This window comes from Rana temporaria, chromosome 1 (genome assembly GCF_905171775.1).
Source record: "Rana temporaria chromosome 1, aRanTem1.1, whole genome shotgun sequence".
NCBI classification, from domain to species: domain Eukaryota; kingdom Metazoa; phylum Chordata; class Amphibia; order Anura; family Ranidae; genus Rana; species Rana temporaria.
The window spans coordinates 641,326,729-641,398,817 of record NC_053489.1 but is presented as its reverse complement, the minus strand read 5'-3'; the positions used below and the strand labels follow the sequence as shown (position 1 = coordinate 641,398,817).

The 72,089-nt window shown below is 45.4% G+C and overlaps 4 gene segments (V, D, J or C); all 4 read left to right on the top strand.

The window, feature by feature from the left end:
- The first annotated feature begins 16,859 nt into the window (after positions 1 to 16,859).
- LOC120924495 lies at positions 16,860 to 17,613 on the top strand. The segment is given in 2 exon segments: positions 16,860 to 17,039; positions 17,137 to 17,613. Coding segments are annotated over 2 exon segments (372 nt in total).
- Positions 17,614 to 28,032: 10,419 nt separating this feature from the next.
- On the top strand, positions 28,033 to 28,808 carry LOC120924484. The segment is given in 2 exon segments: positions 28,033 to 28,168; positions 28,274 to 28,808. Coding segments are annotated over 2 exon segments (453 nt in total).
- A 12,647-nt stretch (positions 28,809 to 41,455) lies between these two features.
- On the top strand, positions 41,456 to 42,037 carry LOC120924489. The segment is given in 2 exon segments: positions 41,456 to 41,567; positions 41,685 to 42,037. Coding segments are annotated over 2 exon segments (387 nt in total).
- An 8,672-nt stretch (positions 42,038 to 50,709) lies between these two features.
- LOC120924496 lies at positions 50,710 to 51,233 on the top strand. The segment is given in 2 exon segments: positions 50,710 to 50,796; positions 50,914 to 51,233. Coding segments are annotated over 2 exon segments (369 nt in total).
- The last annotated feature ends 20,856 nt before the right edge of the window (positions 51,234 to 72,089 follow it).

Genomic DNA, 72,089 nt, shown 5'->3' with positions numbered 1-72,089 from the left:
GATTAGCCAAAAAAAAAAATTGGGCTAGGTGGGTTTGGGCCTAGGAAAGCATGCTGGACAGGTTTATGGTGGGTAAGGACAAAATATCCAGGTAGGCCCAAAAAAAAAGTATGTAAATGTACAGGTTAACAACATGCATGGGGAGAAAAGGGAACATCCCACACACAGCAGATTACAATCTCATGGTTATTAGGGAAGAAAAAAATATTAGACTTTCGCACACATTTAAAAAAAAAACATTGTGATGTTAAAATTAGGGAACTTACCTTAATATACTCCTCCTGCAGAACATGTATGATGGCAGTACACGTCTCCGGTATGATGACCCCAAGCGCCTGGGGAGAGATGCCTGTCGAGAACTTGAGGTCCTGCAGGCTCCTCCCAGTCGCCAGGTACCGCAACGTGGCAATAAGCCTCTGCTCGGCCGTGATGGCTTGGTGCATCACAGTGTCCTGCCTCGTGATATAGGGGGACAGAAGTTCCAGCAGACGGTTGAATACGGGGTCCGTCATGCGGAGAAAATTCCTAAAATCATCAGGATTATTTTCCTGGAGTTCCCTAAGCAGAGGCATATGAGAAAAATGGTCACGCTGGCGCAACCAATTCTTGGTCCAGAAACGCCTCCTCCTCAAACCCATAAACACCACCAATTCGCGAGAATCGACGATGCTGCTCCATCATGGCTTCAAACCGGCCGGCTGGTCAGTCAAGAACACACTCCAACAGAAAGCACCCCCAAATCCAGCACAACCTGCTAAGCCCGCACGACACACAGATACGAGCGCACAGTACGCTGAAACGTGCTGAAAGCCTGTGCCCGAATGCCAACTGCGAACCCGCAAGCACACGCACTGAACCAAAGAATACCACCTGTCAAAACGCGGAGACTGAAAAGCACGATTCGGCTCTAACCAAACCTTCACTAGCACGCGGTAACACGGAACTAGAAAAGCGGAACAGAGGGCGGCGCCGTTGACTTTGGTCTTCCCCTTTATAGTGACGTCTTACGTGGTTTACGTTGCATACGTTCTGGTTCGCGGGGATTTTTATACGCTAGTGTGTACGTGCCAGCGGACCAACAGATAAATCCGCCGATCCGCTGAAACCGATCCGCGGATAAATTCAAGCGTATGGATTCTATCGTGTGTATGGGGCCTAAGAACTATGTTCTAAACCACAGCAGTGAACACTCAATTACCTCCACGTTTCACGGCAACGCAAGGACTTCACCACACCATCAGGTAAAAGCTGTTCCAGCCACTTCTTACATGCAAAACCACCCCAGTGCATCTCCCGACTGTCATGCTGATCCCGCATATGTCACAGAACGGCACACTAATCCGCAAGAAAGTCACCAACCTCCTGCTAACAGTACTGTTCCAGACCTTAACCCAACAATTCAGCTGAATGCCCTTGCTGCACCATATCTTCCCACGTCTCTTTACAACGATACCATAAACAATGCAATCCACAACAATCAACCAGCAACCTCCTATGTAAAGTCAGAGGCAACCGATACAACAGAGCTCGTAAAGTACTTACTTCGACGTGAGCTCACTAAGTCAGGCCTAGTAAACTTTGACGACCATCCTGAAAATTACAGAAGCTGGAAAGCCGCTTTCAAAACTACAATAGGCGGTATCGGTATTACTACCGATCGTGAGCTGGATCTGCTGATCGGGTGGCTTGGCCCACAGTCTACAGAAAGTGTCAAGAGCCTCAGGTCAGTCTACATCGACAATCCAACTGCAGGTCTCACCGAAGCATGGGAGCGTCTTGAACAGACTTACGGTAGTCCTGAAGCCATAGAGAATGCATTGCTCAAACGATTGGAAAATTTCCCAAGGATATCTGGTAAGGACAATAAAGAGTTCCAGAGACTCAGTGACCTTCTTCTCGAAGTCCAGCTTGCCAAAACCGACACTAAGCTACCTGGCCTCAGTTACCTGGACACTGCTCGAGGAGTTAACCCTATAATTTGCAAGCTTCCGCATGGCCTACAAGAAAAGTGGATCCAAGTTTGGTCATCATACAAACGGGAAAACAAGGTTTCCTTTCCCCCGTTCTCCTACTTCTGCAATTTCGTCAGGAACATTGCTGACACCAAGAACGATCCTAGTTTTGCATTCAGTGAGTTCAATACTCCCTCACCTAAAGGTGACAACCTACATACTAGCTACAGGAACCGCAGAGGTCCCGTGTCTGTTAGGAAGACAGACATTATTCCCACTCCCGCCTCAAACAAGAGCGGCAAGATCGAAAACCCAAACCGATTATGTCCCATCCACAAGAAGCCTCGTCCTCTCAAAAAATTTATCGGTTTCAGAAAGAAGCCCCTACAAGAACGAAAGGAACTCCTAAAGACTTTTGGGGTATGTTATAGATGCTGTGCTTCCACCGATCACTTTGGCAAGGAATGTAAAACTCCTATCAAGTGTATAGAGTGCGGTTCCGAGGACCACGTGCAAGCACTCCATCCCCTTGAGTCCAATCCTTCACAACCTGCAGACCTTCCTCCTGGGCAGAACCACAGCGGGAAGAGTACAGATCACGTACCTAATTCCACCATGGTATTTTCTTCGTGCACTGAAGTCTGTGGGGAAGACCACTGTGACAAGTCTTGCGCTAAAATATACCTAGTGAATATTCATCACAAGGATCAGCCAGAAAAGACTTTAAGGGTGTATGCTATCTTAGTTGATCAAAGCAATCAATCGCTTGCACGATCTAAACTGTTCGATCTATTTTGCACAAAAGGAGAGGTTCACCCTTACACCTTAGGCACTTGTAGTGGAACTACAGAGGTTTTTTGGAAGAAGGGCTCATGGATTTATTATGTCCTCCCTAGAAAATAACCTACAATTACCCTTACCTACACTTGTATAGTGTAACCAGATACCAGCCAACAAAGAAGAAATACCTACACCAGAAGTTGCCTTCTACCACCCTCATCTAAAGTCAATAGCAAGTGAAATCCCACCACTTGACAAAGATGCTAAAATCCTTCTTCTGCTGGGAAGAGATATTCTAAGGATCCACAAGGTACACAGGCAGGTCAGCGGACCACCAGAGGCCCCATTCGCCCAGTACCTGGACTTAGGCTGGGTCATGATAGGCAACGTCTGTATAGGCAAAATGAAAAGGCCTACTAACATTTCTTCATTCAAGACAAATGTATTGCCAAATGCTCGTAATACTCACTTTGAGCCATGCCCACATCACTACTGGGTAAAGGAGAAGGTAACTAGCTGCAAGTTGCAACATTGCAACACAAACCTTTCCCGCACCTACGATGACAGCTTTGGTTCTACAATTTTCAATGTAAGCAGTGAAGACGACAAGTTGGCTCCTTCGGCAGAAGACAAAGAATTCCTTAAAGTAATGGACAATGAGTTCTTTCAGGAAGATTCCAATAGCTGGGTAGCACCCCTACCCTTTCGCCTCCCGAGAGAGAAGCTACCGAACAATCTACATCAAGCAGTCAAAAGATTCTCCTCCTTAAAGCGTACCTTAAGCAGGAAGCCAGAGATGGAAAGACATTTTGTGGACTTCATACAGAATATCTTTGATATGGGTCATGCCGAACCCGCACCCCCATTGAAAGAAGGAGAAGAATGCTGGTACCTCCCTTCCTTCGGTGTGTATCACCCACGAAAGCCAGACCAAATCAGAGTTGTCTTTGACTCCAGTGCCCAACATGAAGGCTTCTCACTTAACAACATGCTCCTCACAGGGCCCAACTTGAACAACAGCCTCATTGGAGTCCTAATTCGCTTTTGTCAAGAACCTGTAGCGGTGATGGCCGACATTCAACAAATGTTCCACTGCTTCATCGTCAAGGAAGATAACAGGAATTACCTCAGGTTTCTATGGCACAAGGACAACGACATCAACAAAGAGGTAATTGATTACCGAATGAGGGTGCATGTCTTTGGGAACAGCCCTTCCCTAGCTGTAGCAATTTATGGACTAAAAAAGACAGCTCAGCTTGGAGAAGCTGAGTATGGATCCGATGCTCGTCAATTTGTTGAAAGGAACTTTTACGTAGACGACGGGCTCAAATCCTTTCCTACTGCTAAAGAAGCAATTGATCTTCTTACCAGAACAAAGGAGATGCTAGCTGTAGCAAACTTGAGACTTCACAAAATTATATCTAACAGCCAAGAGCTAATGAATGCATTTCACCCTGAGGACTATGCTGCCAGTGTGAAAGACCTTGACCTTGGGTCAGACACACCCCCTATGCAGAGAAGTCTAGGTCTGCTGTGGAACATCAAAGTAGACACATTCACCTTCCAGGTGTCAACCTGTGACAAACCCTTCACCAAGAGAGGAGTCTTGTCCGTAATGAACAGCATCTACGACCCACTGGGATTTATAGCCCCAGTCACCATCCAAGGTAAGATGTTATTAAGACAGCTTACTACTGATAACATAGATTGGGACACTCCGTTACCTATTGAGAAACAACAAAGATGGGAGAAATGGAGAGGTTCTCTGAAGACATTAGAACAGCTCCAAATATCCTCAATATCCCCTTTCACCATCTCAGGGATTCTCTGGGGAAATAAAATCTCAATTCCATCCCTAAATTCCCTTAACCAAATTGTAGCACATTCTTATCACTTATGGAAACTCCATAATGGAAAATATAACCTCGTTTCTAAATCCCCACCGTTTGCTACATTCATAGGAGACCCAAAATTCATACAAAACTCCACAATAGACCTTTCATGGTGGAAGACTAAAAACCTCACTACACTTAACAAATTTATTATAGGTACAAACTTCATCCCCTTCTCCACCCTGAAAGCTAAATATCAGATTCCGGATTCGGAATTCGATAATTTCATCCTGATCAAACAATTTTTCGAAACTCACTTCAAAACCACAAACACCCAATCCCCCTCTCATTTTGAAAAACTCTGTCGCGATTCCCCCAGGATGAAAGGTTTCATCTCAGAACTTTATTTCATCATGTCTAACAACACGGAGCCCAATAAATTATCATATATGCTAAAATGGGAACAAGACCTTAACTTTACGTACTCCCCAGTAAACTGGGACAACTGTATAACCAATCTACACAAATGTACCAGATCTATTGCAATCAAGGAAACAGCCCTAAAAGTGTTTATCAGATGGTATTATACCCCGACCAAACTCCACGCCATTTTTCCCTCAATCCCCCCCTCTTGCTTTAGAGGCTGCGATGTTTCGGGTTCTTTCCCCCACATTTTTTGGTCTTGCGATAAGGTCAAGAATGTTTGGTCACAGCTTGAAAGTTTTGCCTCTAAAATCTCAGACAAACCAATCACCCTCACTATACATAACTGTTTACTTTTCTCCCCCATCACGGACCTTTCCACATGCCATATGAGACTCATCCATACATTATGTGTAGCCATACACTGGCTGATTGCATCTCAATGGAAATCCCCAATAATACTCCTAAATCCACTGAAACACAGGATTAACGAGATAAATCTGATGGAAAAAATCTCCCATACGCTACAAAACACCATGCACATTTTCAACAATAAATGGTCCCCCTGGTCTGAATATTCACCTCTCTTTTTTAATACAAACTAATTTCTTTATTATACCACATTCCCTTTAACATGGCTTCCCTCAATATTCTTTCAAGATCCTCCATGGTTCTTTCCCATCTCTAAGTAAAGCCTGTTAACCCCAATTGCTTTGCTGTGTCATATTATATTTCTGTTTCTGATATGTACTTACCACATCTTTTATAATTATGCTGTATCTTTATATTTTTCCATCTATGTACCGCTCTCTATCTTTTGCAATAAAAGTTTGTAAACAAAAAAAAAAAGAACAGCTCCAAATTCCACGTTGCTATGCCCCAGTCTCCATCTCAGCCGCTGTCCAGAGGAAAATCCATATTTTCTCCGATGCATCAGTTGAAGCTATAGCTGCAGTGGCCTATTTGAAGACCTCGGGAGTTAATGGAGACATACACTGCAACTTTGTTCTAGGCAAGACAAAGCTAACACCAAAACCTGCACATACCATAACCAGACTTGAACTTTGTGCAGCTGTGCCTGCAGTGGAAATAGCTGTCATAAAGAGTAAAATGGACATTAAAATTGATTCCTTCACATTTTACACAGACAGCAAGATAGTGCTTGGTTACATTTACAACCAAACTAAACAATTTTACGTGTACGTAAGCAATAGAGTAGAACGTATCAGAAGGTTCTCCTTGCCAAAGCAATGGCATTATATTCCCACTGACCTTAATCCTGCCGATTGTGGGACAAGAGCTATATCTTAATCAGCTCTCCTCGACTGCTTGTGGCTGTCGCCTCCAAGATTTCTTTGTGAAAACTCCTACTCAATTTCCACGGACACTCAATTTCCATGGACACTATCCTGATGATGATAAAGAAATCAGGTCTATGTACACCACACTGCGTACCTCTGCAAGTTCAGAACAAAAACTAAAGTCGCATCGTTTTGAATGTTTTTCAACCTGGTCATCAGCTGTTAGGGCTGTTGCTTATTTGATATACATTGCCCATTGTTTTAAAAGGAGCTCAACTTCAGAATGTCATGGCTGGCATATCTGTACCAACCTCCCTACTGCAACGGAAATTGAGCGTGCGGAAAGGGTTATCATTCGCTGTGTACAACAAGAAGTGTACATGGAAGAGTTGCACAGATTCAAAGGTGGAATACCTCTATCAAAGGGTAGTTCACTATTTAATCTGAACCCTGTAGTCGATGACAATCAGTTGCTATGAGTTGGAGGTCGAATAGAGAAATCTGACCTGTGCAGCAAGGAACAAAACCCCGTCATCATACCAGGTCAGCACCACATTGCCACTCTTCTAATCCGGCACCATCACGAACTAATACAACACCAAGGCCGACAATTTACAGAAGGCACTATCAGGTCAGCTGGCTTGTGGATTGTTGGAATGAAGAGATGTGTTTCTTCCCTGCTTTTTAAATGTGTCAAGTGTCGCAAGTTAAGAGGTAGACACCAACTACAACAAATGGCAAGCCTGCCATTTGATCGCCTAAGTACAGAACCACCCTTCACCTATGTTGGAGTTGATGTATTTGGTCTGTGGACTGTGGTAACTCGTAGGACTCGCGGTGGAGCAGCCAATAGCAAAAGGTGGGCTGTGTTGTTTACCTGTCTCAGCATACGAGCTGTACATATCGAGGTGATCGAGTCGATGGATTCGTCTTGTTTCATCAACGCTTTACGAAGATTCTTCTCCATCCGAGGACCTGTCAAGCAGCTAAGATCTGACTGTGGTACCAACTTCGTTGGAGCCTGTAAAGAACTTCAACTAGACAATTTCTTAGCAAACAATGGATGTACTTGGCTGTTTAATTCACCACATTCTTCGCATATGGGAGGATCCTGGGAGCGAATGATTGGAATTCTCGATTCCATGTTGCAGGACCACAAGTCTTCACTATTGACTCATGAGACTTTGAGTACCTTTCTCTCAGAAGTATCCGCCATCATTAATGAAAGGCCTCTAGTACCAGTATCTTCCGATCCTGATGCTCCAATGATCCTTACCCCAGCAACACTCCTTACTCAGAAGGTTGGAACTACTGTGATATCTTCTGCCGAGATTGACCCGAAGGATATCTATAGGCGTCAATGGAAACGGGTGCAACACCTAGCCAATGTGTTTTGGCACCGCTGGAGAATAGAGTACTTGCATACCCTTCAAAGCCGTTCCAAATGGCAAACACCCAAGCCTTACCTCAAAGTAGGAGACCTTGTTCTTCTGAAAGATAGAGAAGTCTGTCGCAATGAGTGGCCTATGGGTCTTGTAACAAGCGTAATGCCCAGCGATGACGGAAAGGTTCGAAAGGTTGAGATTAAGATAACTAAAGGAGGTTCTGCTCGGACTTTCTCACGACCAATCACGGAATTGGTGCTTCTTCTCCCAAGTGAGTGACTTAGGCAGGAGTACCGGCTATACCTGCTATGGCGGGGAGAATATCACTATCACTATTGACTGTGCTGCTGTTGAAGTCCCACGATTATAAGCGATAGACTACAGGACTCAAGCCATCTGTTTTTTGGACGTCATGTTTCGTTGTTCATTTACTGCATACCTTCTTGTGTTTGCGGGTATCTCGTATCTATGGTTTATACACCAGTTTTACCTTTAACGTTTCTTCCCCTACAGGTTCAAGTTGGACTTCTTGACATCGGGACTTATCTTTATATATGTAATAGACTTTGAAATCTAAAGATTTCAGGTGGGGAATGTCATGTTACATAATATTATTTTTTATTATGTACTGTCTCTTTAATGTCTATCTAGTTTGTCTCTTGTGGTATTCCGTAGTTACCATGCTGCTCAGTTTCTCCTCCCCCTCTTTTCTGTATCAGTCATTTTAATGCTGTAATTCATGTGACCTGTGTGTATCTTCTATACCTGCATGGAACTTGCATTCTACGGATCATATGACGAATAAACATCGCCAGATCTTCTCTCATGTGAGTTGTGACTGAGTAAGCTATCTGAAAGGTGATTTGGTATGAACAATCTCTTCAGAGCATTTAGGAACCATGTGCTACTGAAAAACCACATTCATAGCCTTTGCAGCCGATTCAGAATAACTAGTACTCCAATGTTTTTCTTCTCCCTCCCTCAATTTTTCCCAATCACTTAGCTAATGAGACCCCAAACCTGATGGAGAAAGGTGAGGGAGGGTCAAACAAGGATGATATGCAGGCAGCTGACATCCTCCTTATCAATTGATGATGTCATTGGTCATTAGGAGGTTGGCAGCTAGAAGGTTGTAATGGTAATATACAGTTAGTGGGCAGCACTTGGTTAAAACACAAACTGCATTTAGTGCATTTCTATGCTTTGCCACTGACAAAAAAGCAATACATTGATGTGAACAGTTAATTGATTATAATTGTATCTGGTTTTCATTGTGATCCTGCATTGTAGCAAACATACAACGCACTGCTGTGGACTGGCCCTACAACTAGCAGTTCATGATCTCAGTCCTCCGGGGTTGCAGATTTACTGCTGTGCTGAAAATACAGAGAAGAATATCTGAATCTCAGATTATACACACAGCTGAATGAGTGATCCGAGGAAGGGGTTAGTGTACTAAAGGAATAGAAGCTGTTTACCTAATAAACTGAATGTTAGTAAATACGATAACACTGTGGTCACTTTGAATACCCAAACCTGAGCACCAAAGAGAGGCGTTCAGTGCACAGCGCTCGACTCTCACCAATGCTTCTCTAAAGACAGTAAAAAAAAACAGGGGAAATTGATCAATGTATGTTCTTTGCTAGAAAAAAAAAAATCGGGATACAGGGCAAATACCAAAGAATAATGAGCGGGTAGCCCTGGAAAAACTCACACTATGGGGGACATTTACTAAAACTGGAGCACACAGAATCTGGAGCAGCTGTGCATGGGAGCAGGCCCGTCGGAACCCGACAGGCAAAGCAAGCTTTTGCCTGGGGCCCCCGAGCTGGCCAGGGGCCCCAGAAGGAAGGGCCCTTGCCACACCGCTGCGTCCTCCTGCAGTCCGGTCGGCCGTGTACCATAACCGCACGGTACAGGAGAATCAGGTTCCTGTTCCCGGCCGGACTGAGTGTTCACTTCCTTTCAGTCCGGCCCCGGGAACAGCAAACTGAATGTCCTGTACCGCGCGGTTATGGTACACGGCTGACCGGACTGCAGGAGGACGCAGCGATGCGGCAAGGGCCCTCCCTGCTGGGACCCCTGTGCGGACACATAAGCCGGCGTGTGCGTGTGAGGCGGAGTATAGAGGTAAGCCGCCAACCCAAACCCCCCCCCTCCCGCTTCTCAAGTTGAAATGTCACTTTTTTTTTTTTGCTTGGGGCCCCCAAATGTCTTTAAACGGCCCTGCATGGGAGCCAATCAGCTTCTAACGTTGGCTTGTTCAATTAAGCTTCAAAAATAAAACTTGGAATCTGATTGGTTTCTATGCAAAGCTGCACCAGATTGTGCACCTTCCAGTATTAGTAAATCTCCCCCTGATTGATTGATTTAATAAATTTATAATGAGCCAAATACTGACCCGTCAGGGCAGTGTCTAAGCACAGAAGACATAACTGTAAATGGATAAATCAAGTCAAGGAGGGAAAGAAATAGAAGGAAAAGAAAAAAGGAGAGCAAAAAAATAAAAAACAGATCACCAGGGAACAAAAGGGAGAACTTACATGACTCTGCCTGCTTTTCCTGAAAAAAACAAGTTTTTAGCCTTTTACAAAAGGACATAATAGAGGGGAGAGACCGAATGGAAACAGGGAGACTATTCCATAGAGCCGCTGCCCTCACAGAAAAGCGTCTGCCCCCAAAGGTAAGCAAACGGGCAGATGGGCAAGTGACAAGACCAGATGTTAGTGATCTAAGTGCTCGTGCAGGAGCATATCGCGTTATCAAGGAATTCAGATATTGCGGGCCCGTCCCATGATAAGCGCGATAGGCAAGACAAAGAGCCTTAAACTCAACGCGATATACCACAGTGAGCCAGTGCAGTGATCGCAGGGTAGGGGTAATATGCTCCCACCTATTTAGGCCGGAGATTAGTCTAGCGGCCTGGTTCTGGACGAGCTGGATTTTCCTCAGCCACTTTAGAGGCATACCCAAATACACAATGTTGTTAAAGTCAATTCGGGAGTTGACGAGAGATTGAACCAAGACATTCCAGTGGTACTGAGAAAACAGATTCTTGACCTTTCTCAGACACCTGATGTAATACAGTGCGTTTGCGGATACATTGATTGACTTGGGGTATCCAATTCAGATTACAGTCAAAGATTGTCCCCAGGACGCGGACTTGATTCACTGGAACAGGACACGGCCCAAGGCTCGTAGGCCATTTTCCCAGAAAGACAGCTGGATCAATACGTCCAGAGATGAGAATTTCTGTCTTTTTAGCATTTAGACTAAGGGAATTGTGATCCATCCACTGTTTGATGTCTAATAGACAGGAAGCAAGCTGCAGACCAGGAGCAGGGTTGGAAAGGCTGTTGACGACCAACTGGACATCGTCTGCATACAACCGATTAAACACTGCATGGGTGTCCAGCAGACTCGCGAGCGGCCGAAGATACACATTAAACAGCCATGGCGACAGGGCCGAGCCCTGAGGCACCCCACAACTCAGGGTGCTGATGGCAGATAGGAAAGGACCGGTTTTAACCTGAAAGGTCCTGTGGGTGAGAAAGTCTGAAAGCCAGTGTGAAGCAGAGCCGGTAATGTGAAACTCGTCCCGAAGCCTGGCAATCAACATAGCGTGGTCCACTGTGTCAAAGGCCGCGGAGAGGTCAAGGAGCACCAAGGCAGCCGCTCCCCCCGCCGCTCCCCCCCTAAAAGTGTTTTGCTGTCAGCAATGGAGGGGGGTATCCCCCTGTGTGAAGACAGAATTGGGGGGAGGGACAGACAGCGGCACTGCTCTGGTGTAGAATGTCAATGTCGCCTTCATTAAAACAATGTAAAAAGATCTTCTCACACAGGTACAGTAGATGCATCGAGAGCAATTAAGGGCAAAACTGTGCGCCGCTGTCAGTGCTCTGTCCCGAGCCACACAGGAGATCAGTCCATAACTTGGCATCTGGATCACTGAGAGTGTGCCGGCTCTTCCTCGGTGCTGAGCCACCACCTAATGTCCCAGTGCCGAAAAGTTCCACCACACCAATGACATCACCAGAGGATCCCGGTCACAACAGGATGCGCTTCAAGGAACTCTTCACCTTCTTCAGCTGCCTGTGTGGCTCGGGACAGAGCACTGACAGCGGCACACAGCTTTGCCCTTAATTGCTCCCGATACATCTACCTGTGTCAGAAGATCTTTTTACATTGTTTTAAAGCCATACATTGACATTCTACACCAGAGCAGTGCCGCTGTCGGTCCCTTCCCCCACTTTGAATACCCAATCTTATCCTAGCAAAAAGTGAATTTTCTCTTAGCTTAGTGAATAAGGTGGGGCCGTGCTGATTTCAATCATTCAATTATGTGTGCAGGATAAAATATCATTTATTTATTATGTATTTTCCTTGCACATGATTGGATATTCTTTGCAAAGTGAATTCTTACCTCATTTAATAAGGGATAATTCCTTTGCATAATGAACACAGTTTACTTCTTTAGTAAAGCAGAGTGGTTGTCTCTTTTTGCAACAATTATAAGCTAATTTAACCACTTAAGACCCGGACCATTATCCAGCCAAATGACCGGGCCACTTTTTGCAATTCGGCACTGCGTCGCTTTAACTGACAATTGCGCGGTCGTGCGACGTGGCTCCCAAACATAATTGACGTCCTTTTTTCCCACAAATAGAGCTTTCTTTTGGTGGTATTTGATCACCTCTGCGTTAAAAAAAATTTGCGCTATAAACAAAAATAGAGCGACAATTTTGAAAAAAAATAAATATATTTAACTTTTTGCTGTAATAAATATCCCCAAAAAAGATATAAAAAACTTTTTTTTCCCTCAGTTTAGCCCGATATGTATTCTTCTACATATTTTTGGTAAAAAAGAATCACAATAAGCATTTTTTTGATCGGTTTGTGAAAAAGTTATAGCGTCTACAAAATAGGGGATAGTTTTATGGCATTTTTATTAACAATTTCTTTTTTTTTTTTTACAATTTCTTTATTTTTCAAAATAAATTTTCCTCTTCATTTATACAAAACATGGGAAGTAGCAATCATCTTAACAAATATAAGTAATTAGATCCGGATACATTCCAAAGAATTTATCACAATACAATCTCTCTATACACTCCTCTCGAGAGAGGAAGAGAAGAAAGAAAGAAAAAGGAAAAGGAAACAAAACAAGAGGGAACCAAACAATCCTATTCCTACCATTGGGGTCTTCCCATCTTCCTTATTTATTTCCTATCCTCCCACTCACTGAATTATGGCTTGGACAGTTGATCCCCAAAATTAATCCATAAACAAAAAAAAAGGGGGGGAGGGCACTACAAGGGTCAGCATTTGTTAAAAAAAACAAAAACATTTTTTTTTTCATATTTCCTAATATTTGGGCATGGGGGGACGCTATCCCATGCCTTCCCTTCTATTATTTTATTATAACCCACTCCCAGTGCTCTCTCCCCCCATGGTACTTATGGTTCCCTCTCGTTCCTTATTAAAATATACGTTCACAAATTTCCCCACCCCACCCCCATCTAATTCATAAATAAATCAAAATAATAATAATAATAATAATAGAAAAAAAAAAAAAGGGGGGGGGAAAGGAATTGTATCTCTCTCTCTCTCCCCTCCCCACATACCCTACCCCTCCCCCGCCAGTCCTCCTCCATCCTCAGACTGAATCCAGTCATTCCATGGTGTCCAGATCTCCCTATAAACCTCTCCCTGTTTCTTACTTGCCAATATCAGATCCTCCATTCTATTTACTTCTTCCACCTTCCTAATCCACATAGTCAAAGTAGGGGGTTGTATTTGTTTCCATTTAAGCGGTATGCATGCTTTAGCAGCATTCAACAGGTGATACAGTAATGAGTTCCCTTTTATTCCCCAGGGAATGTCTGACAGATGCAGCAGGTAGAAAGCTGGGTCCTCTGGTATAGTCTTTTTGCTAAATTTTTGTGTAATCTTCCGGACCCCTGCCCAGAACCCCCTAATTTTAGAGCATGTCCAAAAAATATGCACCATCGTACCTTTTTCTGCCTTACATCTCCAGCATTCGTCTTTAATGTTTGGGTAGTATCTATGTAGCTTATCTGGAGTCCTGTACCATTGTGCCATTATTTTGTAGTTACATTCCTGCATTTTGGTACAGGTTGCTGTCTTAAATACAGCTTTTATCATTTTAATTTTTTGTTTTTCCTCAAAGATCCTACCCAGATCTGATTCCCATTTCTGGAAAAAAGGCAACTGGAAATTTCCTGATGGACTACTCAATAGTGCATACATTTTCGATATTGTATGTATACTTGGTTCTGCTTCCATACATTGTTTTTCAAATTGTGTCATTTCCCGATCCCGATACCATGGTATCACTTGGGAATTTAAAAAATGTGTTAATTGTGCTGCTTGCCAGAACTCCAGCTGGTAAGGTCCATTTTTATCCATTAAATTCTGTAGTGTTACCCAGTTGCCTTCATTTCTGAAATGGGAAATCTGGTATATCCCCTTCTCAATCAGTGCCGAAAAAGGTCCTTTCTGTATGCCAGGGACAAACTGCGGATTACCCAGTATAGGTGTAAGAGACAAATTATCCGTAGAGATTAATTGCCTCGAGAACAAATTATAACAAATCCTTAAAGTTGTGCCTATTGTTGGGTGTTTTTTGGTATTAGTTGCAACTACTTTATAGCACCATGAGGCTCTACTTAGTAATTCTTTACATTGTAATTGTTCTAGGTTTGGCCATATCTTTGTGTTCTTATGTCTACACCAATCAAGTACTTGACCTAGATGTACTGCCTGGTAATATTTATTAATATCTGGTACTGCTAAGCCTCCATATTGTCTTGGCAAGGATAGCAGCGACCTCCTTATCCTTGGTAACGTTCCTGCCCATATGAACTCTGTAAATACTGATTGTATGTTCTTAAAAAAAATTCTTGGTAGTGTTATTGGAATTGCCTGGAACAAATACAATATTTTAGGTAATATATTCATCTTAATTATATTGCTCCTTCCAAACCAGGAAAACATTCCTTTGTTCCATTTTCCCAATAATTCACATATTTTATTCAGTAAAGGTACAAAGTTCAATTCATACATTTCTTTTTTTTTTTTACTAGTAATGACGGCGATCAGCGATTTTTATTGTGACTGCGACATTATGGCGGACACTTTGGACACTTTTGGGACCATTGGCATTTTTACAGCGATCAGTGCTATAAAAATGCACTGATTTTACTGTGAAAATGACAGTGGCAGTGAAGGGGTTAACCACTAGATGGCACTGTAGGGGTTAAGTGTGCCCTAGTGAATGATTCCTACTGTAGGGGGGATGGGCTACACGTGACAAGACAGTGATCACCACTTCCGATTACAGGAAGCAGTGATCACTGTCATTGTCACTAGGCAGAGCGGGGAGGTGCTTGTTTACATCAGCATCTCCCCGTTCTTCCTTACCGTGAGATGATCGTGGCTATCCCCACTGCGACCCAGTCCGCAGAATCCGCAGTCAGGGTCATGGAGCTTGTGGCGCCGTGCGCGCGTGTCCACAATGCTGAGCTCTTAAAGGGGACGTATATATACGTCTTTCTGCCTGTCTGTGCCATGCTGCCGACGTACGTTGTTGTGCGCTGGTCGGCAAGCAGTTAAAGTGTAAATTCACCTTTTCAGAAAAATCTGTAAGGTGAACTTTCACAGGTAATAAAGGCAATTAAAAAAATAAAAAATGATTCAGACCCGGAGAATAGAATTACAGACATACAGTGGGCCAGATTCACGTAGATCTGCGGCGGCGTAACGTATCGCATTTACGTTATGCCACCGCAAGTTTTATGGGCAAGTGCTTGATTCACAAAGCACTTGCCTGTAAAGTTGCGGCGGCGTAGCGTAAATTCCCCGGCGCAAGCCCGCCTAATTCAAATGATCCGGGTAGGGGGCGTGGATCATTTAAATTAGGCACGTTCCCGCGCCGAACGTACTGCGCATGCGCCGTCCCTAAAATTTCCCGACGCGCATTGCGCTAAATGACGTCGCAAGGACGTCATTGGTTTTGACCTGAACGTAATTGACGTCCAGCCCTATTCACGGACGAGTTACGCAAACGACGTTAAATTTCAAAATTTCGACGCGGGAACGACGGCCATACTTAACATAGGATACGCCACCTAGGGGGCATGTTTATATTTACGCCGCGTATCTCTTACGGAAACGGCGTATCTTTACTGCGACGGGCAAGCGTACGTTCGTGAATCGGCGTAACTACTCATTAGCATATTATACGCCGACTTTAATGGACGCGCCACCTAGCGGCCAACGTAAATATTGCACCCTAAGATACGACGGCGCAGGCCGTCGTATCTTAGGCATGTTTAAAGCGGGAGTTCACCCATTTAAAAAAAAAAAAAAAATCTCCCCTTAGCTTCCTGCTCGTTCGGTCTAGGGGAATCGGCTATTTATATTAAAATAGGTGCAGTACTTACCCGTTTTCGAGCTGCATCTTCTTCCGTCGCTTCCGGGTATGGGTCTTCGGGAGCCGGCGTTCCTTCTTGAGTGACAGCCTTCCGAGAGGCTTCCGACGGTCGCATCCATCGCGTCACTCGTAGCCGAAAGAAGCCGAACGTCGGTGCGGCTCTATACTGCGCCTGCGCACCGACGTTCGGCTTCTTTCGGAAAATCGTGACGCGATGGATGCGACCGTCGGAAGCCTCTCGGAAACCTGTCAATCAAGAAGGACCGCCCATTCCCGAAGCCCATACCCGGAAGCGACGGAGAGGATGCGTCTCGTAAACGGGTAAGTACTGCACGTATTTTTAAATAAATTGCCGATTCCCCTAGTAATAACGAGCAGGAAGCGAAGGGGGAAAAGTGCCCTCTAAGGGTGAACCCCCGCTTTAAGTGTATCTTAGTTTGAGAATACATTTAGACATACGACGGGCTTAGATTCGGAGTTACGTCGGCGTATTTACTGATACGCCGGCGTAACTCTTTGTGAATCCGGCCCATACAGTATGTTTTATGTTTACATCGTATTGATTGGCAGCTCCAACCATATGTGGCTCAGGGGTTTTCGGTCTTTTCAATTTACAGAATAGTTATTGGAGCGATAAAACACATTTCCTGACCTTGTTCTATTGTACATTGGTGATCATCACTGTGGGCACATGAGGTGAAAGACATGAAATCTAGATGATTTGCATTGTATAATTTGCATGTTTCCTGTCCCCCATATGTGATGTCGGGGGGTTCCCCCCTAATGATTGCAGCTGTTATATAGGAGACATTGTACAGGTGACATCTCAGTAGTCTGTGTGTGTCAGTGCAGAGACATCAAGATGGCTTCTCAGGGGGTTCTGCTGCCTCTCATACTGCTTTATATTCAGGGTGAGACTTCAATAAAAATACAAATGATAGAAATGTGGATAAAATCTTATTATTTTGCTGTTTATACAGAAATTATTATTTTCCTTCCCATCCTCAGGATCCTGGGCAGATATTACACTGACACAGACTCCGAATGAGATCACTGCAACTCCAGGACAGACAGTCACTGTCTCATGTAAATGCAGTTCTAGTGTCCACACCAGCAACTTACACTGGTACCAGCAGAAATCAGGACAACGTCCAACACTGATTATCTATAGTACAAGCAATCTTCAGTCTGGAGTCCCAGCCAGGTTCAGTGGATCTCCATCTGGATTTGGATTTACAACAGATTTCACTCTTAAAATCAGCGACATAAAGGAGGAAGATATTGCAGTTTATTCCTGTCAGCAGAGTTGGGAGTCCCCTCTCACACAGTGATACAGAGCCGTACAAAAACCTCCTTCCTCTATTTCTTCTACTTACAATGAACAATGTATCTTGTATAGAAAAGGCTCCATAGTCTGTGTCTGTCACTCCAACAGACATCCAAATGGGTTTTCAGGTATTCTTCTGTTCTGTCATTTAGATTTATAATCTGGGTGAGAGAAATGATGCCCCATTGTTGGTGGATGGTGGCAGAATAGTGTCTTCTATCAGTGGGAGGAATAGTGCCCAAAGGGCCAGAAAAAGGCAAGCAGAGGGCCACATTCGGCCCTCGGGCTGCAGTTTGGAGACCACTGCTTTAGATAACAGTGTGAGGCCCCGTACACACGACAGAGAAACTCGACGTGCAAAGCACGTCGAGTTCCTCGTCGAGTTTTGGGATGAAGCCGCCGAGGAGCTCGGCGGGCCGCCTTCTCCCATAGAACAACGAGAAAATAGAGAACATGTTCTCTATTTTCTCGTCGAGCTCCTCGGCGGCTCCATCGAGCCAAAACTGTACAGACGACAGAGTTTCTCGGCAGAATCCGGGTTTTGACCGAGTTTCTCGGTGAATTCTGCCGAGAAACTCTGTCGTGTGTACGGGGCCTGAAACAATTATTGCAGCTGTTACAATAGAGGAGCTACTAGGTACATTACTCAAATTGGTCACTAGGTGGCAGCACAGTAGAGTCTATGAGAAACCCAATAGATATAGAATACAGAGAGGGATGACTAATACAAGAAACAAGGAGTACAGTACAAGTGGATACTTGCCGTTCCCTTTTGACACTGTCTCTATCACAGTGAGGCAGTTGGGGCCTGTCCTTAGGGGGAGCACGGACGCCCCATCCATGTGTTTGGCTCCCTGATCTACATGCAGGGCACCGGACGCATTGATTCCAATGGGGGATTTTTTTTTCTTGAAGCACGTGATTAGAGCCAGAGGCTCTAATAGGCTTCAAAAAAGGGTAGGCTTGGGGCGCATGTGTGAATATTGACTATTGTCACACTGATGCTGCCTCCCGGCCAATCAGGAAGTGGGTCCTAAGACCCGTTTCCCGATTGACCGAAAAGAGAAGCTACCCTATTGGTCAAGGGAGAAGAAGGGAGGAGACGCATGGCGAGGACACTGCTGTGATGCAGAGGAGGAGACGCAGGGGAAGTCGGCTGCCTGTTGCCCTGAGAGAAGCGCTGCACGGGAAAGTGTTGCGGATGACCGACCGAACGACCAACCTCCCTGGGGCGGGGGTGGGTTGTGCGGGTGAACCAACTGGGGGGGTGGCTGTGCAATGTTTGCGCTGGACACAGACTTATTCCGCGTACACACGGTCGGAATTTCCGATGGAAAAAGTCAGACGGGATTTTTTCATCAGATATTCCGACCATGTGTATGCCCTATCGAACTTTTTCCGTCGGAAATTCCGATGGACTTAGACGTAAGAAATTTGTATCGGAAATTCCGTTCGTCTGTATGGAACTCCGACGGAGAAAAAAGCATTCATTCTCGGAAACAATTCAACGCATGCTCGGAAGCATTGAACTTCATTTTTCTAGGCTCCTCATAGTGTTGTAGGTCACCGCGCTTTTGACGGTCGGATTTTGGTGTGTCCGTGTGTATGCAAGACAGCTTAAGCGGAATTCCGTCGAAAAAAACAGTCAGAGTTTATTCTGATGGAAAAAACGATCGTGTGTACGGGGCATAAGGCTGGGTTCACACTTAGTGCGGACGCGGCTCACAGCAGGGGTCAGGTTCTGTTCTACGTTTCAGGGATGAATCAGACCCCAATTTTTCCTGAATTTGGACCTGAAATGGAGCCAAAGACACGCAGGACCCTTGTGCAATCCGCTCCACAGTCACCCCGGAGATGTGTGAACCGGCTCCATTGAGACCCGGGCACACTCCCCTGTCATCTGAATTGGATGTGGGGAAACCGTCATCCAATTGGCACTTCTGCAATTGTCTCCATCCAATTGTCTTCTCAGGAAGGTGAGCACTATTGTGCTCCAGCCTGGCCACCCGGTATTACCAGTAGATGACCCTGCACCTGGCAACGGATCACATGCCCATCACACCCAAACAATAAAAACAAGGGGGTAGATTCAGATAGAATTTACGCCGGTGTATCCATAGATACGCCACGTAAATTCAAATCTGCGCCGGCGTATCTACTTTCTGTATTCAGAAAGCTAGATACGCCGACATTTGCCTAAGATACGACTGGCATAAATCTCTTACGCCGTCGTATCTTAGGGTGCATTCTCACGCTGGGCGCTAGGTGGCGCTCCCATCGTTTTCAGAGTAGAGTATGCAAATGACCTACTTACGCCGATTCACAAACGTACGTGCGCCCGGCAGTAGTTTTTTACGTCGTTTGCGTAAGTCGTTTTCATCGTAACGTTGCTCCTGCTATTAGGAGGCGCAGCCAATGTTAAGTATGGACGTCGTTCCCGCGCTAAGTTTTGAATTTTTACGTAGTTTGCGTAAGTCGGTCGCGAATAGGGATGGACGTAACTTATGTTCACGCCGAAACCAATGACGTCCTAGCGACGTCATTTGGAGCAATGCACGCTGGGAAATTTAGCCGGCGGCGCATTTAAATCGGCGCGGGGACGCGCCTGATTTAAATACTACACTCCCCCTAGCCACGGAATTTGAATTCCGCCAGGGGGATTTCCGATCCGCCGGCGCAAGTTTCGAGGTAAGTGCTTTCTGAATACTGCACTAGCCTCTCAAATTTGCGCCGGCGGATCGTAAATCAGATAGATTACACGGATCTAAAGATCCGCTTATCTATCTGAATCTACCCCAAGGATAATAAGATCTCTGGTCACAGCACACACTTATATTTTATAACAGCAGCATTGTAATAATAACACAAACAATAGTTATATGTGACCATCCAATATAAGCTTATCAGGGAGGAAGAACTGGTTGCAGCCAGGAGGGCTGGTGAAAATTTGCAGTCTGGGATGGGTACAGAACCAGGGGAGTGGACTGTGGTGTAATGGGCAGAGAGGAAAGAGGCAGCGGCAGCCAGGAGGGCTGACAGGGCCTGAAGATGTGGTACTGGGCTCAGTAGCCACGCAGACAGCAAGCACCAAGGACTACCATATTGTTTCTATACTATAGGGCCCTGCTGTCCCTGCCTGCAAAGGGTATTCATCCTAGGCCTGGTGGAGTCAGTGCCAGGCCTACAAATCAGTGGCCCAGATTCAAGTAGAATTGCGCGATATTTGCGGGGGAGCAGGGCAACGATTTTGCCCTGCGCCCCCGCAAATATTTTGCGCTGCCCTCAATTCACGGAGCAGTAGCTCCGTGAATTGCGAGGGCGCGCAGGCAAATTTGCCCGGCGTAAGCGCGCGCAAGTTAAATGATCCCGCCGGGGGCGGGAATCATTTAAATTAGGCGCGCTCCCGCGCCGAGCGTACAGCGCATGCTCCGTCGGGAAACTTTCCCGACGTGCATTGCGGCAAATGACGTCGCAAGGACGTCATTTGCTTCTAAGTGAACGTGAATGGCGTCCAGCGCCATTCACGTTTCACTTACGCAAACGCCGTGAAATTCAAATTTCACGGCGCGGGATAGCCGGCTATACTTTAGCATTGGCTGCCCCTACTATTAGAAGGGGCAGCCTTGCGCTAAAAGTAGCCGTACGGAAACTCCGTACCTGGATTGCGCGGGGCCCGCGCAAGCTTGTGAATCAGTGGTAGTATGCAATTTGCATACTATACGCTGACCACAATGGGAGCGCCCCCTAGCGGCCCCCGCAAGAATGCAGCCTAAAATCTGCGAGGCATAAGAGCCTTATGCCGCGCAGATTTTAGCCTGCAGTCGGTGTAACGAGGTTCCTGAATCAGGAGCACTCGTTACACCGGAGCAAGTAAGCACTTGCGCTGCGTAACCTATGGTTGCGCGGGCGCAAGTGCTTCTTGAATCTGGGCCCGTGCTAGCTGGTCCTGGAGGTGTAAGTGATGTGCTGGAGATGTTGAGGAGAAATAGTCTGCAGGCAAGTGTTGTGCTGGAGAGAAGACTGGAGTGTATATACAGGGAGTGTATATAAAGGGAGTGTATATAGTTGGTCCCATGTAAAATCAAGTGGGCGTCCCATATTCCTTTACCCCATCCAAGTTTAATTCCCCTCAATAAAAATACAAAACAAGTGCATGGAATGTTTTCTGTCTACGAGTGACTGGAAATCATGTGCCTGGCTGGGCGGGGTAACAGGTGGACTACAACACTCAGCAGTCCCTATGGGGGTACCGCTACAAGACTATACAGTCCTGCCAGACAACAGAGCCAGGATAGTAACTTCACTTTTCTCTACTGTACATAATCACTTAAGACCCGGACCATTATGCAGGTAAAGGACCTGGCCCCTTTTTGCGATTCGGCACTGCGTCGATTTAACTGACAATTGCGCGGTCGTGCGACGTGGCTCCCAAACAAAATTGTCGTCCTTTTTTCCCCACAAATAGAGCTTTCTTTTGGTGGTATTTGATCATCTCTGCGTTTTTAATTTTTTGCGCTATAAACAAAAAATTAAAAAAAAAAAATCAATTGCCCGGATTCAGGTAGATTTGCCCTTTTTTTACGGAGGCGCAGGGCAGCGTTTTTGCCCTGCGCCCCCGCAAATTTTTTGCGCTGCCCTCGATTCACGGAGCAGAAGCTCCGTAAATTGTGTGGGCGCTCGGGCAAAATGCGCGGCGTAAGCGCGCGCAATTTAAATGATCCAGTAGGGGGCGGGAATCATTTCAATTAGGCGCGTTCCCGCGCCGAGCGTAGAGCGCATGCTCCGTCGGGAAACTTTCCCGACGTGCATTGCGACAAATGACGTCGCAAGGACGTCATTTGCTTCAAAGTGAACATGAATGGCGTCCAGTGCCATTCACGAATCACCTACGCAAACGACGTACATTTCAAATTTTGCGACGCGGGAACAACGGGTATACGTAACATTGGCTACCCCTGCTAATAGCAGGGGCAGCCTTACACAAAAACCGCCGTACGGAAACGACGTAAATTGCGTACGCAGGGCTCGCGCAACGTTGTGAATCGGTGTTAGTATGCAATTTGCATACTATACGTTGAGCACAACGGGAACGCCACCTAGCGGCCATCGCAAGAATGCAGCCTAAGATATGCGGGCATAAGAGCCTTATGCCACGCATATCTTAGGCTGCAGTCGGCGTAACGAGGTTCCTGAATCAGGAGCACTCGTTATGCCGGGGCAAGTAAGCAATTGCGCTGTGTAACCTATGGTTACACAGGCGCAATTGCTTCTTGAATCCACCCCAATATTTTTTACTTTTTGCTATAATAAATATCCCCAAAAAATATATATAAAATGTTTTTTTCCTCAGTTTAGGCCGATACGTATTCTTCTACCTATTTTTGGTAAAAAAAAAATCGCAATAATCGGTTATTGATTGGTTTGCGCAAAAGTTATGGCGTTTACAAAATAGGGGATAGTTTTATTGCATTTTTATTAATAATTTATTTTTTACTAGTAATGGAGTCGATCAGTGATTTTTTTTGTGACTGCGACATTATGGCGGACACATCGGACACTTTTGACACATTTTTGGGACCACTGTCATTTTCACAGCGAAAAGTGCTATTACTGTAAAAATGACACTGGCAGTGAAGGGGTTAACCAGGAGGGGGCACTGCAGGGGTTAAAGGGGTTGTAAAGGTAAACGTTTTTTTACCTTAATGCATCCTAGCTCGCATGAACGTGGAAAGCTTTTGCAAGGAGGAGCAGAGACAGCGCCGAGGGACTCCAGAAGACGTGGATCGGGGCCACTCTGTGCAAAACGAACTGCACAGTGGAGGTAAGTATGACATGTTTGTTATTTTTAACCAAAAACAATCTTGCCTTTAGTGTCCCTTTAAGTGTGCCCTAAGGGAGTGTTCTTACTGTGGGGGGGCATGGCTGTGCGTGAGACGTCACTGATCGTCGTTCCCTAACACAGGGAACGACGATCAGTGACAGCCACACTAGGAAGAACGGGGAAGGTTTGTTTACACTTACCTCTCCCCGTTCTTCCTAACTGTGACCCGATCGTGGGACACCGGCGGCGATCGGGTCTGCGGGTGCAATCACGGAGAACAGGACCAGGGCGCTCGCGACCCACCGCTGGGCTCTTAAAGGCGACGTACTGGTACGTGCCTGTGCTCAGCCGTGCCCTTCTGCCGACTTATATCGGTGTAAAGGGGTCCTCAAGTGGTTAAAGACTACGACCTGGTCACCATCCTTCTCCCAGCCCGTATTTAGTCAGTGAAGGAGCAATAGGAAATTCATGAGATCAACAACCTCTGCTCACTTCTCCTGTCAGCATGTTTCCTGTTAGCACATTTGAATGCCGTACAACTGTTTGGCTCTAAGGCAGTGGTTCTCAACCTGGCGGTCGGGACCCCCTTGGGGGTTCAATGAGGATTTGCCAGGGTCACCGAATCCTGGGCTGTTCCTGAAGCCCACGCTGCTTTTCCAGCCTTTTTGCGGCTGCCCAGCTGTGCTGTTCCTGGAGCCCGCGGCCGCACACTCAGCCTCTTCGCAGCTGCCCATTCAGTTCACGGGATGGCCGGGGGGCAGAGACTAGAGGTCAGCGGACTGGTGAGAACATCTCCTGATTTCGGCATAGGTGTCACTGCTGCGAGACACCACAAAGTCAGAGACACAGCGAAGCCGGAGACACAGTGAGTAACTCTATCTGTGATTATAGTCGCCATTAAAAGTCCCCACTACAGTTCTCAGATCAGCAGATGACCTTCATCAAGAGCACCTAAGTTGGCTGATCAGAACTCCCCCCCAGCATTGCCACTCACCCCCCCCCCCCACCAGCGCTGCCACTCATCACACCCCCCCCCCCCCACACCAAAGAGTAAGACATGGAATAAAAATAGAGAATACATGAAAGGGAGACGAAAAGAGGGGAGGAACAAAGAAAAAGGGAGAGAAAGAACAAGAAAGACGGCTAGAGAGAGAAATGGGAAAAAATAAGAAATTAGAATAGAGAAAGATAAAATGGAAAGAAAGAAGAACAACGAGAAAGAGTGTTACATCCTAAAATGTACCATAAGGGGTTTTAATACTGTACGAGTGGAAGGGTCTCAGGGAGCGCTAAATGTCCGTGGGTTAGGGGCGCAAATGACTTGTCTTGCCTTGGGTGCTGACAACCCACGCTGCGAAAATAATTTTACTGTTAGGGGTCCCCACAACTTGGGAAATTGTATAAACAGACAGAGATTGCCGCTCCAGGCAGGTCTTGTTGGGTGCAATCTTCTTCTCAGGAACTGAGGGTGCTAGCAATGCACATGGCAAATAAGAACAAAAGATGATCAGGACAGCCGCACTCCAATCCAACGTAACTTTAATGTAAACAAATGGAAACAGGCACTACAAGTCACAGCAACGGAACCTAGGACAACTGACGCGTTTCACACTAAATTCAGTGTTTACTAACTATGAGTAAACACTAAAGTTAGTGTGAAACGCGTCAGCTGTCCTAGGTTCTGTTGCTGTGTCTTGTAGTGCCTGTTTTCATTTTTTTACATTAAAGTTACGTTGGATTGGAGTGCGCCTGTCCTGATCATCTTTTGTTCTTATTTGGGAAATTTTATCAAGGGGTCGCGGCACTAGGAAGGTTGAGAACCACTGCTCTAAGGGCTGGTCCTTTCTATCACAGTCTGGGTTTTAGGCTTAGGTTACACTTGTATTTGGAGGCAGTAAAAAATAGGCCGTATTTGTACTGCCCCCCAACTGTCATTTTTAAGCTGCTTCATGACAGTTGTAAGCTCTAATGAGCTGGGCCCTCTGATTCCTCCTGTATTGAATTGTATTGTAATATCTGCTTTCACGTTGTAAAGCGCTGCGCAAACTGTTGGCACTATAAAAATCCTGTATAATAATCAATATATTAATTACCCCCCCTGTCAAACTTGATGGACACTACCACTGCCAAACACAACATATTTAAGTGGATGGGACCATGATGCTAGGGTCACATTGCGGCATGGTATTTCTATTCAAAAGCTGTAAATAAAAAAACAGGCCTTAAGGAGAAGTCAATATTACTTCCTGAATACCTGTCAGCCACTTCTGCACCACTCTGTGAAAAGTGATAGACTGAATCACTCTTCAAATAACATTTCAGGTGTAAATGAGCGCTTCCTGTGCGGGGGGTTACAGGAGGTTCATACCAGTAAAAGTAAGGTACTTCCACTAGTTCCATGTGAGTTTCACTAGTTTCATAGAGACACATAGCTAGATTCAGGTAGGAGAGCCTAACGTTAGGCAGGCGTAGCGTATCGCATATACGCTACGCCGCTGTAAGTTAGAGAGCCAAGTGCTGTATTCACAAAGCACTTGCGTCCTAAGTTACGGCAGCGTAGCGTAAATGGGCAGCGTAAGCGCGCCTAATTCATATGAGGAAGAGGTGGGCGTGTTGTATTAAAATTAACCGTGACCCCATGCAAATGAGGGGCCGAACGAACGGCGCATGCGCCGTCCGTGGACGTATCCCAGTGCGCATGCTCCAACCTACGCCGCAAAAACTTATTGGTTTCGACGTGAACGTAAATTACGTCCAGCCCCATTCACGGATGACTTACGCAAACGACGTAAATTTTTCAAATTTCGACGCGGGACCGACGTCCATACTTAACATTGGCTAGGCCAGCTTTTTGGTGGAATAACTTTACGCCTGAAAACGCCTTATGTAAACGGCGTTCACGCCCCTAGCGGCCGGCCTAAACAGAAAGCTAAGATACGACGGCGCAGGTCGTCGTATCTTAGCTAGATTTAAGTGTATCTCAATTTGAGAATACACTTAAATATACGACGGCTTAGATTCAGAGTTACGACGGCGTATCTACTGATACGCCGGCTTAACTCTTTCTGAATCTGGCTATCTGACATTAAAATAAAATATAAAAAACCTGGAGGTATAAAGTAGATGGACCTAGAGGAACCTGAACATACCGGCAGCCTGAAAATAAATAAATACAATTATAAATTTCTTGTTATGCCGCGTACACACGATCGGATTTCTGATGTAATAAAATCCAATGGAATTTTTAGACGGAATTCCGATGAAGCTGACTTTCATCAGTCTCGTCTACACACTATGGCCCGGATTCACAAAGCACTTGCGCCGACGTATCTCGAGATACGCCGCGTAAGTGCAAATATGCCCCGTCGTATCTGTGCGCCGTGCCCACAAAACTAAGATACGCCTAAAAAGAGGCTTCATTCCACCGACGTAACTTGCCTACGCCGGCGTAGAGTGGGCGCATATTTACGCTGGATGCATGTGGCGCTCCCATGGATTTTCTATTCAAATATGCAAATGAGGGAGATACGCCGATTCACGATCGTACATGCGCCCGACGCAGGCTACGACTGCTGCGCGTAAGTTGTACGTACGGCGTAAAGTTATGCCCCATAAAGGAGGTGTCACTCAGCAGCATCAATGCAAAGGGCTGCACCAGGGAACACAAGCTGGCGTATTTTATGTAGTTTACGTTGGACGTGAATATGACTAGGCGTAGGTTACGTTCACGCCGTAGGTAGTGATCCGGCGTATCTTAGGCAGTTGTTCTGACGTGATTGTGAGCATGCGCACTGAGATGCACCCACGGGACGGCGCATGTGCCGTTCATTATACGTATCTGTCTGGCGCTCGGCCCATCATTTGCATGGGGTCACGCCTCATTTGCATGGCTCACGGCCACTTCCACCTACGCCGGCTTACGCCTAGGAAACCCAGCGCAGTTTTGGGAGGAAGTGCTTTGTGAATTCCATGCTTGCCTCTCCGCGCTGCGTCGGCGTAGTGTAAAGGAAATACGCTACGGCGGCATAAATGTGCGCCGCTGTTTGTGAATCCGGGCCTATCAGAATAAATTCTGACCGTGCCAAAACGCGGTGACGTAAAACACTACGACGAGCTGAGAAAAATTTAAGTTCAATTCTTCCGAGCTTGATTCTGAGCATGCATGGATTTTTCTCCGATGGAGTTCCACACAGACGATCGGAATTTACTATCGGTTTTTCTTTCATCGGAAAATTTTAAAACATGTTCTATTTTTTTACACCGATGGAAAAAATGTCAGATGGGGCCCACACACGATCGGTTTCTCCGATGAAAAAAGTGCATCGGACATTTTTCATCGGAAAAAAACGATCGTGTGTACACGGCACAATAGAATCCCGAGGTGTGGAGATGATATGGAGTGCAGGGAATAGAACAATCAGGAATTTATAAATGCTGCAAAATGTGATCCCCGATCCTCTCATTGGAATGTTAATGAAGAAGAAACAAACATTTCTAAATCCCGAGTCGGAGAATAGAATCACAGAAATATGTTTTATTTATACATTGTATTCATTGGCAGCTCCACCCAGGTATAGTTCAGGGTTTTCTGCCTTTTTACATCACAGAATATTCATTGAATATTGTCGCTGACATTGATCTATTGTACATTGGTGATCATCATTGTGGGCACATGAGGTGTAAGACATGAAATCTAGATGATTTGCATTGTATAATTTGCATGTTTCCTGTCCCCCATATGTGATGTCGGGGGGTTCCCCTCTAATGATTGCAGCTGTTATATAGGAGACATTGTACAGGTGACATCTCAGTAGTCTGTGTGTGTCAGTGCAGAGACATCAAGATGGCTTCTCAGGGGGTTCTGCTGCCTCTCATACTGCTTTATATTCAGGGTGAGACTTCAATACAAATACAAATGATAGAAATGTGGAAAAAATATAATTATTTTGCTGTTTATACAGAAATTATTATTTGAAAATTATTATTTTCATCCTCAGGATCCTGGGCAGATATTACACTGACACAGACTCCGAATGAGATCACTGCAACTCCAGGACAGACAGTCACCGTCTCATGTAAATGCAGTTCTGGTGTCTACACCAGCAGCTTACACTGGTACCAGCAGAAATCAGGACAGCGTCCAACACTGATTATCAGGGGTACAAGCAATCTTCAGTCTGGAATCCCAGCCAGGTTCAGTGGATCTTCATCTGGATCTGTATTACCAACAGATTTCACTCTTAAAATCAGCGACATAAAGGAAGAAGATATTGCAGTTTATTACTGTCAGCAGAGTTATGATTCCTCCTCACACAGTGATACAGAGCCGTACAAAAACCTCCTTCCTCTATTTCTTCTACTTACAATGAACAATGTATCTTGTATAGAAAAGGCTCCATAGTCTGTGTCTGTCACTCCAACAGACATCCAAATGGGTTTTCAGGTATTCTTCTGTTCTGTCATTTTGCTTTATAATCTGGGTGAGAGTTTTGTAGGGTGATAAAGTATAAGGTACAGTAATGCCGCGTACAGACGGTCGTTTTTTGTGATAGAAAAAAACGACGTTTTATGTGATGAAAAAAAACGACGTTTTTGAAACATTTTTAAAAATGATGTAGCATACACATCATCGTTTTTTCAAAATGCTCTAGCAAAGCGCGGTTACGTTCAGCACGTACGACGGCACTCTGTTCCATTCAAGCTCGCTTCATAACTTACTTCTGAGCATGCGCGGGTTTAAAAACGTCGTTTTGCCCACACACTATCGTTTTAAATGACACAAAAAACGACGTTTTGAAAAACGACACAAAAAATTCAAGCATGTTCGAATGTTTTTTTTTGGTCGTTTTTCAGAAGACATAAAACGACGTTTTCCCCACACACGGTCATTTTTTTTAATGACGTTTTTAAAAACGAAGTTTTTTTTCATCACAAAAAACGACCGTCTGTATGCCAGGTACACACGAGAGGATTGATCCGCGGATACGGTCCGCCGGACCGTATCCGCAGATAAATCCTCTCGAGGATTTCCGCGGATTTTGATCCGATTGAGTGTACTCACCATCGGATCGAAATCCGCGCCGATATCCCATCGCGATGACGTGTCGCGCCGTCGCCGCGATGATGACGCGGCGACGTGCGCGACGCTGTCATATAAGGAATTCCACGCATGCGTCGAATCATTACGACGCATTGATCCGGTGAGTCTGTACAGACCAGCGGATCAATCCGTTGGGATGGATTCAAGCGGATAGATTTTAAAGCGTGTCTTAAAATTTTTATCCGCTGGAAATCCATCCCAGGGGATAAAAATCCGCGGAAACAGATCCGCTGGATTGTACACACCAGGGGATCTATCCGCTGGAGCCGGTCCGCGGATCAATTCCAGCGGATGGATCCTCTCGTGTGTACGGGGCCTTAGGCCCCATACACACGATAGAATCCATCCGCTGAAATTTATCCGCGGATCGGTTTCAGCGGATCGGCGGATTTATCTGTTGGTCCACTGGAACGTACACACTAGCGCATAAAAATCCCCGCGAACCAGAACGTATGCAACGTAAACCTCGTAAGACGTCACTATAAAGGGGAAGACCAAAGTCAACGGCGCCGCCCTCTGTTCCGCTTTTGCTAGTTCCGTGTTTCCGCGTGCTAGTGAAGGTTTGGTTAGAGCCGATTCGTGCTTTTCAGTCTCCGCGTTTTAACAGTAGGTATTCTCGGGTTCAGTGCGTTTGCTTGCGGGTTCGCAGTTGGCATTCGGGCACAGGCTTTCAGCACGTTTCTGCGTACTGTGCGCTCGTATCTGTTTGTCGTGCGGGCTTAGCAGGTTGTGCTGGATTTGGGGGTGCTTTATGTTGGAGTGTGTACTTGACTGACCAGCCGGCCGGTTTGAAGCCATGATGGAGCAGCATCGTCGATTCTCGCGAATTGGTGCTGGTTATGGGATTGCTTATGGCCATGTCCAGCGAACCAGTTGTTTGGCCAGGAACAGTGGGAGGAGGCGTTTCTGGGCCAAGAATTGGTTGCGCCAGCGTGACCAGTTTTCTCATATGCCTCTGCTTAGGGAACTCCAGGAGAATAATCCTAATGACTTTAGGAATTTTCTCTGCATGACGGACCCCGTATTCAACCGTCTGCTGGATCTTCTGTCCCCCTATATCACGAGGCAGGACACTGTGATGCGCCAAGCCATCACGGCCGAGCAGAGGCTTATTGCCACGTTGCGGTACCTGTCGACTGGGAGGAGCCTGCAGGACCTCAAGTTCTCGACAGGCATCTCTCCGCAGTCGCTTGGGGTCATCATACCGGAGACGTGTACTGCCATCATCAGAGTTCTGCAGGAGGAGTATCTTAAGGTAAGTTTCCTCATGTTAACATCACAATGTTTTTTTTTAAAATGTGTGAGAAAGTCTAATATTTTTTTATTCCCTAATAACCATGAGATTGTAATCTGCTGTGTGTGGGATGTTCCCCTTTCTCCCCATGCATGTTGTTATCCTTTACATGTTTGTTTTGGGCCTACCTGCATATTTTGTCCTTACCCACCATAAACCTGTCCAGCATGCTTTCCTAGGGCCAAACCCACCTAGCCATTTTTTGGGTGATTTTTTGGCTAATCCATTGTAGCTCTGCCCCCCCCCCTCCTCCTCCCCCCCGAAAATTGTTTCTTGCTCTATCATCAGAGGGATGTGGAGTCTGATAATTAAGTGGGCCTATATTTTTGAACATAAATACTCACTTCACAATGCTTGTAGGAAATGTGAATCCTGTTGTTGATGTTGCACAATGATGGTTTTTGTATTTTGTTTGCAATGTTTATCTGACAAAGTACTACTAATTTGTATTTTGTTTGTCCCCACAGCTACCCTCCACACCACAGGAATGGCAGTCTGTGGCTTCCCAATTTGCCCAGCGGTGGGATTTCCCGAACTGCGGTGGAGCAATAGATGGGAAACACGTCCGCATAGTGCCCCCACCCCACTCGGGGTCCTACTATTATAACTACAAAGGTTATCATAGTTACATAGTTACATAGTTACATAGTTAGTCAGGTTGAAAAAAGACACAAGTCCATCCAGTTCAACCACAAAAAAACAAAAAAACAAAAAAACAAAATAAAAAACACAGTAAAATCCTATACACCCAACTCCATACCCACAGTTGATCATAGTATTGTGTTGATGGTGGTGGTGTCGGCACAGTATGAGTTTCTATATGTGGACGTGGGGAAGAACGGCCGGCTGTCAGATGGGGGAGTGTTCTCACGGACTGAATTCTACGATCGTCTACAAACTGGTGGTCTGGCATTGCCACCAGATGAAGATAATGTGGAAGGACTTCCGTTTGTGTTCCTAGCGGACGAAGCTTTCGGGCTTGGACCTCACCTCATGCAGCCTTTTCCCCAGAGGACCCTCACCTCAGAGAGGAGGGTGTTCAATTATCGGTTGTCCAGGGCTCGGAGGGTAGTCGAGAATGCCTTTGGGATTCTCTCCAACCGGTCCTGCCTTTTCCTGACAGCGATACACTTGGCGGAATATAAATTGAACACCATTGTATTTGCCTGCTGCAGTTTGCACAACTTTTTACGCAGGCACTCCCAGACGTACCTACCCGACAGCGTTTCTGAGGCAAGACTACTCTCAGATCCTCTCCCTGGGCTGGACACTGGTCGCGCTGGCTTTGCCACCCAATCAGCTCGTGAGGTACGCAACAAATATGTTGAGTACTTCATGGGTCGGGGGGCCATTGCTATGCCAGATCATATTTCTTTCTAATTCGGCCCCCCCAAGAAAGAAATATTCACAGAACTAATAAATAATTAACCATTGGACTTTATACAGTTGTTTGTCATTACTGCTTTTTCTCTTTTTATCTGTCTTCCTGCTTCTCACCAAAAATAGTGCACTTCTAGTGCCAAATGTAGGGTTCAGGTTTTAGTAAATAAACACAATTGCACATTATTCACTCATCTCCAAACTGGTTATTCAGCATATAAAAGACTAAAGCCACTAATTTTTAGGATTTTTGAAAAGCTTTTTTTATTTTCAGCTTTTTAATTTTCCTTGATTTTTCTAAATATTTTTAGGAATAAACATGCCAACATTTTTAGTTTGCAAGGCTTTTAATTTTTGGTTTTGTGTTTTTTTTCATATTTTTTTTTTTGTCCAAACAATGTTTTTTTAATTTTTTGGTGTTCACAAACAATGTAGTACAATTGTACCATTTTTCACACAAATATTCTATTTACCAACTGTAAACTTAACCAAATGTTTATTTTGTCTTATTTTTTTATATTTTTTTTTCCCAAAATATGTTTGAGATTTTTGATCTCTTTATTTTTTCCCAATTTTTTTTTTGTAATTATTTTCAAAAATATTGCTAACATTTTTTGAATATATTTGTTAACCACATTTTTTTATTTTTTAATATTTTTTTTGTAAAATTTTTAGAAAATTTTGAATAATTATTTTCTATTTTTTTTTTTATTAAAAAAAAAAAAGATTGGTAACATTTTTTGGATAGATTTGTTACCCAATTTTTTTTTTAAATAATTTTTTTTTTAAATTTTTATTTTTAAATTTTTTTGGATTTTTCAGGCTTGTTGGTTGTAAGCCATTTTTTTGCTAGAAAAAATATAACATGTCCAAAAAATTTTAAAGACAAATGTGTCACTTTTACATTCACAATAACAGTCATGGTGTGATTTCACACCGGAACACGCCAAAATTTGAAGATGCACACATTCAGTGCAATTCGCCAAATGTCAGTTCTACAACATAGAAACACAGACAAAGGGCGACATGTGCTATCTGCCATCATGGGTGATCAATGTCTGTGTTTTGTGGGAGCAAACCCTTCCTCGAAAACTACTTGAGAATCGAGGAGGGGGTTGTACCCACAAAGCACAGATATTCAATATTCTGTGATGGCAGATAGCACATGTTGACACACTGTGTGTGCATCTTCAAATTTTGCGTGTTGCTGAGTCAAAAATTAAAACAGGTTGGGGGATGGGTGGGGGGGGGGGGGTGTTTAGTCTTTGACACGGCCCATCATGTCAATTATGTTTTTATAGTTTTGTTCTATAATCTGCATTCTTTGCCGCATAGTGTCCAGCTCGGTGCAGCACTCCACAATTACATTTCTCACATTATGTTCCATGAGAACCATCTGTTGCCGCATATTCTCCATTTCACTGCTGCACTCCATCACTTGCTGGATAATTATTCCCGCACTTGCGCGAGAAAAATGCGGAGCAGCATCTTCATCCCCTACAAAATTAATCAAAAATATAAAATTAACAATTTTACCGGCCTATCTACATCTAGGGTTGCCACCTCATCCCTTTAAACCAGAACACATATTAATTACACAGGTTCTGTGGCTGATTAAAAGGTGGTAATTTAACTCACCTGGTGCCATATCTGCATTACATTAGCCACAGAACATGTGTAATCCATATGTGTTCGGGATTAAAGGGATGAGGTGGCAACCCTATCTACATCTGTTTTGCCCTATAAAGCTGGGGTGACACTGACCTGATGTTGTGCGAATTTCCTCCTCCTCCACCACTTCTCCATCTTCAATAACTCCTCCTTCTTGAACCACTTCCCCCTCATCCTCCACGACTCCTCCTTCTTCTTCTTCCACCAATCCACCATCTTCAAATTCGCACAACTCATCTTCTTCAAATTCATCTTCATCCTCCACAACTACCAAATTTAAAATTACTCCATCCTCCTCTCTTCCTTCCTCCTCTCTTCCTTCCACCTCCTCCTCCACATCCTCCTCTCTTCCTTCCTCCTCCTCCTCCACATCCTCCTGTCTTCCTTCCTCCTCCTCCTCCACATCCTCCTCTCTTCCTTCCTCCTCCTCCTCCACATCCTCCTATCTTCCTTCCTCCTCCTCCTCCACATCCTCCTCTCTTCCTTCCTCCTCCTCCACATGGCTAGATGGCAGATTCCGGGCGTGTCTGGCCCTCTCTGCCTCCTCGAAATTCTGGCGTCTTCTTTCCCCTATAAATAACACAAAAACAAAAGGTATACTCATCAGCACACAGATATTGTAGAGCAGAAATCGCACACATTGCATAGAAGTTTAGAGGCTTTAATTGATTTTTTTTTGGTGTCTTATCACCCCAAACCTACATTTTTGGATGACTTCTAGGCCAAGCTCTGATTCAGTCCCTTTTTAGCGAAGTGACACACATGGATGTCCCCCCTTAAAATTTTGAGCTGAGACCATACAAATTTTAGTGTAATATTTTGGGGGAGACACAGCTGCTCTGGATTACAGATATGAAAACACCTGCTTAGTAGCACTGTTTGCATTTCCCATTCTAGGATTCAAATTTTAGAAAAATATATTTTTACACAATGTTTACAAACAATGTTTTTGGCCAGAGAGGCATGTCCAGGTGTGTTGTTCCTGGGCCAACATCGTATTTGTGAGAAGCAATCTGATGTGAACAAGGTTTCCTATTAACACTCGTTGGCCAAGCACTTACTTTTTTTGAGGATTTTTTTTATTTTCTTCAATTGATGTGGCTCAGGGAGTTTCAAGTCGGACCACCGCTTCCGTAGCTGCTCCTTGGACCTGGTGATCCCGACCATCCTCTGCATTATCCTTGCCACCTTCTCCATAATTTTCCCCTTCCTGCGGTTTGGGGTCTTGTATGGCCCATATTGCCCATCATAGTCCTTCCTCCGCATTATTTCTACCAGCTCCACCATTTCGTCCAAAGACATATTAGTGGCCTTATATCGTTTTGGCCGGGATCGCGACGTTCCTGCCTCTGTCACTTCACTTGCGGCCTGAGAGCTCCGTGCACGCTTGTGTGACATCGCCATCTTTCCTTCCCACAGAGATTAGGGGTGTGGAAAAGAGGAAATGTCCCGTCATGGGCGGGGACGAGGGCGGCTGTTCATGCATACGCGGAGTGTAGAGAATGAATAAGACGTGATTACGTAGGTTACGTGGAGATTATTCGCTCGTTTCACAGAAGTAACATAGTTCACGCCATATTTTTTGAGTTAACATTGATTAGGGGGCATGGCAAAGGTGACAAAGGCGGTGTGTCTGTCACGCACACGCGGAGTCTATTAAAGGGAACCTACGTGATTATGTAGCTTACGCGGAGATTAGTAGAACATTTGACAGAAGTTACACAGTTAACGCCATATTTTTTGAGTTAACATTGATTAGGGGGCATGGCAAAGGTGACGAAGGCGGTGTGTCACGCACACGCGGAGTGTATAAAAGGGAACCGACGTGATTACGTAGGTTACACGGAGATTATTTCATCGTGCTTCACGAGGAGCTAGAGATAATAAGGTAAGAAATTACAACATGGGATCAGCAGAGGCCTAGAAACTTGAGAGCCATGGGATTGGGGTTTTGTCTGTTGTTTGCACCCTTTTAACGCTACTTATGTTTCTTGTGTCCCCAAAACGGTATTTACTTCTCACAATGCTTTCACACATCACTTAAATCTAGATGTGAAGAATGCTCTACCTATTTGTAATTTTTGCCAGGTGTATTGTGATCATGCAAGTATTGTTCTGTGTTGGTTGGCCAGAGGTTATTAGGAAGTGTATTTATATGTCAGGAATGATGAGGGGCATGCTAGGTACACATGAAATAGTGCCTTGAGGAATGGTCAAAATAGTAAAAATTGTGGATGGTTCTAGATTACACGTATTTAGCAAACTTATTTCAAAAAGGGTCTGCATGTGAACTCATTTTTGGTCACAACAATGGGGCAGAGCTGGCCAGCATTTTAGCTGCAGGAGACACTGTGTTTGCATAGTACTTGATAAATATGGGGCCACATATTATTACAATGAGAATGCTGTGCATTTTTTAATGCTTATTTATTTTTGTTTTAACAGTGTTAAGCTTGAAATTTGACAAAGCAAAGTCTAATAAACCATGGAACAGATCGTGGGGAAAGAAATTATTTCTCGCCTTATAGAAAAATTTAGGGAAATGCCCCTACTTTGGGATACAAGACATCCCCACTATTCGAAGCGGGACCGACGAACGGCAGCACTTGATGAGATTGCTACATATATGCAGACATGGGTTCCCGGCTGCACAGGCCAGATGGTCAAGAAGAAAATGAACACCCTGAGGGCCGCATACCGAACCAAAAGAAGAGAACTACGTGAACAAAGATCAGGAGCAGCAGCAAGCGAGTCCACGGAGCCCAGTCTGTGGTACTACCAAGAGCTTGAGTTTTTGGGGGATCAAATGGAGGGCCGGCAATCAATGTCAAGCCTTCCTTCCAGCCGGCATCGCATCAGACCTTCCACGGATCACCACAGCCAGGAGGAGTACGGTGAGGGGCTGGCTGGCATGCATCAAAATCTGCGACTCTCCACTTCTTCTGAGGTAGAGTATTTTTCTAATTTTTTTTGGGCTGCTAATTATTGTTTGTTTATTGAGTTGATATTGTAATCCCAAAACCAAAAATGGCCTAGAAAAGTCATGGGCATAAAAATAGGGGTCATGGATGCCAAGTGCAGGGATCAGAAGGAGAGTCTATTCAAGTTTAAAGTAAGATAAAACAAACCAGTCTAGAGCATGAAAATGTGTTTGATTTGCTTGTGCCAAATTGTAAAACATGTCCCTTTTTTTGCCACAGGAAGAAGTGAGCAGCCATGAGTTTTCGGCTACTGATGCGGAGATGCATGCCAGCCAGGAGGAAGGGGTCAGTGGCAGCCAGGAGGAGGAGGCCGGGCCCAGCACCAGTCAGCAGGGCCCCAGGCCCAGGGTCAGCACCACCAGGCAAGTCCCTCCCCCCGGGTCAGGCAAGCAGGCCTAATGAGGCGTAGGAGGCAAGTGGAGGATGAGAGCCTCGAGATGATAAGGGAGGCTAGCGCCTTAATGAGGGCCCCCCTCAACCCCACTGAGGCCTACAGTGCCTACGTGGCACACGAAATGTCACAAGCGGGGGAGGCCGATCAGAGGCGTGCCAAGGACCTGTTTAACCAGGTCCTTTTATGGATGTACCAGGGCTGGCTGACCAATGACACTGAGCTGAGTGACCCGGCCCATCCTGCCCAACACCTGCTAACTCCTCCTGCTGCCACATCATCCCCACCTGCAAGGGGCCGTGGATGGGTCCGTGGAAGATCTGCTGCAATGCAGGCTGCAAGGAGGGTTACAAGGAACAGGAGAAGATGATTCTCAGCCTTCCATTTGATCCCCCAAAAACTTTGGTCTTTTTGGACTACCACAGCCTGGGCTCCATTGGCTCACTTGCTGCTGCTCCTGGTTTTTGTTTTTGTGGTTGTTCTTTTTAGTTCTCGGTATGTGGTCCTCAAGGTTTGCCATTTTCTCCTTGACTATGTTGCCTGTGCAGTCTGGAACACAAGTCTGCATGTATGTTGCTATCTCATCAAGTGCTGCCGTTCTAGGTAATTTATTTTTGTTTATGGACAAAATAAATGGTTATTTTATTTACTGAAATACCTTGTCTATTGTGTTTTAATACTGTGGTGATTAGGCATGAAACATTTTAGCAAATAATATCTGTCATTTAGAAAGGACACCAACTCCTTGGGGGGGGGGGGGGGGGTACATTTGGCGTACCAACTTGGTAAAACAAAAAAGGAAAAACACACGCCAAAATAAAATGGTGACATAACTTGACAAAAAAAAAAAAAAATGTGCAAGAAAAAACAATGGTGACATAACTTGACAAAAAAAAAAAAAAAATGTGCAAGAAAAAACAATGGTGACATAACTTGCACAAAAAAGAAAAAAAAAAGAAAAAAAAAGAAACAACATTAAATAAAAAAAAAGAAAAAGAAACATAGACATGTGGAGGACAAAAAGAAAGTTCCAACATCTGGATAGATAGCATCAGCAAGAGAACGGGTTTATTCTAGCAAGAGAACGCCGAAAAAAAAAGAGGCAATAAACGACACACTAGATATTTAAAAGGACGAATGTGCCATATCACAAACAAACGAGAGTTTTACCTGAACGAGTGCTCCCATCCCCTTATTTTGTCTGAGCATGCGCGGGGTTTTTATCCGCGGATATTGTGTACTAACCAATGGATCTGTCCGTCGGATAGATTCGCAGCGGATAGATTTGTTTAGCATGTCAGCAAATATTCGATCTGCTGAAAAGCGAGTCGACGGATAAATATCCGCGGAAACAGATCCGCTGGAGTGTACACACCATAGGATCTATCCGCTGAAACCCATTCGCTGGGATTTTTCAGCGGATGGATTCTATCGTGTGTATGGGGCCTAATGGGAGCCCACAAATTGAGCTTTCTTTTGGTGGTATTTGATCACCTCTGCGTTTTTTATTTTTTGCGCTATAAACAAAAGAAGAGCGACAATTTTGAAAAAAATGCAATATTTTTACTTTTTGCTATAATAAATATCCCCCAAAAATATATAAAGAAACGTTTTTTTTTCCTCAGTTTAGGCCGATACGCATTCTTCTACATATTTTTGTTAAAAAAATCTCAATAGGCGCTTATTGATTGGTTTGCGCAAAAGTTATAGCGTTTACAAAATAGGGGATAGTTTTATGGCATTTTTATTAATAATTTTTTTTTTTACTAGTAATGGCGGCGGTCAACGATTTTTATCGCTACTGCGACATTATGGTGGACACTTTTGATACCTTTTTGGGACCATTGTCATTTTTACTACGATCAGTGCTATAAAAATGCACTGATTACTGTAAAAATGACACTGGCAAGTGAAGGGGTTAACCACTAGGTGGCGCTGTAGGGGTTAAGTGTACCATGAGGAGTGGTTCTTACTGTAGGGAGGCGTGGCTACACGTGACACGTCACTGATTGTTGTTCCCGATGACAGAGAACACGATCAGTGACAGTGTCACTAGGCAGAACGGGGAGATGTTGTTATTACACACAACATCTCCTCGTTCTTCAGCTCTGTGACCCGATCACGGGACACCGGTGGCAATCGGGTCCGCGGTTCCCGCAGGGGCGGTCACAGAGCTCACGACAGGGTCGCAAACGCGCCACCGGTGGCGTGCGTGCAACCACACGGACGCAATTTAAAGGGGACGTACCTGTATGCCCATATGTCTGTCTGTGCCATTCTTTCGACACGCTGGTTAGGGTGCCCACGTGTCCCGGGTTGCCCGGGACTGTCCCGCAATTGACATGTCTGTCCTGGGTCCAGGGCACCTTCATTCCGGGACAATACAATGTCCTGGAATGAAATAGAGGACACAGCCACCCCCTAATAACTAATAACTACATTTCTGAAACTGGTTGCTAGGGCCAGCACCTGCCTGGCATCTTGCAACCAGTGACAATTTACTCTCAGACAGTGAGACCGGGAGCGAGGCCTGTGCCTAGTGCAGCACTGCTGTCACCACCTACCTCGGCGGCTCCTCCTTCTCCGGCACCCAACAGCAAAAGCAGCAGGAACTGGTGTGGTCTTCACTCTCCAGAACAGAATCTTGGGGGGACCCCCCGACAGAGAAAGGAAGAGGAGAGGAGGAAGTAGAATGTGGAAGTAAAAGTGACACATGGTGAGTAGGGTTGCCACATATGGTGACCACGTGTCCTGGATTGCCTGGGACAGTCCCGCATTTTGCAGGTCTGTCCCGGGTACCTTTATTCCAGGACAATACAGTGTCCCGGAATTAAACTGACACTACCAGTGGCGGTTTGTCCATAGAGGGCGCTGGAGCGCCGCCCCCTCTGGCTCTCACCGCCACTGAGTCTAATAACATAATCACGAATCTATGTTATTATCGCCGCTGCCGCTGTTCTATTCAGATGGTCGGCGCTCATGTCCGGCCATCTGAATAACGGCAGCTGGTTGGCTGTACGGAAGTGCCTATCAGAGCCAACGACTTTTCCAAGTACAGCCCTCGGGTCCCGGAAGCTTATACAAAGAACGCATTAGGGATGCGCTCCTTGGATAAGACTGCCAATCAGGTTCACCGGTTCTGGTTACCGGTAACCTGATTGGCTGAAGCGACATCGAGGGCGGGACTAGGGAGAAGACATCGAGGGAGCGTGGAGAGAGGATGTCTGACCCGAGAAAGGTAAGTGCCGGGAGACAGGGGGGCGACAATTGATGGGCACAGTGGCGACAATGACATGGCACAGTGGCGAGTGCGACAATTGATGGGCACAGTGGCGACAATGGCATGGTACAGTGGCTGCGTTTGGCATGGCACAGTGGCGACAATTGATGGGTACAGTGATGACAATGGCATGGCACAGTGGCAACAATAGCATGGCACAGTGGCGACAATGGCATGGCACAGTGGCTGCATTTGGCATGGCACAGAGGCGACAATTGATGGCACAGTGGCTGCGTTTGGCATGGCACAGTGGTGACAATTGATGGGCACAGTGGCGACAATGGCATGGCACAGTGGTGACAATTGATGGCACAGTGACTGCGTTTGGCATGGCACAGTGGCGACAATTGATGACACAGTGGCTGTGTTTGATGGCATGGCACAGTGGCGACAATTTTAATGGCACAGTGGCTACGTTTGATAGCATGGCACAGTGGCAACAATTTTATGGCACAGTGGCGACAATTTTATGGCACAGTGGCCACGTTTGATGGGCACAGTGGGGGCAATTGATGGGTACAGTGAGGCTGCAATTGATGTTTTTTTTTTTTTTCATTTGTTTGCGCCCCCTCAAAAATTTTGAGCACCAGCCGCCACTGGACACTACCATTCCCCGGGCCGATCTGATGGGCCCCAAAAAAGGCTGCCACATCACTGCTTTACTCACTGACAGTACTTGTCCTGACTGGGAATGTCTGGAGGAGCACAATCCCCGCCCCCTGCTTGTGATTGGAGAAATCATAAATCCTGCCTCTTGTGTCCAATCCCTGTGCTGTGATTCGTTCCAGCACAAGCTGATTTTTGGGAAGGAGGGTGTCCCTGAATGGTAGTTTGGAAATGTGGTCACCCTAGCGCTGGTCCATAAGTGGTTAATATTCAAACGTTTATATTAATTGGAAAAAAAAGTAATTGAATGCACATGGAGTGCAAGGTTTTATTCTGTTGGGCTTCACTGAGCTGAAAAAAATTATTTGTATCTTCAGTCTCAGGCAGGTGACAGCCGACCACAGAATTTGTATGTTTCCTTCTCCCCGGTATTTGCATACACAGTGTGTGGGGGGACACCTCCCCTGTCACTCTCTCTATATATCTCATTGTACAGGAGACGTCTTCTAGTTTGGATCTGACCCTCCAGAAACATCAAGATGATTTCTCCCAGTTATCTGCTGGCTGTCATCTTCATTTCTATTCAGGGTGAGAGATGAGGCTCCTTCCATCATCCTCTGCACATACATCTATACATTGTACAATAAATACACACATCAGGATTGATAGGAAATCAATAATCAATATGTCTCTTCCCATCCTCAGGATCCTGTGGAGAGATTGTGATGACTCAGACTCCGGATTCTAGCTCTGTGTCCCCGGGACAGACAGTCACCATCACATGTACATCCAGTACTGACCTAACTAAACATAATTTGATTAGAGCTAGGTATATTAGCTATTTAGCCTGGTACCAACAAAAGTCCCAACAACCTCCAAAGCTTCTTATCTATCAGGCCAGCACTCGGCAATCCGGGATCCCGGACAGGTTCAGTGGTTCAGGATCTGGAACTGAATTTAAACTAACTATCTCCAGAATGACTGAAGATGATGAAGCGAGGTATTATTGTCAGCAGTATCTCTCCAACCCTCTCACACGGTGATACAGAGCCGTACAAAAACCCCCTTCCTCTTTTAAGTAACACAGATCCATCATCCATTTGGGTTAATGTAACAAACTAAAGTTAAAGTGGAGTTCCACCCATTTTTTTATGTTTGTCTGTGCTGCATGCCCTCATCTCATAGGGCCAGATTCTCAAAGGCGTTACGACGGCGCAACACCATTAGCGCCGTCGTAACTCCTCATCTGGCCCCGGGTATCTATGCGACTGATTCTTAGAAACAGTTGCGCATAGATAACCATTAGATCTGACATGCGTAAGGCTGTTACGCTGTCAGATCTTAAAAGTATTTTTTTTTCCCGCCGCTAGGTGTCGCATCGTCGTTTTCCCCGTCGTCTATGCAAATGAGGTAAGTACGCGAGATTCCCGAACCTACGCGCGTCCGACGCTGAGAATTTACGTTGTTTCCGTAGCGTACGCGACGCGTAAGGTTGCCCCTGCTATTAGCAGGGGCAACCAATGTTAACTATGGCCGTCGTTCCCGCGTCGAAGTTTAAAAAAAATATGTCGTTTGCGTAAGACGTCCGTGAATGGCGCTGGACGCCATTTACGTAAACGTCTAAGCAAATGACGTCAGGGCGACGTCATTTAGCGCAATGCACGTCGGGTAATTTACCCGATGGAGCATGCGCAGTACGCTCGGCGCGGGAGCGCGCCTAATTTAAATGGTGCCCGCCCCATTTGAATTGGGTGGGCTTGCGCCAAGCGAATTAACGATACACCGCCGCAAGTTTACAGGTAAGTGTTCTGAGAATCAGGATGTAAACCTGTAAACCTGCGGCGGTGTAGCGTACAGCACATACATTACGCTGCCCAGGAGCAACGTTAATGTATGAGAATCTGGCCCATAGTGTTCAGAATGGACAACTTTTATTTATTTTGTTGCTTGTAAATACCTTTATTTTGTAGTCCTTCATTACTTCCTCCTCCTTATTAGCCTAGGCTATTAAGTCACAAGGCTATTCGCAAGGGTTTCTGGGATAGGAATCATGTATCCCAGTAGTCCTTGCAAATAGCCTATTTGCATAGAGAAGGGGCGGCAACTTCCTGTGACACTCCCGTTGCTGTGGAAACCTGTCTGAAACCTATTACATCGCTTGTGCAGCACTGAGCATGTGCGAGATCTGCAAGGCTGAAATCCAGGAAGTCATACAGTCTGGCTTCATGATGTCCACACTTAAGATGGCCACGGTCTATTTCTAGATTATAAACTAACTAAATGCTCTAACAACCTAACAAAACAGACCTTAGTTTACAGACTAACTTTACTAGACTACATTAAGCTTGTGTATTACAGGGGTATTTATATTTAAAAAGTGAAATTGTGGGTGGAACACCCCTTTAAAGGGGTTGTAAATGTAGCATTACCCTCAGTGGAGCTGCTGGATTTTTGGGCGGCGTGTTACCTCTCGGCTCCTCTGAAATTCCTAGGGGTGAATGATGCGTATTGCATGTAGTAGAAGTAAAAGAATGTCCACAACAGGTGCTCTTTGCTGTGCTCTTTATTACCCAGCCGGGTAAAAACAGTAAACTTGTGGTGAGGAAAGTAAAGCTGAAGAAGATAGGAGAATAGCAGATTCAGGCGTAATGATATGAAACAGTCCTGCTCCCAAACGTAACACTTCTCTTCACCACTCCCGCCGGAGTGGGTTTAGTGTACCCGGACAGGCCTCTCTCACTGACCTGGCAGACGGAGTATCACTTGGACAATTATAGGATGAAGTCTCTGCCACAGACCCTCCTTGGTGAACTTGGGAGAAAGTCTCTTCCACAGACCCCTCTCAATGAGCCTCAGAAGATACCTCTGCCACAGGTCCCCTCTGGGTTGAATTCTTGGAGATATGCCTCCTTACTTGTTATGGCTGGATCTCCTTCAACTTGTCGCCCAGGTACCGACCAACAGGTGATCAATCCCTCGGTGTCCGACTACCTCGATCCCCGGTGGTTTGTCCAGGCCCTTTTTCCTTTACAGGTGGCAGGAAAAAAAAATTTAGCCTATAGAACCGCTTTAATTAATTCTATACATTAAGATAAAAAAAACCTTCTGTGTGTAGCAGTCTCCCCAGCACCCATAATACTTGCCTGTGCCCCATCTCTATCCAGTGCTGTCCATGTGTCCCTCAGCCTTTTGGGATTGGTTGAGTCACAGCAGCGGCCACTCTCATGGCTGTCAATTAAAATCAGTCAGCCAATCAAAGGAGAGAGGGAGCGGGGCCGGGTCAGGGCTCTGTGTCTGAATAAATACAGGGAGATGTGACTCGGTTCGGGTGCCCCATAGCAAACTGCTTGCTGTCGGGGCACTCGACAGGAGGGAGGGGCCAGGAGCTGCTCTGTGCAAATCCACTTCAACAGAGCATATGACATATTTGTTATTTAAAAAAACAAAAAAAAATAAAGACTTTACAATCACTTTAAGTTACCTCTAATGATGGTCATCCAAGGTCCAGATGACTGATGTGTAAGGTAACAATCCAAGTTTTATTCATTCTGGATACTCCTGTCAGAGCTGAACTTCTGAAAAGAAGTGGTACTCATACCATTAAGGGATCCTGTTATTTATACTCCTTTTTCTCTCCACTTAACCAGTCATAAAATGCCTTGTATTCTGTTCATCGAATACAAGTAGCTAGATTCACAAAGAGTTAGGCCGGCGTATCAGAAGATACGCCGACCTAACTCGGAATCTGCGCCGTCCTAAGTTTAAGTGTATTCTCAAACAGAGATACACTTGCGCCGTCGTATCTTAGGGTGCAATATTTAGGCTGGCCGCTAGGTGGCTCTTCCATTGAGTTCGGCATAGAATATGTAAATCACTAGATACGCCTATTCACGAACGTACGTGTGCCCGTCGCAGTAAAGATACGCCGTTTCCGTAAGAGATAGGCCGCCTAAAGATAAACATGCCCCCTAGGTGGCGTAGCCAATGTTAAGTATGGCCGTCGTTCCCGCGTCTAAATTTTAAAATTTTACATCGTTTGCGTAAGTCGTCCGTGAATAGGGCTGGACGTAATTTACGTCCACGTCAAAACCAATACGTCCTTGCGGCGTACGTTGCCGCAATGCACACTGGGATATGTACACGGACGACGCATGCGCCATTCGTAAAAAACGTAAATCACGTCAGGTCACCCCCCATTAACATAAAACACGCCCCCTCAGCCTAATTTGAATGAGGCGTGCTTACGCCGGCCCCATTTACGCTACGCCGCCGTAGGCAAGTACTTTGTGAATACAGTACTTGCCTAGCTAACTTACGGCGGCGTAGTGTAAATACGATACGCTACGCCGCCGCAAAGATGCGGCAAGGTACATGAATCTAGCTAAAGATGTTCTGTGAATGGACAAGAGAAGATCCTGGCCCAGATTTAGTAAGCAATTACGCCTGCGTAACCATAGTTACGCAGCGCAATTGCTGAGTTGCGCCGGCGTAACGAGTTCTCCTGATTCAGAGAACTCGTTACGCCGACTGCAGCCTAAAATCTGCGTGGCAAAAGGCTCTTATGCCACGCAGATTTTAGGCTGCATTCTTGCGTTGACCGCTAGGGGGCGCTCCCATTGGGGTCAGCGTATAGTATGCAAATTGCATACTTACGCCGATTCACAATGTTGCGCGGGCCCGGCGTACGCAAGTTACGGAGTTTCCGTACGGCGTCTTTAGCGTAAGGTTGCCCCTTCTAATAGTAGGGGCAGCCAATGCTAAAGTATACCCTCCGTTCCCGCGTCGTGAAATTTGAATTTCACGCCGTTTGCGTAAGTGATACGTGAATGGCGCTGGACGCCATTCACGTTCACTTTGAAGCAAATGACGTCCTTGCTTCTGGATACTCCTGTCAGAGCTGAACTTCTGAAAAGAAGTGGTACTCATACCATTAAGGGATCCTGTTATTTATACTCCTTTTTGTCTCCACTTAACCAGTCATAAAATGCCTTGTATTCTGTTCACTGAATACAAGTAGCTAGTTTCCCGACGGCGCATGTGCTTTACGATCGGCGCGGGAACGCGCCTAATTTAAATGATTCCCGCCCCGGGCGGGATCATTTACATTGCGCGCGCATACACCGGGCAATTTTGCCGGCGCGCCCTCGCAATTTATGGAGCTACTGCTCCGTGAATCGAGGGCAGCGCAAAATATTTGCGGGGGCGCTGGGCAAAATCGTTGCCCTGCGCCTCCGCAAATAGAGCGCAGATCTCTTTGAATCCGGGCCCCTGTCATTTTTGCCATCTGTGCCTCATTGGGGAGATTTCTTTTCACTTCCTGTGTCATAACCAAAAAACAGCAAGTGAGAGGAAATCTATCCAGAGTGAGGCAATCCCTGGTTGTCATCAGAACTAGTATCCCCATTGGAAGATTTTACCTCTATTCCTGTTCTCGAATAAAGTTTTTTTCCTCAGTTTATTCCGATATGCATTCTTCTACATATTTTTGTTAAAAAAATCGCAATAGGCGCTTATTGATTGGTTTGCGCAAAAGTTATAGCGTTTACAAAATAGGGAATCGTTTTATGGCATTTTTATTAATATTTTTTTTTTTACTAGTAATGGTGCCGGTCAACAATTTTTATCGCGACTACATTATGGTGGACACACCGGACACTTTTGATACTGTAAAAACACTGAATGCACTGATTACTGTAAAAACGACACTGGCAAGTGAAGGGGTTAACCACTAGGTGGCGCTGTAGGGGTTAAGTGTACCCTGGGGAGTGGTTCTTACTGTAGGGAGGCGTGGCTACACGTGACACGTCACTGATCGTTATTCCCGATGACAGGGAACACGATCAGTGACAGTGTCACTAGGCAGAACGGGGAGATGTTGTATTTACACACAACATCTCCTCGTTCTTCAGCTCTGTGACCCGATCACGGGGACACCGGTGGCAATCGGGTCCACGGTTCCCGCGGGCGCGGTCACAGAGCTCACGACAGGGTCGCAAACGCTCCACCGGCGGCGTGCGTGCGACCACACGGACGCAATTTAAAGGGGACGTACCTGTATGCCCATATGTCTGTCTGTGCCATTCTGTCAACGTAAATAGGCGTGCGCTGGTTAGGGTGCCCACGTGTCCCGGATTGCCCGGGACTGTCCCGCAATTGACACGTCTGTCCTGGGTCCCGGCACCTTCATTCCGGGACAATACAACGTCCTGGAATGAAATAGAGGACACAGCCACCCCCTATTAACTAATAACTACATTTCTAAAAATGGTTGCTAGGGCCAGCACCTGCCTGGCATCTTGCAACCAGTGACAATTTACTCTCAGACAGTGAGACCGGGAGCGAGGCCTGTGCCTAGTGCAGCACTGCTGTTCCCACCTACCTCGGCGGCTCCTCCTTCTCCGGCACCCAGCGGCAAAAGCAGCACGAACTGGTGTGATCTTCACTCTCCAGATAGTGACTCCACTCCTTTTCTTCTACACATGTGGCTCATGCAGAGGGAGTGACAGCAGCACTGCATCTGGTGGCAGGCTATGGGTGGCAAGCGGCACTGCATCTGGTGGCAAGCGGCACATTCACCTGACAAAAAATCCACCGCCAAATTCCCCATCAACCCCGAGACTACATTTCCCCCCACCCCCTCATCTTTTTTGGGGAAGGTGAGAGAGGGGGTATGTCCCTGAATGGCAGCATGGAAATGTGGTCACCCTTATTCAGACTGATATGTCTGTTAGTAAGTTAGCGATGGTAGGTGGAGTGGGGGGTGGAGAGAGATATTTTGGTGTAGATAAAAGAGGTCCAAGAACAGAATCTTGGGGGGACCCCCGACAGAGAAAGGAAGAGGAGAGGAAAAAGTAGAATGTGGAAGTAAAAGTGACACATGGTGAGTAGGGTTGCCACATAGGGTGACCATGTGTCCTGAATTGCCAGTCCCGCATTTTGCAGGTCTGTCCCGGGTACCTTTATTCCAGGACAATACAGTGTCCCGGAATTAAACTGACACTACCAGTGGCGGTTCGTCCATAGAGGGCGCTGGAGCGCCGCCCCCCTCTGGCTCTCACCGCCACTGAGTCTAATAACATAGATTCATGCATTGCACGAATCTATGTTATTATCGCCGCTGCCGCTGTTCTATTCAGATGGTCGGCGCTCATGTCCGGCCATCTGAATAACGGCAGCTGGTTGGCTGTACGGAAGTGCCTATCAGAGCCAATGGCTCTGATAGGCTTTTCCGAGTACAGCCCTCGGGTCCCGGAAGCTTATACAAGGAACGCACTAGGGATGTGCTCCTTGGATAAGACTGCCAATCAGGTTCACCGGTTCTGGTTACCGGTAACCTGATTGGCTGAAGCGACATCGAGGGCGGGACTAGGGAGAAGACATCGAGGGAGCATGGAGAGAGGATGACTGACCCGAGAAAGGTAAGTGCCGGGAGACAGGGGGGGGGAAGCAATCTGGTGGTTTTTGAGGGGGCACAATGTCATGGCACAGTGGCGACAATGGCATAGCACAGTGGCGACAATTAATGGGCACAGTGGCTGTGTTTGGCATGGCACAGTGGAGACAATTGATGGGCACAGTGGCGACAATGACATGGCACAGTGGCGACAATTGATGGGCACAGTGGCGACAATGGCATGGTACAGTGGCTGCATTTGGCATGGCACAGTGGCAACAATTGATGGGTACAGTGACGACAATGGCATGGCACAGTGGCGACAATAGCATGGCACAGTGGCGACAATGGCATGGCACAGTGGCGACAATGGCATGGCACAGTGGCTGCATTTGGCATGGCACAGTGGCGACAATTGATGGCACAGTGGCTGCGTTTGGAATGGCACAGTGGCGACAATTGATGGGCACAGTGGCGACAATGGCATGGCACAGTGGTGACAATTGATGGCACAGTGGCTGTGTTTGGCATGGCACAGTGGCGACAATTGATGGGCACAGTGGCTGCGTTTGATAGCATGGCACAGTGGCGACAATTTTTGGCACAGTGGCGACAATTTTATGGCACAGTGGCCACGTTTGATGGGCACTGTGGGGGCAATTGATGGGTACAGTGAGGCTGCAATTGATGTTTTTTTTTTTTTCATTTGTTTGCGCCCCCTCACAAATTTTGAGCACCAGCCGCCACTGGACACTACCATTCCCCGGGCCGATTTGATGGGCCCCAAAAAAGGCTGCCACATCACTGCTTTACTCACTGACAGTACTTGTCCTGACTGGGAATGTCTGGAGGAGCACAATCCCCGCCCCCTGCTTGTGATTGGAGAAATCATGAATCCTGCCTCTTGTGTCCAATCACTGTGCTGTGATTCGTTACAGCACAAGCTGATTTTTGGTAGTTTGGAAATGTGGTCACCCTAGCGCTGGTCCATAAGTGGTTAATATTCAAACGACATTGAGGGCGGGACTAGGGAGAAGACATCGAGGGAGCGTGGAGAGAGGATGGCTGACCCGAGAAAGGTAAGTGCCGGGAGACAGGGGGGGAAGCAATCTGGCGGTTTTTGAGGGGGCACAATGTCATGGCACAGTGGCGACAATGGCATAGCACAGTGGCGACAATTAATGGGCACAGTGGCTGTGTTTGGCATGGCACAGTGGCGACAATTGATGGGCACAGTGGCGACAATGACATGGCACAGTGGCGACAATTGATGGGCACAGTGGCGACAATGGCATGGTACAGTGGCTGCGTTTGGCATGGCACAGTGGCGACAATTGATGGGTACAGTGACGACAATGACATGGCACAGTGGCGACAATAGCATGGCACAGTGGCGACAATGGCATGGCACAGTGGCTGCATTTGGCATGGCACAGTGGCGACATTTGATGGCACAGTGGCTGCGTTTGGCATGGCACAGTGGCGACAATTGATGGGCACACTGGCGACAATGGCATGGCACAGTGGTGACAATTGATGGCACAGTGGCTGTGTTTGGCATGGCACAGTGGCGACAATTGATGGCACAGTGGCTGTGTTTGATGGCATGGCACAGTGGTGACAATTGATGGGCACAGTGGCTGCGTTTGATAGCATGGAATAGTGGCGACAATTTTATGGCACAGTGGCGACAATTTTATGGCACAGTGGCCACGTTTGATGGGCACAGTGGGGGCAATTGATGGGTACAGTGAGGCTGCAATTGATGTTTTTTTTTTTTCATTTGTTTGCGCCCCCCTCAACAATTTTGAGCACCAGCCGCCACTGGACACTACCATTCCCCAGGCCGATTTGAAGGGCCCCAAAAAAGGCTGCCACATCACTGCTTTACTCACTGACAGTACTTGTCCTGACTGGGAATGTCTGGAGGAGCACAATCCCCGCCCCCTGCTTGTGATTGGAGAAATCATAAATCCCGCCTCTTGTGTCCAATCACTGTTCTGTGATTCGTTCCAGCACAAGCTGATTTTTGGGAAGGAGGGTGTCCCTGAATGGTAGTTTGGAAATGTGGTCACCCTAGCGCTGGTCCATAAGTGGTTAATATTCAAACGTTTATATTAATTGGAAAAAAAAAGTAATTGAATGCACATGGAGTGCAAGGTTTTATTCTGTTGGGCTTCACTGAGCTGAAAAAAATTATTTGTATCTTCAGTCTCAGGCAGGTGACAGACGACCACAGAATTTGTATGTTTCCTTCTCCCCGGTATTTGCATACACAGTGTGTGGGGGGAACACCTCCCCTGTCACTCTCTCTATATATCTCATTGTACAGGAGATGTCTTCTAGTTTGGATCTGACCCTCCAGAAACATCAAGATGATTTCTCCCAGTTATCTGCTGGCTGTCATCTTCATTTCTATTCAGGGTGAGAGATGAGGCTCCTTCCATCATCCTCTGCACATACATCTATACATTGTACAATAAATACACACATCAGGATTGATAGGAAATCAATAATCAATATGTCTCTTCCCATCCTCAGGATCCTGTGGAGAGATTGTGATGACTCAGACTCAGGATTCTATCTCTGTGTCCCCGGGACAGACAGTCACCATCACATGTACATCCAGTAGCAGCCTAACTAGTAACAGCAAATACTTTCTAGCCTGGTACCAACAGAAGCCCCACCAACCTCCAACGCTTCTCATCAATTGGGCCAGCACCCGGGCATCTGGGATCCCGGACAGGTTCAGTGGTTCTGGATCTGAAACTGAATACAAATTAACTATCACTGGAGTAACTGCAGAAGATGAAGCAAACTATTACTGCCAGCAGACAGGGTGGACTCCACTCACACAGTGATACAGAGCCGTACAAAAACCTCCTTCCTCTTTTTTAAGGTGATATGAAGATATCTGTGGAAAAAAAAAACGAATTAAGAATTTAAATGTTTTTAATGATAACAAGAAAGATTACATGTGAAAAGTGTTTCTGTCTATAGAAATCTATGATAACTTTATAACCTCCAGCTCCAGCTATAGAGGACATAGCAACCCCCCGGCCACCATTTTTAGGATCTATAAACTATAGTAAGTACAGTCTACTAAAAGGTGTTACTTAAAGGGTAAATTCACTTTCGTGGAAAAAAATTAAATTACAAATAAAAAAAATGTATATCCACTTCAGCACCTGAAGGTTCACCCCCCTTCATGACCAGGCCATTTTATGCGATACGGCACTATGTTATTTTAACCACTTAAGGACCGGACCAATATGCTGCCTAAAGACCCAAGGTGTTTTTACAGTTCGGGACTGCGTCGCTTTAACAGACAATTGCGCGGTCGTGCGACGTGGCTCCCAAACAAAATTGGCGTCCTTTTTTCCCCACAAATAGAGCTTTCTTTTGGTGGTATTTGATCACCTCTGCGGTTTTTATTTTTTGCGCTATAAACAAAAATAGAGCGACAATTTTGAAAAAAATGCAATATTTTTTACTTTTTGCTATAATAAATATCCCCCAAAAACATATATAACATTTTTTTTTCCTCAGTTTAGGCCGATACGTATTCTTCTACCTATTTTTGGTAAAAAAAATCGCAATAAGCGCTTATCGATTGGTTTGCGCAAAATTTAAGGGGCCAGATTCACAAAGAGATACGACGGTGTATCTACAGATACACCATCGTATCTCTGACGTAAACTGGTCCTATCTATGCGCCTGATTCATAGAATCAGATACGCATAGATAGGGCTAGATCCGACAGTGTTACACTGTGATACACTGTCGGATCTTTTTTTAAATTTAAAAATGGCGCCGGGGGCGTTCCCGCTGATTTACGATAAATAATATGTAAATCAGCGAGATACGCAAATTCACGAACGTACGCGGACCCGTCGCAGTGTTTTTACGTCGTTTCCGTAGCGGTTTTCCGTCGTATACTTACCCTTTCTTTTATCAGGCGCAGCCAATGTTAAGTATAGCCGACGTTCCCGCGTCGAATTTGAATTTTCCTACGTCGTTTGCGTACGCCGATTCAAGAACATGCGCGTCGCAAGTCCCGCTCACGTCGCAACCACTGACGTCCTAGTGACGTCAGTGGGAGCAATGCACGCCGGGAAATTCCCCGGACGACGCATGCGCATTTAAATCGGCGCGGGAACGCGCCTGATTTAAATATGACACTCCCCTAGCCGCGGAATTTGAATTCCGCTGGGGGATTTAGGATCCGCCGTCGCAAGTTTGGAGGTAAGTGGTTTGTGAATTAGCCACTTGCCTCCTAAACTTGCGGGAGCAGATCTTAATTCACGTAGAACGAGCGGATCTATAGATCCGCTGATCTACGTGAATCTGGCCCATAGCGTTTACAAAATAGGGGATAGTTTTATTGCATTTTTATTAATTTTTTTTTTTTACTACTAATGGCGGCAATCAGCGATTTTTTTCGTGACTGCGACATTATGGCGGACACTTCGGACAATTTTGACACATTTTTGGGACCATTGTCATTTTCACAGCAAAAAATGCATTTAAATTGCATTGCTTATTGTGAAAATGACAGTTGCAGTTTGGGAGTTAACCACAGGTGGCGCTGTAGGATTTAGTGTACACTTAGTGTGTGTTTACAACTGTAGGGGGGTGTGGCTGTAGGAATGACGTCATCGATCGAGTCTCCCCTCGAGTCTCCCCTCGATCGATGCAGCGCCATAGTGAAGCACGGGGAAGCCGTGTTTACATACGGCTCTCCCCGTTCTTCAGCTCCGGGGAGCGATCGCTACGGAGCGGCTAAAAACAAATAGCCGCGCCGTCGTCCCGGATCGCTCCCCGAGGGAACCCGACCGCCGCGTGTAGCGGGGGGGTCCCGATCGGACCCCCCACCCGCTAGAAGGCAGGGACGTACAGGTACGCCAATGTGCCTGTACGTGCCATTCTGCCGACGTATATGTACATGCGGCGGTCGGGAAGGGGTTAAATGGCAGTTGCTCAGACATGCGACGATGTACCCAAATAGAGCTTCCTTTTGGTGCTTTTTGATCACCTCTGCAGTTTTTTTTTTTTTGCGCTATAGACAAAAAAAAGACAGTACATTTTGAAAAAAATATATATATTTTTTACTTTCTGCTATAATACTCAAAAAAAGTCATCATACATTTAGGCCAATATATTGTAGCACCCACCCCAAATTTAGGGGGCGCTATTTCAAATTTAAGGGATGTTTGGGCCAATACTTGGGCCCAGACCAGTTTTATTAATACAAATTTGCCTCTGTTCTGGCTGTGGTACTACTTGGTACTTTTCCCTTGTTGCCTGCAGGTGGCGTTACCATCTCGGCCTTATGTTGGAACGCAGGTGTACCATGGTGTGTTGGGTTTCCCTTCTCGGCAGCAGTGCAGTGGGGTTGGTGTACCGCGGTGCATGCTGGGGAGGGGTACTTAAGGGGCAGACGCAATTGATCGGGGTCCTTCGCCTCGTGGCCCTCCTGGCGCGAGGTGCATGTGTGTGAATCTGACTTTGGGGCCACGTTGGCCCGGGATCACTTCGCTGTCGAGTAGGCCCAGCTATGCTGGCTGGAGCCTACAATTCTAAAAGGGGATCCCAAGATGTCTGTCCACAAGGGAGAAAGCTGTCTTAATGAAGGAAACCGGGGGAGGACCTGCCCTGGAGGAGACCGGCAAAGTGCTAGTGTCTCGGGTGAGACCTTGGGACCTGATTAAGGAGGGGTCCACTATATTGAAAGCCCTGCAGTCTGCCGGTTTGGCTTAAAGGCTCTTCTACTGCATGGCTGGAGGTTCGGGACTTTAAAATCCTGTGGCAGAGGATTCCTGGACGCATCCAAGTTTATCCAAAAGGTCTGTGGCAGAGACCAAGTTCATCCAAAAGTTCTGTGACAGAGACTATGGGCCAGATTCACAAATGAGATACGACGGCGTATCTCCTGATACGCCGTCGTATCTCTGTTTCTATCTATGCGACTGATTCATAGAATCAGTTATGCATAGATATCCATAAGATCCGACAGGTGTAATTGTTTTACACTGTCGGATCTTAAGATGCAATACCGCGGCCGCCGCTGGGGGGAGTTCGCGTATGCAAATTAGGAGTTACGGTGATCCCCGACGGATTTTCGCGTTCGCTACGTCGCCGCTAGTCTAGTTTCCCATCGCAAAGCTAGTCATTTTTTTTGGTGCCCTAACTTTAGTCAGCAAACGTATTGCTGTCTAAAGTATGGCCATCACTCCCGCGTCAAAATTTAAAAATGAACGTCGTTTGCGTAAGCCGTCCGGGAATACGGAATTACGCTACGCGCGTCGCTGTTCGAAAAAATGACGTCACGGCGCGCAAAGCACGGCGGGATTTAGGAAACGGAGCATGCGCGGTAGGTCCGGCGCGGGAGCGCGCCTAATTTAAATGGCACACGCCCATTTGAATTGGCCCGCCTTGCGCCGGAGGCCGCCGGCGTAGGTTTTCATCGCAAGTGCTTGGTGAATCAGGCACTTGCGATGAAAACTTGCGGCGGTGTAACGTATCTACGATACGTTACGCCGCCGCTAGTCAACGTGAATCTGGCCCCAAGTTCATTCCACAACAGTCTGTGGCAGAGACAGTCTGGACATTAGTTCATGCATCATCCCGGCTGCTAGGCCATGTGAGACTATCCGGGTGAGCAATACCCACTCAATAGTTGAGAGTGGAGACTGATTGACTATTTTTGAGCATTCTGTACCGCGTGCCTGAACCTTCCCCTACTCTTCTCCTCCCTTCTACTTTCTCTTCTTCAAGTTACCCTGCAGAGAAAATAAAACCCAACTGTTGAAGGTTTACTTTACTTTACTTTCCTACCCTGACAACGAAGCTTTAGGCCGGGTACTCACGACCAAACATGTTCGCTGGAAATGTCCGACGGGCTGTTTCCGTCGTACAAGGCAGTTTTTTCATTTGGCCCGCTGGCTTGTACACACCAGCGGACCATATTTCCCGGCGGACCTGAACGCGTGCACGTAATCCACGTTTGACGTCACTATAAAGGGAAAGGCCAAAGTCAATGGCGACGCCCTCTGTTCCGCTTTTGCTAGTTACGGCTTTGCTCGTGTTAGTGAAGGTTTGGTTAGAGCTGATTCGCGCTTCTCGGTCTCCAGGCTTTAGCAGGTAGTATTTTCTCGTTCAGTGCGTGTGCTTGTGGGTACGTAGTTGGCATTCGGGTACAGGCGTGCAGTTCGTTCTGCTTTGCAGATTCGTACTGTGCGTTCGTATCTGTGTGTCGTGCGTTCTTTGCAGGTACCGCTGGATTTGATTGTGCTTTCTGTTGGAGTGTGTTCTTGACTGACCAGCCGGCCGGTTTGAAGCCATGATGGAGCAGCAGCGTCAATTTTCGCGAGTTGGTGCTGTTTATGGGATGGCTGCTGGATATGTTCATTATTCCAGTACTTTGGCCAGAAACAGGGGGCGGAGGCGTTTCTGGACCAAGAATTGGTTGCGCCAGCGTGACCAGTTCTCACATATGCCTCTGCTTAGGGAAATCCAGGAGAATAATCCTAATGACTATAGGAATTTTCTCCGCATGACGGACCCCGTATTCAACAGTCTGCTGGATCTTCTGTCCCCCTATATCATGAGGCAGGACACTGTGATGCGCCAAGCCATCACGGCCGAGCAGAGGCTTATTGCCACGTTGCGGTACCTGGCGACTGGGAGGAGCCTGCAGGACCTCAAGTTCGACAGGCATCTCTCCGCAGGCGCTTGGGGTCATCATACCGGACACGTGTGCTGCCATCATCAAAGTTATGCACGAGGAGTATATTAAGGTAAGTTTCATCATTTTAACCTCACAATGTGTCTTTAATAATGTTGTCAACTAACATTTTTTTAAACTTCCCAGATATGCTGTGTGTTTAACTAACGTTCCCTTTTCTCACTATGCATGTTGATATCATCTTTTACATGTTATTTTTATTTTGGCCTACCTGCATATTTGGATCTTACCCAATCTTAACCTGTCCAGCATGCTATCTTCGGGCCAAACCCCACCTTGCAACTTAATATTTTTTTGTTTTGTTTTCGAAAAACAGTTAAAACACCCCCCACCCCCCCTTAAAAGTGTTTTTGTCCCCATCAGAGGGCTGTGGAGTCTCTTATTAATTAAGTGGGCCTATCTATTTGTGCCCCGAAATTCTCCCTTCATAATTTGAAAATGCTATTTAAAAAATGTAAAGTTGCACAAGGATGCTTGTAGGATTATTTTTGCAATGTTTATGTGCCAAAGTACTAAATCTCTTTATTTGTTTGTCCCCACAGCTACCCTCCACACCACAGGAATGGCAGTCTGTGGCTTCCCAATTTGCCGAGCGGTGGGATTTTCCTAACTGCGGTGGAGCAATAGATGGGAAACACGTCCGCATTGTGCCCCCACCCCACTCGGGGTCCTTCTATTATAACTACAAGGGTTATCATAGTATCGTGTTGATGGCGGTGGTGTCGGCACAGTATGAGTTTCTATATGTGGACGTGGGGAAGAACGGCCGGATGTCAGATGGGGGAGTGTTCTCACGGACCGATTTCTATGATCGTCTCCAAGCTGGTGGTCTGGCACTGCCACCAGATGAAGATAATGTGGAAGGACTTCCGTTTGTGTTCCTAGCGGACGAGGCTTTCGGGCTTGGACCTCACCTAATGCGGCCTTTTCCCCAGAGGACCCTCACCTTAGAGAGGAAGGTGTTCAATTTTCGGTTGTCCAGGGCTCGGAGGGTAGTCGAGAATGCCTTTGGGATCCTCTCCAACCGGTTCCGCCTGTTCCTGACATCGATACATTTGGCGGAATATAAATTGAACACCATTATATTTGCCTGCTGCATTTTGCACAATTTTCTACGCAGGCACTCCCAGACGTACCTAGCCCCCATGGGCTCTGAGGCAGGACTACCCTCAGAGAACATTCCTGGCCTGGACACTGGTCGCGCTGGCTTGGCCCCCCAATCTGCTCGTGAGGTACGCGACAAATATGTTGAGTACTTCATGGGTCGGGGGGCCATTGCTATGCCAGATCATATTTCTTTCTAATTCGGCCCCCAAAAGAAAGGAATATTCTCAGAACTAATAAATAATTAGACCATTGGACTTTATACAGTTGTTTGTCATTACTGCTTTTTCTCTATTTTTCTGTCTTCCAGGTTCTCTCCAAAAATAGTGCACTTCTAGTGCCAAATTTACTTACTCAGATGTATTAACTAACCACATTTGCACATTATTCACTCATCTACAAACTGGGTATTCAGTATAGAAATAATCAGCCACTCATTTTTCAGCTTTTGATGTCATAACTTGATATTTTTATTTTAGTCATTTTTCAACAAGAAATGTGTATTTTTTGGCTGAAAACATTTTTTGGTAATTTATGTAGGAAAATATTTGCTTTGAATTATTTAGTTTTTTGTCTTTATTGACAGTGATTAGCAATAATACTGATCGAAACACAATGTAATAATAATTTCCCTGAAAATATACGCCAGAATTTTTTGCCTTGTCTCCTATATATCTATCTCTAGATATATATATAAATATCTATATATATATATATATATATATATATATCTATATATATATATATACACTTCTAAACATATATTTTTCCTACTTTTGTTCAAAATTAAAGGTATTATTTAGTTTGGTTTTCAATAACCCAGAATAATTTCTATGTTTCATTTTTTTTGGGGTATTTTTTAAAATCTTTTTTTTTTTTTTTGTAAAAATATAGTAATTTTTCAGAAGACATTTATTTACATTTAGAAATGTTTGGGTATTGTTTTTCTAAAAAACATTTTTTTTGCTTTGTATTTGTTTGTGTATTTTTTTTTTTTTTTAATTTTAACACAACAAAAAAGTTTTATAATTTTTTAAGATAATTAGTTAACTTATTTCTTTCGGTGATATTTCTTGTTCGTTTTGTGATCTGAAACTAAACATTTACAAACAAAAAAAGATCAACACCAAACCAAAATATCAAAAAAGAACAGCAGTCAGTCATGGATGGTGTGCTTTCACACTGGAACACGCCAAAATTTCTAAATGCACACATTCATAAAAAAATCGCCAAATGTCATTGGTTACACAGACAAATGGCCACATGTGCTATCTGACATCATGGGTGATCAATGTCTGTGTTTTGTGGGAGCAAACCCTTCTTCCTCTCAACTACTTGAGGATCGAGGAGGGGTTTGTACCCACAAAGCACAGACAATAGATAGTCTGTGATGGCAGATAGCACATATTGGCACACTGTGTGTGCATTTAGAAATTTTGGCGTATTATAAAGTATAAAAATTAAAAATGGTTTTGTGGGCGGGGGATGTGCTTTTGTGTTTCAGTCTTTGACACGGCCCATCATGTCTATGATATTTTTGTAATTCTATTCGATGACTAGCATCCTTTGGCGCATGTTGTCCATTTCCGTGCTGCACTCCGAAATGACATTTCGAACATTCTGCTCCATGACGACCATCCTTTCCCGCATATTGTCCATTTCCGTGCTGCACTCCATTACCTGCTGTACAATTATTGAAGCACTTGCACGTGAAAAATGTGCTACACCATCTTCATCCCCTAAAAACAAACAAATTGGCATTCAAAATATGAAAAGAGTTTCCGGCATATCTGCATATGTTTGGCCCTATTAATGTTGGGGTGACACTGACCTGATGGCCTGATAATTTCCACATCCCCAATTTCTTCATCTTCTATCACTCCTCCTTCTTCCACCACCTCAGCCTCATCCTCCACGACTCCTCCTTCTTCCACCACCTCCCCCTCATCATCCACGACTCCTCGATCTTCTTCCAGAACTCCTTCTTTATCCATCAATACCCCTTCAAAATCATGCAATTCTGCTTCGTCCAGTTCCGCCTCATCTTCACCGAATTCTAAATCCAGAGTTAAGTCTTCCTCCTCTCTTCCTTCCACATCCTCCTCTCTTCCTTCCACAGCCTCCTCCTCCTCCACATGTGGAGGTGTATGATTTTGTGGGTGTCTGGCCCTCTCTGCCTCCTCCAATTGCTGGCGTCTTCTTTCCCCTATAAGAAATACGAAATAAAAAAAGGTATACTCATCAGCACACAGATATTGTATATCATAAATCGCACACATTGCATAGACGATACATTTATGATGATTTTTGTTTGTTTATTCTTTCAGCAATCCTCCATTTTTGGCATAGTTCTAGGCCAAGCTCTGATCCAGCCCCTTTTTTGCAAAGAAGTGACACACATGGATGTCCCCCCAAAACATTAATTCTCGTCGACCCTCCAAAAAAATATCCTTTGATTGTTGAGACACAGGTGCTTTGCATTTCCAGATGTTAAAACATCAGCTTTATGTGCATTTTGGAGAATGAATCTTGTTTGCCTGTCACATGCACTCAAGTAAATTTCTGTGATTTTGCTATTCAAAAATGTTTGCAAACAAAGTTTGTGGCCAGTCAGCCATGTCCAGGTGTGTTGTTCCTGGACTAACCTAGCATTTTTGCTAAACAATGTCATATTACGCGTGTTTACTATTTCACCAAATTTGGTAAAGGTTGTTATTTTACATAAACACAATACAGTATCTACACGTGTTCAAAAGTACAAGCAGGCCAAGGAGGCAGATGTCAAAAACTACATGTCAACACATTATTGCAGACATTTCCCCCCCCCTCTTAAATAATATGGACTTACTTTTCCGCAGAATTTTGAGGATCTTCTTCATGTGATGTGGCTCCCTCAATTTTAAATCGGACCAACGCTTCCGGAGTTGCTCCTTGGACCTGGTGACACCAAACATTCTCCTCATTCTCCTTGCAACCTTGTCCATTATGTGTGACTTTCTACGGTTCGGTGTTTTGTAGGGCCCACATTCACCATCATAATCCTTCCTCCTCATGATTTAAACCAACTCCACCATTTCTTCAAACGCCATATTAGTGGCTTTATATCTTTTAGGCCTGGATCGGGACGGTCCTGCCTCTGTCCCTTCACTTGCGCCATGAGAGCTCCGTGCCCGCTCGTGTGACATCGCCATCTTTCCTTCCCACAGAGATTAGGGGCGTGGAAACGAGGAAATGTCCCGTCAGGGGCGGAGATGAGGGCGGGGATTCTTGCATATGCGGAGTGTCGCGAATGCCAACAACGTATTGACGTAGGTTACACGGAGAATATTCGCGCGATTCCAGAACCTACACAGTTAACGCCATATTTACTTTTTCAATTGATTAGGGGCATGGCAAAGGTGACGAGGGCGGCGTTTCATACATACGCGGAGTGGATAAAAGGCGCTTGACGTGATTACGTCGGTTACGTGTTAATTCATCGAGCGTAACAAACGAGGATTTTGAGAGAGGCAGGTAAGAAATTTAAACATGGGATCAGCAGCGGGCTAGAAAATGTAGAGCCATGGGATGGGGGTTTGGTCTGTTGGTTGCACAGTTTTATTAAGCTATTATGTCTCTTGGATACCAGAATGTGATTTTCGAACCCAAATGCTTTTGTAGACATCACAAAATAGAGATGTCAAAAATGCTGTGACTCATTACCAATTATGTAGGGTGTATTCAGATCAGGCCAAGTATTGTTCTGTCTTGGTTGGACAGAGGTCATTAGGAAGTGTCTTTCATGTAATCAATGCTGAGGGGCAGGATATCTACACATGCAATAGTGCCTTGATGAATGCTGTCATTTGTAATAATTGTGTATGGTTGTAGATTTCTATTATTTACTGCAATGGAACCAAAGGGGCGGCATGTATTAAAAAAATGTTAGCTACAACCAACCAATGGGGCCGAGCTGGCCAGCATTTTGTAAACAAGAGACACTGTGTTTGTATTTCTATATAGGTCCTACTTTTTAAACAACATATTCTATCAATGTAAATGCTGAGCCTTTTTTAAATCGTGTTTTTGGTTTCTTGTTATTTTTGAAATCTAGAATAAAATTCTAACAATCAACATTTACCAATGGATCTCCTGCAGACCCAAGACATTATCCAGCACTTGCTGGATAAATTTAGGGAAATGCCCATCCTGTGGGATTCAAAGCAGCCCACCTACCATAACAAGGACGTACGAGCGGCAGCACTTGAACAGCTAGCAGCATACATGAGGACATGGGTGCCAGAATGCAGTGCCAACATGGTGAAGGATAAACTTGCCAACCTCAGGGGCACATATAGGAGAGCATACAAAGCTCACCAAAAGCAGCTAAGATCTGGAGCAGCAGCAAGACCACCAAAGGAACCCAAGCTGTGGTATTACAGCCAGATGTCATTTTTGCGGGATCAACTGGAAGGCAGGCCATCTATGTCAAGTCTGAATCCCAACATTCCCTCCACGCTACCTCCCAGCGGGACTTCCCCAGATCACCACAGCCCTGCAGAGTCGGATGAAGAGGGCCTGGCTGACAGAGAGGCAGATCTGCGCCTCTACGATGATGAGGTATAGTAGTTTTATAACTATTTAGGGAATAATATTATTTATTGTTTGATTCTTGACTTGATATTGGTTAATAAAATACAAGCTGGGAAGCAAAAATGAAAAGTCGGGGGCAAACAAATAGGTGTCAGGGATGACAACTGCAGGGGTCAGAGGGAGAGTCTGTTTTCAAGTTTAAATTAACGGCAAAAAAGAAGATTCAAGCATGAAAATGTGAGTGATTATATTTCTAAATATATTACAACATGTCCCTTTTTTTACACAGGAAGAAGAGACCAGCCAGGAGGTGGCAGATCCTCTCCTCACTGACAGCCAGGCCGAAGGGGTCAGTGGCAGCCAGGAGGAGGCCGGGCCCAGTGGCGTTCAGCAGCTCCCCAGGACAACCAGCACCAGCCAGGCTCCTCCCCTTTATATTAGGCCACCAGGCCGTAAGAAGAAATTGGGGGCAGTGGAGGAAGCCAGCCTCCAAATGATTAAGGAGGCGAGTGCCATCATGAGGGCCCCCCTCAACCCCACTGAGGCCTACAGTGCCTCCGTGGCACATGATCTGAATAAAGGCACGGAGGAGCAGAGGCAATTGGCCAAGGGCATCATCAACCAGGCCCTTTGGTGGATGCAGAGGGAGCTGCTGACCCCAGACACTGGGCTATGTGACCCGGCCCGGCTTGCTGAACATCATCCTCCTGCTGCCACATCATCCCCACCTGCAAGGGGCCAGGGAAGACCCGCTGTAAGGCAGCCTGGAAGGAAGGTTGCAAGGAAGAGGAGACGTTGATGCCCTGCCTTCCATTTGATCCCCCACAAATGGCATCTTGTTTGGACTACCACAGCTTGGGTTCCTTTGGTGTTATGTGCTGCTGCTTCAGATTTTAGTTTGTGTGCCTCCTGAGGTTGGCTAGTTTAGCCTTCACCATGTTTGACAATGCAAGTTTGCATGTATTTTGCTAGCTGTTCAAGTGCTGCCATTCTGTTTTTGTTCCTTTTTATCATTTGCTAAAATAAAACCGTTTTTGTTTAATTTAAAAACGTGCCTATTGTTTGTAATACTGTGGGGATTATTTTAGGCATCAAACATTACAAACAAATTAAATGTTTCATCTACAAAATTTAAAAAAAACATGTGGGGGGGGGGGGCATTTGGTGTGCCAACATGGTAGACAATTTAAACAACCTTCAAAATAATCATGTTAAATATACAAACACAAGCTAAATCCAAAAAATTGTCTATTAAAAAATTAGAAATGGTGACATAACTATAAACACATAAAAAAAGTGGGAAAGATAAACATTAAACCTTAAAAAATAAAATTGTACATGTGGAGGACCACTAAAAATATGATACGTCGGGCCAATAAAAGATTGCTAAAATCTTACTACATCACAGCTAACAAATGTCACTTTTCAGTATGGAACAACTCAGTTGAAATAACATGAGCAAAATAACTGATTATTTCTAGCAAGAGAAGAATGAATAAAACGACGGCATCAACTGTTGGTTATTGTGTGGTTTGCTTCAGTGTTCTATTGCTAGAATTAATGTTTCAATTGACGAATGTGCCATATCCCAAACAAACGTGAGTTTTACCTGAACGAGCGCTCCCGTGGCCTCATTTAGTCTGAGCATGCGCAGGGTTTTTGTACGTTGGTTTTGTGTACTCACCACCAAACATGTCCGTTCGGACAGGATTTGAACGGACGGTTTTAAAACAAGTTTGGAAATAAATGTCTGCTGAAAAACGGCCCGGCGGGCAAATGTATGGTGAAATTCTGTACGCTCGTAACTACACACGACCAAACATGTCTGCTGAAACTGGTCCGCGGGCCAGTTTCAGCAGACATGTTTGGTCGTGAGTATGGGGCCTAAGAGGTAATGTGCAAACCCAAAATGTAACCAGCAACTCCTCCGGGGGTAGTGCTACAATATATTCTGCTATATTCTGTTAAAAAAAATCCCTATATGTGTTTTTTGATTGGTTTTACGCAAAAGTTATACAAGCTATGGGATATTTTTTATTTTTATATTTTTACTGGTAATGGCGGCAATCAGCGACTTATAGCGGTACTGCGATATTCCAGGGGACAAATCAGACACCTAACTGTCACTAATGCCACGTACACTCGATCGGAAATTCTGACAAGAAAACCATGGATTTTTTCTGATAGAATGTTGGCTAAAACTTGTGTTGCATACACACTCTCACACAAATCTTGTTGGAAATTCTGACCGTCAAGAACGTGGTGACGTACAAGACGTACGACGAGCCGGGATCTATGAAGTTCAATAGACAGTTTGGCTCTTCTGCTTGATTCTGAGCATGCATGTTTTTTCGCGCATCGGAATTCCATACAGACGAGCAGATTTTAGAGATAGAAATAGAGGGCCAGATTCACAGAACAAATACGCCGGAGTATCTACTGATACTCCAGCGTATTTTCAAATTTGCAGCGTCATATCTTGATTTGTGATTCACAAACAAGATACGACGGCTTTTGGCTAAGATCCGACAGGCTTACGGCTTCGTACTCCTTCGGATCTTAGGCTGCAATACTTCGGCCACCGCTGGGTGGAGTTCGCGTAGTTTTCCAGCGTCGGGTATGCAAATTAGCATTTACGGCGATCCACGAACCTACTCGCGTGCGTAACGTCATTTTTTCCCGTTGTAAAGTTAAGCAATATTTTTCATTGCTTAACTTTACACCAGCCATGTTAAAGTATGGCCGTCATTCCCACTTCGAATTTACATTTTTTTTTTTTCGGCGTAAGTACGTTACGCACGTCGCCATTCACAAACACGTCAGGGCGCCGTAATTTCGCGCAAAGCACGTCGGGAAAATTGCGAACGGAGCATGCGCAGAACGTTCGGCGCGGGAGCGCGCCTAATTTAAATGGTACACGGCCCATTTGAATTAGGCGGGCTTGCGCCTGACGTCTTTACGATACACCGCCGCAAGTTTACAGGTAAGTGCTTTGTGAATCAGGCACTTACGCTGAAAACTTGCGGCGGTGTAACGTAAACGGGATACGTTACGCCGCGGCGCAGGTACCTGAACCTGGCCCAGAGAACCTGTTCTCAATCTTTTGTTGGCGGAAATTCAGACAGCAAAAGTCTGATGGAGCATACACACGGTCGGAATTCCCGACCAAAAGCTCACATTGAACTTTTCTTGTTGTAATTTCCGATCGTGTAAACGCTGCATTAGTGACACTTTTTGGGGACCAGTGACACTAATCAGTGCTGTACTAATGACATGGGAATGGGTTAACATCAGGGGAGATCAAAGGGTTAACTCTGTTCCCTGGGAGTGCTTTCTAACTGTGTGAGAGGTGGTTGTACTGTGGAAAGTCAGAGATCCGTGTTCCTGCTTTACAGAAACACAAGATCACTGCCTTCCCTTGTCACAGAACTGCGGTCTGCCTTGTTTACAAAGGCAGATCGCCATTCTGCCTGTCTCCCAAAGGATCAACGGGTCCCGGCAGATATCGTGTCTGCCGAACCCTCTGATTGGCTCCTGCTCTGTTCAATCACGGCGAGAGCGGGTCACCCCAAACCCGGACATGCCAGATCACTGGTGAAGAGCGGCTGCCCTTTCGGAGTACAGTATATCAGCATGGCACGGTCGTGAAGAGGATATAGAGCAGCCCTCACATTTTCCACTCACATTTTGCGAGTGGAAAATGAGGGCTGTCGAGGAACTGGGCTGCCCGGGAGCGGGCGGGGTTGATCGGGAGCCGTTCTCCCAGCGATTGCCCCCGGGGAAGAAAGCATGGAGGAAGAGGAGAGCTGTGGGATCACAGAGTGTGGATAGCACACTGTTACAGCTTACATTACAATTGTCTCCGATCTGTTTGCCGTCACACACAGCCCCGCCTCCTCCTGACCTGCGCCTGTGATAGATAGAAGGCGGGTCCAATGCTGGGATGCATTCTGTCTATCACAGCCTCTGGGTCAGTGTGTCTGCAGTGGGGGATAGAATACAAAAACTGGAGGAGGATAGAATAGAATGAATATAGCCATCTTCTGAAATTCAAATTTCTAATATAATAGAACCAGCTTTTCGTCAAAATTTGGATCGATTCAATATTTGAATTTGATTAAAATAGAATAGAATAGACTACCATACAATACAATAGAAAATAATTGCCTTCCTCTGGATAAACTCCCTCCTGCTCGCCCCCTCCCCCCTCAAGGGGCTTTCTCCACACCAGGGAGAAAGCCTTGCATTACTGTGTGGAGTTACAGACAGAAGAACAGGAAGTGAGGATTTCTCAGAAGAAATAAGGACATTTAAAAGCAAAATGTAAGGATGAGGTAAGTGAAGGAGCACTGCACTAAGGTAAAGGAAGCTATTTCGGATTTTTCTTTTACCTTTACAACCCCTTTAAGGACCGGGCCTATTTTTCAAACTTGTTGTTTACAAGTTAACCACTTAAGACCCGGACCATTATGCAGGTAAAGGAACTGGTCCCTTTTTGCAATTCGGCACTGCATCGCTTTAACTGACAATTGCGCGGCTGTGCGACGTGGTTCCCAAACAAAATTGACGCCCTTTTTTTCCCACAAATAGAGCTTTCTTTTGGTGGTATCTGATCACCTGTGCGGTTTTTATTTTTTGCGCTATAAACAAAAATATATCGACAATTTTGAAAAAAATGCAATATTTTTTACTTTTTGCTATAATAAATATCCCCCAAAAATATATAAAAAAGATGAATTTTCCTCAGTTTAGGCCGATACGTATTCTTCTACATATTTTTGGTAAAAAATTGCAATACGCGTATATTGATTGGTTTGCGCAAAAGTTAGAGCGTTTACAAAATAGGGGATAGTTTTATGGCATTTTTATAAAAAAATAATGTTTTACTAGTAATGGCTGCGATCAACAATTTTTTTCATGACTGCGACATTATGGCGGACACATCGGACACTTTTGACACTATTTTGGGACCATTGTAATTTTTACAGCGAACAGCGCTATAAAAATTCACCGATTACTGTGAAAATTACACTGGAAGTGAAGGGGTTAACCAGGAGGGGGCGCTCTAGGGGTTAAGTGTGTCCTAAGGGAGTGTTCTTACTGTGGGTGGCGTGGCTGTGCATGTGACATCACTGATCATCCTTCCCTAACACAGGGAACAGATGATCAGTGACAGGCTCACTAGGAAGCACGGGGAGAGGTTTGTTTACACTCACCTCTCCCCGTTCTTCTTCTCTGTGACCCAATCGCGGGACACCGGCGGTGATCGGATCCGCTGTTCCCACGGGGACGGTCACTGAGTAGAGGATCGGTTTGCGCTGCGCGACCCACAGCTGGGCTCTTAAAGGGGACGTACATGTACGCCCTTGCCGTGCCATTTTGTCGACGTATATCGTCGTGCGGCGGTCCTTAATTGGTTAAATCAGTTATTTTTGCTAGAAAATTACTTAGAACCCCCAAACATTATATATATATTATTTTTCTAACACCCTCGTTGCAATAATTTCTGTCTCACCGTATTCGCGCAGTGGTCTTACAAGTGCATTTTTTGGGGGGAAAAAAACTTTTTTTAATAAAAAAAATAAGACAACAGTAAAGTTAGCCCAATTTTTTTTATACTGTGAAAGATGATGTTACGCCAATTAAATTGATACCCAACATGTCACGCTTCAACGTTGCGCTTGTGGAATGGCGACAAACTTTTACCCTTAAAAATCTCCATATGCGTTGTTTAAAAAATTCCACAGGTTGCATGTTTTGAGTTATAGAGGAAGTCTAGGGCTAGAATTATTTCTCTCTCTCTAACAATCGCGGCGATATCTCACATGTGTGGTTTGAACACTGTTTTCATATGCGGGCGCTGCTCGTGTATGTGTTCGCTTCTACACGGGACGGGACGCGTTTAAAAATGTTTTATTATTTTTTCTTATTTATTTTACATTTTATTTTTTTATTTTTAAACTGTTCTTTTAAAAAAAAAAAAAAAAAATGGTGTCAAGTTTATTCTTATTACAAGGAATGTAAACATCCTTTGCAATAGAAAAAAAGCATGACAGGTCCTCTTAAATATAAAATCTGGGGTCAAAAAGACTTCAGATCTCATATTTACACTAAAATGCAATAAAAAATAATACGTTTAATTAAATGTCATTCGAAAAAATGTAAAAAAAAATAATAATTCTTTAAGAGCTATGGGCGGAAGTGATGTTTTGACATTGTTTCCGCCCTGCAATGGTATGGTGGGGGCATCTTCCCCTCACTCATCCCCATACCAAGCTAGGGAGAGGACCCGATGGCCCCTGCCGCTGCCGCGGCTCCGGTAAGGGGCAGAAGGCTCCGGAGAGCGGCAGGAGGGGGGCCCTGTCCCACTGCTGATAAAAGTGATCTTGCGGTGAATCCGCCGCAGAGACCACTTTTATATGAAAGCGGCCTGCCCGCTGAAGAAGGGGGTAGCTAGCTGCTGCCATAACAACAATATCCATCTTCAAACAGCTGAAATATGACGACGGCGGGCAGTCTGTAAGTGGTTAAAAATAAAAAGTAGGGAAACAGGTGCTGGTGCCATTAGTAATAGATAATTATGTGACCACTTCCAGGTGTTTCAGGTGACCCCACATGGATGTAAACCTACCACAATGGATGGACCTTCTATTAATAGACTCACTAGGTCTCACTAACGTGCCCATTCCCATGTACCAGGATGTGATTCCTTCCAATGCCATATACCGCCACTCAACACAGGAAAAGGGTTCATTGTGCAAAACAGTCAACTGTATTAATCACATGTATACGTGCCTAAGAACTGGCCCAGGTGCACACAGCACTTTCCGTTAAGATGGGCATGGCCACCCTGAGATTGGCAGCCTACTTGCGCTCCAGGCATAGGATGTGATGTCATCAGAAGTGGCATATCAGCTGGGGAACACCGCCCCAACTAGTTTCGTCTGTGTTTGGAAGTCTTCGGGAAGCTTCTTATGTTTGTAGCGCTCACCCCCGCAGGAGCTGCTGGTAATTGATTGGGCCTGTACTCTGCTCTAACACCCCCAATAATTTGGTCTCACTCCCCTCGACACAGCTGTGGTGCAGTGCTGGTGTGAAGCTCAATAATAAAAGACAGGTGAATAGACACAGATTATATTCACTTTACCTGTGTTGTTACCCGGGCATACACTGCTATACCTGTTTGGAGAATTAACAAGCCTCACAACAGATTATGTTAAAACAAAAGGTAAATTTACTAGAACAAGTTTTATCGTTAACATGGAACCACAATTGGTATACAATAATGAGACAATAGGTTGTAAGTGGCAATCGCCTGAGAGCCACCTGTATTGCTTCAGCAGGAGTGTCTCCAAGTGGGACTAATGCTCAGGCAACAACCTCAGCACTGGGCACCCTCCCACTTCCAGCACACCATGTAGACACTATGAAACCCACTATGCGGCACACAGTATTCGGCAAGAATAATATATCACAGTATAATTAACTCAATATTCCCCCTACATCCTCTAGAAAGTGGTAACAGCACCGCAAGGCCTTGCGGTAAGAATACAGTATAGTCTCTGGTCTTCTTTCTTCTGTCTTCTGCTAGCTATTGTGAGAAAAAGATTGTAATCCAAAGGGTTCTCTGATCAATAAAGCAATGTAGAACAACATAGAACAGTAGCTTAAATTGTGAAAAGTATCTGTGTACTCCTTCCTAGAATAAGGTGACCAGATTTTTAAAATGAAATCCGGGGACGTTTTTTTTTATGCTAGTAATGGTGGCAATCAGCGACTCTCTGCCCGTCGCCACCGCCGCTTGCCTCACAGCTTGTCAAGTCTTACTCTCCGGGCCCCGGCTACTACTGGGTGGGGAGCGGAGGAAGATCACTCCGCCAGGAGAGGCAAGGAGATAAGCAGGCAGGCGGCTGGCCGGGACTTGAGCCAAGGCATGCACCCAAAACTGAAGAAATATTCCCTCCGCTCCCACCAATACATGATCATCAGAAAGGGGCTCAGATAATGGAAAAAAATACACCACTACCTAAGCTAGTAGGAGCGGCGGAGCGGGGTGTGTAATTCAGATATATATGTTTTTTATTCTGCACTGACTGTCTTTGAAATTGCCCCAGCACCTGTTTAAATCCAATCCAGGAACAAAACCAGGGACAGACTTGGTCAGGGGACAGTGTCCTCAATCCGGGGACTGTCCCCAGAAACCGGGGATGTCTGGTCACCCTATCCTAGAAACGTACCTCCAGTGGCAGTCACCAAATACTTAAATCAGGCTTGAGGCCTATGCACAGGCGACTCTATTGAACTGAACTGTTCCGTGGAACTACCGGTCCCAGCAACACTATGCAATCAGTCTAGGTGTGTGAAAAGCAGTACAAAGTTCTGAGCATCAGCCCTCTCACCACACAAGGCTCAGACAGATGGATGCCTCCGCTCCACAGGATCTGTCTGTTTTCTGCTACCACACTGTCACACTGTTCAGTTTCACAGATGACCGGGAGTCCTCAGTTACCTCCTTCAAAGGTCTCTGGTTCGACCACATTGCTGATCCAGCACGCTGTGGTGTAAAGCAGAATCACAGCCTGCTGTTCTGCTCCGCACTATGTAGGTCCGAGCTCTATGAAACACACACACATACAGAGCTCTGCTGGCAGGCCATGCGTCCCAGGCAGAAGAGACCTAAGATGGCCATCACAAGTAGGGGTGTTGAAATTAATCGCAGCATCGATGCATCGCGATTCGGGTGTCCCCAATGCGATTTCGATGCATGCGACCGTGAGAATCGATTACACCGCCCTGCCCCTCCCGGGAGAGCGCTCCGTGCGTTACCTCATTTTGTTTGTGTACATGCTGCTCATGTGACTGCCCATCTCGTCTTTCCTGACGTGCCAGCGCTGCCCTCCTCTCTCCTCACCTCAGCCCCGCCCGCCTCTCACATCTCGTCACGTTTCTTCTGATGTGTCAGCGCGGCCCTCCTCTCTCCTCACCTCAGCCCCGCCCGCCTCTCACATCTCGTCACGTCTCTCCTGACGTGTCAGCACGGCCCACCTCTCTCTTCACCTCAGCCCTGCCCGCCTCTCATGTCTCGTCTCTCCTGACGTCAGCCCACCTGCCTCTCTTCTGAATCTCTGATAGCTACAGTCGGTGGGCGGGCTTGAGAATTCCTTCAGGAGAGACGTGTGAACATCGGTGTTCTGTCAGATTCTCCAACAGCGGTGGCTGGAACAGAGATCAGGGGGATGGTGAGCAGGCAGATCCCTTCTCATCTACAATAATAGAAATAGTATGTCGGTATACGGTACTTACTAAAACAAAGCAGCCACACACATGGAGATTTGATAAAATTAGTGAGATTGATTAAAAATTTGATTATATTAGTGAGAGTATATATATTCTAAATACCCCACCAAGGTTAATGGTGTCCCGGTGTAGAAATATATATTTTTTCCTTAAATATATTTGCTGGCATATTCGTGAATATAGTGAGACCACTACATGAGTGCATAACTAAAGAACATCCAAATGATTATTTAAATAAATCAATGGATAATAATTACTGATAATGTAAATAGATGAATATATTATTGTCCGCAGCGTCTGATCATCTCCTGTACCATGTCTACAATCTCTGATCATCTCCTCTACCATGTCTGAAGTCTCTGACCATCTCCTGTACTATGTCTGAAGTCTCTGACCATCTCCTGTATTATGTCTGCAGTCTCTGACCATCTCCTGTACTAAGTCTGCAGTCTCTGGCCATCTCCTGTACTAAGTCTGCAGTCTCTGGCCATCTCCTGTACTATGTCTGCAGTCTCTGACCATCTCCTGCATCATATCTGCTAGAGGTGCACCGCATGGAAATTTTGCTAATACTATTAGCAATGTGTTATATAAAAATGTATACGTTTTATTTAAAATATAAAAATAATTTTCGGTTTCGGCCTGACATTTTTTTTAATTTCGATTTCCTTTCGGTTCTGAAATTTCTATTTCGGTGCACCTCTAGTCTATTTATAAAACATTTATTGTATGAATGTCAGAAGTATTTGTGCAATTTGAACAAAATGTCACTATAATCTTTCTAAGTGGTTAATGCCTGTGTTATCAGCTCCATCTGGTGGACTAATGCAGTACAGTTTTTTTTGGTTGATAATATACCCAATGTGGCCACTAGATCAAGCTCATTTTTAGAAGTCTCCTTTTAAAACATTCATTGTACAAATGTCAGAAGCAATAATGCAAGCTAAACAAAATGTCACTGTAATTTTCCTAAGAGATTATCATCAGCTCCATTTAG